This window comes from Chiloscyllium punctatum, chromosome 29 (genome assembly GCF_047496795.1).
Source record: "Chiloscyllium punctatum isolate Juve2018m chromosome 29, sChiPun1.3, whole genome shotgun sequence".
NCBI classification, from domain to species: Eukaryota; Metazoa; Chordata; class Chondrichthyes; order Orectolobiformes; family Hemiscylliidae; genus Chiloscyllium; species Chiloscyllium punctatum.
The window spans coordinates 52,689,528-52,761,616 of record NC_092767.1 but is presented as its reverse complement, the minus strand read 5'-3'; positions in this window follow the sequence as shown (position 1 = coordinate 52,761,616).

Sequence of the window (72,089 nt, the reverse complement as noted above, 5' to 3'; positions counted from 1 at the left end):
GAGAAAAAATAAAGCAAACATTGTTGTCCATATTATTTGAGCCAGCCAGATGATTATGAGCTGTCCAGGAAGTCATTTGCCTTTTATGGTGAGTCAAAGTTAAACACGGACCCTCCATGGCTGAAAAGTAATATCTTACTGAGTACTGGATATCTAAGTCCCTCGCCGCCTTTTTAACTCATCAAAGGCCTTCCTTTTGAGAATCACGATCCCAGAAAAGTCTTGGAAAAGCATGATTGGCATTCCATTGTATCTCAGAGCCTGTGGCTCCTTCCTCATTGTTCGAGAAGCTTCCAGACCATTTGCTTATCTCTGTAACTGCTGGAGTCATACTAGGACCGGGTGGGGGCGCTGGTCCATTTTGGGCCTGCACACTGCGACCGGTGGGCCCACTCACACGAACCCGGCCCGACCAGACTCCCAGCTTCAAAACTGTGGGAGCCATTGCTCCAAGAAGCTGACCCGCTGGAATCACTATTCCGGTTCCTGCACTCCCACCAGGCAGATATTCGTCCAACAGTCTTTATTTTCGAGGTCATGTACCAGCTCTTCCAAAGCCCGTACCTGCTGTTCTAGGGCCTGGCCTTAACACGCCAAGGATTTCATCACCGTTTCAGAGGCTGCAGCCCGTTGCTCCAACTCCATGATGCGCTGCCTGCCACGCTGGATCTCCTAGCCATGCTTCTGCAGCATGACTGAGATCAGTTCAGGCCCGGGTCTCCTCCATTGCTGAATCAATCGTCTCTCAGCGTTTTACAAACTACAACACCAGGCCGTGCTCCACAGCTGAGTCTCTGGGAGCACTCGCTGAGGTTGATGATGCAGCCACAGACGTGTCCCTTGCTGCAGGGGAGTGCTCTGCTTGTTGTAATCTTCGCTGTCCCTTCCCTTTTGTCATTTTTCTAACAATTTTAAACTCACACACAGCAATTTTTTGCGTCAAAACCTAATGATGTCGACCACAATGAGTAATATAGGAAAAGAGAGTGTCCTATTTTTCTGGGTTCTGGTGCAGAGCTCAGCAAGGCAAGCCTACAGAATGGCCACCATCTTGATTCGCCCCACGTATACCTTCTTAACAACCCTATCAACGAGGCTGACAGCTTACATGGATCTGTGCACATAGACATCGAGGTCTATCTGGTCATCCTCATAACCATGAATCTTCCCATTAGCCCAGTACTTTTTATTCCTGTTGCTCCTTCTGAAGTGCATCACCTCACACTTTTACACATTAAACTCCATTTGTAACCTCTAAGCCCAGCTGCACAGCTTATCTATGTCCCTGTGTAACCTCCAACATCTTTCGGCACGATACACCACTCCAAGGCCTTAGTGTAATCTGCAAATTTACTAAGACATTCTCCGACGCCTCATCTACGTCATCTATAAATATAAAAAACAGCAGTGGCCACAAATCAAATCTTTGCGGTTCACCATTAGTAACTGAACTCCAAGATGAACATTTCCCATCTACCTCCACCCTCTGTCTTCTTTGAACTAGCCAATTTCTGATCCAAACTGCTAAAACGCCCTCAATCCCACGCCCCTGCCTTTTGTGCAACAGTTTCCCGTGGGGACACTTATCAAACGCCTTACTGAAATACATATCCATCACATCAGCCATTTTACCCTAATCCACCTGTTCGGTCACCTTCTCAAATAATTCAATAAGTTTTGTGAGGCACAACGTACAGTTCACAAAACCGTGTTGACTATCTCTAATCAACTTATTCCTCTCGTGAATTTTATAAATCCTATCTCTTGTATCCTTGCCAATACTCTACCCACCACTGAAGTAATGCTCACTGGTTTATAATTGCCAGGGTTGTATCTTGTCCCCTTCTTGAACAAGAGGTCAACATTTGCTCTCCTCCAATATTTTCGCACGACAGCCGTTCCTTCAACATCGTTGGGTCAAAATCCTGAAAATCTCTCCCTACCGGCATTGTGAGTCGACCCACAGAGAATGGATTGCAGCAATTGAACAAGGCAGCTCATCACCACCTTGTCAAAGGCAAATCGGGATGGTCGCTCAATGCTGGACAGCCAGCGATGCCGAAGTCCCACAACTGTATTTTAAAAAGCTCTTGGATATGGATGGTATGGAGTCACATGAAGGAAACAGAGTTTGCCACTGTAATAGAAGGCAGTGACGCCCATGCTCCCAATATGTAAATAGCAAGGGCAGTGAGGCTATGGTTCACGGCTAAAATTCATCAGGTTAAAATAGAGACCCATGAATAACACTGCCAGGATCAAGAAGTAAGAGAGTAATTGAACAAGTTCCCTGATGCAGTTAATAGTAGGCTGCAGAGTGAATATCTCGATTCAGAGTCTCAACAGGAACAATAATGGTGGCAAGAAGTGAAGACAATATGAAAAAAAAACAGTAATGCAGTAATAACTGGTTCATAGAAAAAAAATCTCGAGAGTGAGACTTACCAGGGAGACCAACGAAAGACAGGAGCGGATAATAAAAGTATTGAATAATGCAAAGAGCAAAATAGATCCGCCAATATAATGACAACCGATCATGATATGTAGAAAGAACAGAAAAATCATAGGATAAACTCCGTTCCATTGTTGGAACATTCCAGTCTAACGTTCGCAGATCCTGATCCATAGTTGGTATATTCCTGTCTAATGTTCTCAGATACTGATGTCTCCTCCCCTTCTCTCTGGAGGTGCTGATCTCTGTTAGTGCTGTCGGTGATGCTCCCACTCATACAATGGAATAACACTTTGAACGGAGCTCATTTATTATTAAAAGATGTGAACTCTTCCCTGGGATAACTAGAATCCATGGAGATCGGCATTAATCACAGTCACTGAACAAACAGGGTCAGTTAACCCCTTCGTTACATCCCTTTTCATATCACTATGAACACGAGAATTTACTCAGTCTGAATGTAAAGGACGAGCGTTACTGATGGATGCATCATAAATCTTTCAATTTATTTAATCGTTATTCATTGCATGTGGGCGCATTTCTGGAACACTGCAGGGTTGCATATGCCTCACCCTGTTTATAAAAAGAGACAGGGATAAAATAACAAAGCAGCTACAAAAAATGGCTGGCGGGGAAATTTTAGAAAATTTGAACAGAGGTACGATATTTATTGCCAAATGACCCAGGCTACTCATGGGTAGAAGTGTCGAGTTATCAAATCCTTTCATAACTTTGAGACAAAGCATTGGAACAGCTATTTAAACGGGGGAAGCAATTCTCTCCCAATGTGCCTGTTACAGTTGGATAGTAGGAGGCCATTAAGCCCACACTAGCCTATTCCCACATGAAGAGGTGGAAAGATGGAATGTTGGTATGTTTTACAAAGGGAACTACTCAAAACAGAGAGAAGTGTAATGGGGCTGTATGAGGTGTTACTGAGAGGATACCTGGAGTAAATTGTGTTGTTTGTGTTTCTGTAACTGAGAAGGGAGGGGCTTTCATTCGGTGCAGTTTACAAGCCATTCATAATCCACAGGTTTCAGTGTCATTTAATGTCTCGGGAGTATTACAGATGGATAGGAGGAGGACATTCAGCATCTTGAGCCTATTGCAGAGGGGCAGGTGATGATCTGACACCTGAATACATGCTAAGGTGACCAGTTGTAGTCAGGGGCGACCAGTTAACAGCTGCTCTTCATACCCTATGTGGCAACAAGTTGGCTTCTCGATGCAAATAACATGAGAAAATGGCTTCTAGGTTGCAAACTGACCACTCTTTTAAAGCTGCAGAAAATAACTTCTATGTTACTGAGTGCTAATTCAATATAAGTGACGAACCACAGTCTGATTCAGTCATGATTAGCAGACAATGCGCCACTTCAAGCATAGAAATAACTCACCAAGAGAAGACAGTTTTAACCGGCCTTTGGGTGCAGGTGAAATGGCTCGGTTAGTGATACAAGAGTGGCCTGAGTGTTGGAAAATAAAGTTGATTCCCAGGAAATATCATTGAACCAAAGAACTGTCACATAAAACAATATCGAGTATTGATTGGCAACCATCTGAATGTGCTATTCGATCATGGCCTGTACCATTACTGAAGAAAGGTATTTTAAGAAGTCTTTGTTTTTAGCTTCGTGCACCGTTACACCAAGGAACACGGAAGTTTCTAAACTTTTGTGTTTCTGCACGCTCTGTACTCGGCCGTTTGAAAAATAAAGAGTGCATTCCTAACTGCCAGACCAATTACGAGTGTTTATTGACCGATTGTGGAAGACAGAGACGTTGCCGGGGATCCAGATCTATATCTGGTGTTGTGACTGGGATTCGGTATGGACAGGCAACAGTATAGCGCCTTCAGTCCTCCACTATTGAGTATAGAGAAATTGGCCGGCGAGACATGAGTATTTTCTCCATTTGATTTTCCTCACATTCAAACGTGGTTGATTCGACCCCTAGCTCTCCCTCGTCCAAGTGAATCCCGAAAAGGTCCTGATAAGAATACATTGCGAAATGAAAAAAATAGGAGTCGAGGACTCTCGGGAGTTTTCCAAAAATTTTGTCCGCCAGACCAGTGTTAACTGGTTCAAGATTAAAGAACTATATACCGAACACTATGGGCAATTTAGAATGGCCAATTCGCCTTTCCTGCACAATTTTGGACTGTGGGAGGAAACTGGAGCACCCCAACGAAACCCACGCAGACACGGGGAGAATTTGCAAACTTCACACAGCCAGTCAACCAGGGCTGGAATCGAACCTGGATCCCTGCTACTGTGAGGCAGCAGTGCTAACCACTGAGCCAACATGCCACCTTGTTTGCATTTATACTGACACCGGAGAAACGTTCAGATTTGTGAATGTTTTTGGTAAATTCTGGACAAATGCATTGTTTTTGAACTCTTCAGGTTCTCGCATACCACTGGCCAAGCCCCTGTCGACACTGGTAACCGTGGTGTTGATGAGGCCGCAACAGCAGCTTCTCACGGCCATCTTATGATGATGCCTAACATGATGATCCAGACTGAAAGCTCTGACAACGTTGAGTCGACCTCTGACAAACTAATCCCCAACTGTTAAAGATGTTTAAAGATTTCATTGATTTGCAAAGGTGTTAGCACTGTAAGTATCTGGTCATTGTTGATTTCTTTTCTTAGATGGGTTGAAGCCTCCCCACTTCCAATGCTACTGCTAAAACTGTTGTAAATATTTTACTCAAGGAGATTATTACTAGTTTTGGTTTTCGCGTTTGTCTTCCTTCTGACAATGCCCCCCATTTTATTGGAGATATTAATGAGGAATTATGCTCTCAGTTTGGTATCCACCACCAACTTCATTATGTTTATTGCCCACAGGCAGCAGGGCTCGTGGAGCATACTGACCAGAGTCTGAAAACTAAACTTGCCAAATGAAATCCTGAGGCATGTCTTTCCTGGGTTAGGTTGGCTCCGCTGGTATTTTAGCACTTACGAGGCACTTCTGCGGGGAAAACTCGCTTGTCCCCAGCCGAAATCATCCAAGGTCGAGCTGTCCTCTCGCCTTGGAATTATGCCTCCTCCTCTATAACTTCAAGCACATGACTTGAGGATATGTCCTCCTGTGTTCTTTTTTTGACTAAAATTTTGAGAGGTCTTCACTCCAAGGTCTGTGCAGCTCATGAGAAACTTCCCTCCCTCAATAATGTTCCAACTGTTGACCCAGGCTCTTTCATTCTCATCAAGAATTGGACAAGCCACAGCCTCTAACCTCAATGGCAAGGGCCTTTCCAGGTTCTCCACACCAGCCTGACTGCTGTTAAGGTCGCCAGGCAATCCGCCTGAGTTCACCTTCATCATTCCAAGGTCATTAGATGAGCCCCTACTGGGCAAGTGATGGTGATGATGAAGATGGAGACGATGGTAAACTGAAGGAGGAATCGGAATCAGTTGGTAACAAACCAGACTATTTTGATATAGCTGCATGTTTCGAATCATAATTCTTCTTCTGTTTTACGTTCCCTAATCCTTGATGCAGAACGATCATTATGATGAAGAGCGAACTTACCGTGTTGTGTGGACTTGTTGTCGCCGGCATTAGTGTTGAAGAGGGGCCTGTTACCCGTGTGATCCTGAGCAACCAGAAACTGTGTACTGTTTATGCCAAAAAGATGTCATTACGGACCCTGAGAGACTGATTCCTTCGATGAATGGAATGTTACGAAGAATGACTGCCGCAATGGTCAACTGCACCATGAAGATCGGACAGTTCATTTATAGACAAGTCTCATTGGTCTTAACCGTGTCAAAATGTTTTGTGCCAGTTTGATTTCAATTGTGCTTTAAATGGTCCTGGTAAGCGTTGCCTCTACTCAAAGTGGGCTAGATTGGCAAATCGCAAAAGAGAAAGGGGGAGATGTCGTCCTTCACGAACAGTTTGGTTTTGCACAGTCAGTATTAAATATTCGGCCACGATGAAGTGGTCTGTTGTGCCCTCACATCAGCAAAGGACTCTATGACCCCTTTCCAACACCTGAATCCCAACTACAGAGTATGGAATACCTGTTAGGCATTCATCAGATAAAAAGTTTCCTTTGATTATTACTTATCCCCACCTGCTAGTTGCCTGTGGAATTGCCCTAATAGGTCCGGGGAAGCCTGGCCAATTTCCTTAGAAATGTGTGGGATCGGGGTGCACCTACAATGTGACAATATTTATTCCATGTGCCTTGATCAAATGCACCATCCGCTCTGCTTCCATATGGCGCCTCTCATCTCATGCATATGCCTACGGGAGGTGTATGTCTCTGTTATTGTGGATGTTCAGGCTCTTTGTGGTATTGGGAATGGCACACACCTTACTATGAGACCCCTAATGGCACCTCCATCGTCTCAATTGTGGGATGGAAGGAACCAGTCTGGGACAATAATCACATCTCTTAGTGAAAGACGCACCACTTTTTATTGAACAGCTTTCACCCTAAGCTCCTAGTGCGACCATATTTTGCAGCTATGGACTACCCATACTTTCAGAGTAGTCACAAAGACAGGCCTGTTTCTTATTGGGAAGCCCCCTCCATTATCTAAACTCAACCTGGATATTATTTTTTCAGACATAACAAAGCGACTAACTTCAGTGTTCTTAACGAAATAGGTAATCCCTGTGCTGTAGATGTAGTGGCAGTTTTCATAACTACTGTTCCCTGCCCAACTACCTGGGAAGGGGGTCGGGATTTCCCTCCCAAACGTCAAGTTTCACCTGTATTCTGCACGCATTGGAGGGGTGATAAGGCTTTGGGAACAGTAAAGCCCAGTTTCTGGTTTGCACATTTCTCAGTACTTTTTCCTGAGGAGGTTCTGTAGGAATTATTAACCATCAAAATTGAAACTATCGTATTTGTGGACTAATCTGCTTGGGCAAGGAGACAGCTTGGACTTAGCAGAAGCTAAGGACATGTTCTCAGAATTACGTCTATCTTCCCAGAAAAACCTGTATGCCCTCGAGTACCTCCACGGCAAAGAGTGTGGGATTTGGTCCATAGTAAAGGGGAAGTGTATGATGCGGATTACTGACCTCATTGAGAACATTAAAAAGCAGGAAGATAACGGCTGCACCTGCCACAATCAAATGATAGAAGGCACTGCATGGGGAGATGATGTTGGCAGCTGTATCCACGAGTGCCCTCTTGAGAGCAATATGGTTTGGGATGGTATTGCCCAGAGTGTTCCCTTGACAGTAACGTGGTGTGGGCTGGTGTAGACTGGAGTGTCCCGCTGACAGTGACATGGTGTGGGCTGCTGTAACCCACAGTGTCATTGTATCACTGATTTAAATGGAGTGTCATTGAGTCATGGAGTGATCGAGCATGGGAACGGGCACTTCCGCCCATACTAGCCCGCTACCTCGTGCTGACCATGCTACCCACTCAACTAATTCCAATAGCCCACATTTGAACAATATCGCTCTCAACTCTTGCCACCGATGTATCAATTCATTTTTACACATTGCTGTTGTACCTGCTTCAACCACTTTTTCTGGCAGCCAATTCCATTTCAAAAACATTCTCTGCATGGTGATGTTGCCCCACAGGTCCTTCTTAAGTCTTTCCCCTTTCATCTTAAAACTATGCCCTGTAGTTTTCAGTCTGTAATCTCTGGCAAAATGACTCTATGCATTCATCCTATCTATGGCCCTTATGATATTATGCATCCCCAAAGAAACACACCCTCATTCTTCCACATTCCAAGGAATGATATCTGAATCTGGCTCACCCCTCCCTATAACGGTGGCCTATAGTCCTGACAACATCCTTATCAAACTTCTTTGCACTCTTTTCATGTTAACAGTGTGACCAAAACTGTATACAATACTCCAACTGTTGCCTCACCAAAGACTTACCGAATGGTAGCATAATGTCCATACTCCGACATTCAATGCTGTGGACGATGGAGGCCAGCATGCTAAATGCCTTATTTACCACTCTGTGTACCCGTGATACCTCTTCCAGTGAAATATGAACTTGTGGTCCGAGATCCCTCTGTTCCACAACGCTCCTTAGAACCTAACCATTTACTGTTTTACTTTGTTTTATTTTCCAAAGTGTAACACCTCCGAGTTGTCTGTATTTAATTGCAGTTACCAATCCTCAGCTCACTTCCTCATCAGATTAAAATCTCTCTATCATTTCTGATAACGTTCATCGCTATCAATGATACCTCCTCATTTTTTTCATCCATAAATGTAGCAACCTTCTTGAGATTACTTGGAGTATGTTTTGCAGTTTTGGACCCCTTATCTCAGAACAGATGCACTGGCCTTGGAACGTGTTCAGGGGAGTTTAACGAGAATGGTCCCAGGAATGAAAAGCTTAACATACGAGGAAACTTTGAGGAAACTGGATCTTTACTCAATGGATTTTAGAATGCTGAGGGGAGATCTAATTGGAATATAACAAACAATGAATAGTCTGGACAGAATAAATGTTGTGAAGATGTTTCTATTGGTAGGGTAGACAAGGACCCGACGGCACAACCTTAGAGTAAAAGGGACAGCTTTTAGAACGGAGATAAAGAGAAACTTCTTCAGCCAGAGAGTGGTGAGTCCACGGAATTCAATGGGAACTGGCCCTTCCGCCCAGACCAGTCCGTTACCTCGTGCTGACCATGCTACCCTCTCAACTAATTCCAATTGCCCATACTTGAATTCAATGCCACAGAAGGCTGTGAAGGCCAGGTTCCTGAGTATAGATAAGACTGAGATGGACAGGTCCTCGATTGTCCAGGGGATCAAGGGTTATGACGAGAAAACAGAAGAATGGTGTTAAGAAACGTTACAGTCATGACTGAATTGTGGAGCAGACTCGATTGTCTGAATATTTCAATTTCTGCTCCTTTGTCGTATAGCCCTCATCATGCCTTGTATATCCACATCCTTGTCATTTTTGTAAATAACAAATAACAAAGGTCTCAGCACTGACACCTGAGGCAAACCATTAGCTTTCGGCTTTCAGTCTGAGAAACAATCTTCAACCATCACTCTCTGTTTCCGACCCTCGAGCCAATTTTGAATCCAATTATCTCGCTCTCCCTGGATCCCATGTCACCTAAACACATCAACTAACCTGCCATATGGGACCTTGTCAATAGTCTTACTAAAGTCCCTTTCCGGATCATCCATTGTCCTACCCTTATCTTTTCCCGTGGTTTCCTCTTTGAAACAATTTAAAAGATTCGTTAGCCATCATTTCCTGCACAAATATCCATGCTGACTATTTCTTATCTGACCTTGTATTTCCAAATGTTGGTTCATCCTGTTTCTCACTATCCACTCCAACAACTTACCTACCATTGATATTATACTCACTGACAAAGAGCTCCCTGGTTTGTCTTTGCTACCTTTCGTAAGCAATTGAACAACTCCATTCGTAAATGAAGAAGCAAAAATCTCTGCAAGGGCCTCTGCAATTTCTTCCCTAGCCTACCATAGCATCAGAGGATGGAAATGTTCATGCCCATGGGATTTATTCACCTTATTGTGCTTTAAGATAGCTTATCCCTCCACTCTGGTAATATGCACGTGGTCCAAAACATTCCCACATGTTTCGTTTATTTCCTTAGTACGCATGATTTGTTCCTCAGTAAACATGGAGGAGAAATAATCATCAAACAATTCCCCCTCCTCCTGGTGATTCCACACAAGGAAGGCCATGCTGATCATTAAGGGGACCTATTCTCTCCATAGCCATGCTTCCACTCTTGATATAGTTAGAGAATCTCTTGGGATTATCTTTAACCTTTTCAGAGAGATCCATGTCATGCCATTTTTTGAGCTTCTGATTCCTCTCTTAAGGGTGCTTCTACACTTTGTATAGTCATCGAAGGATTGACTTGAACCAAAAGTCTTAAAGCCTATGTAGGCCTTCTTTATCTTCCTTACCAGAGCCTCAATAGCCCTCCCCATCCAGGGATCAGGTCCCCCTGAACGACTGTCTATCTAATGAAAATAATCCTAATTTATTCAAGCACTCTTCATGGCTGGCACCCTCATTACCAGGCAACATCTCGGTGAGCCTACTCTTCACCCTCTCCAAAGCATCCACGTCATTTTGCTAATGTGGCGTCGAGACTGTATGCAGCATTCCAAATGTGGCTGAACTAAAGTCTTATGCCACTGTTACATGACCTACCAACTCTTATATTCAATCCCCAGTCCAATGAAGGATAGCATGCCGTATGCCTTCTTGCCCACAGTACTGATCTGTCTTGCTACCTTCAGGGAACAATGGAAATGAACACTTAGGTATCTTTGCATATTCATTTTTCCCAAGACATTTCTATTTACTGTATAGTTTGTTCTTGAATGGAAACTTTCAAAATGTATCGCCTCACATTGTCCAGATTGAACTCCATCTGTCATTTCTCTGCCCATCTCGCAAATATATCTGTATTCTGCTGTATTCTCAGACACTCCCCTTCACTGTCTGCTACTCCATCAATCTTAGTGTTACCTGCAAATTTGATAACGAAACAACTCAAATCATTTATGTCTAACACAAAAAACAATGGCCTCAGCACGAGTCCCTGTGGGACAACACATTTCACAGATTTCCGTTTTTAGAAGCTCCCTTCCAATATTACTCTCCGTCTCCTGTTGCCTAATCAATTCTCTCTCCATCTAGCTAGAACACCCATGTAACTTCACCATCTTCATCAACCTACCATGGGGAAATTTATCAAACGGCTTACTAAAGTCCATCTATATGACATCTTTATCCCTTTCCTCATCAATAAACTTTGTCACCTCTTCAAACAATTCTATTAAGCTTGTAAGCCATTACCTTCCCTGCACAAAACCACGCTACCAAGCACTGAGAAGCCCTTTTCTTCCAAATGAGTATATACCCTATCCCTCAGTATCCTCTCTAGCAGCTTCCATACCATTGGAGTCAGGCTCACTGGCCTGTAATTACCTGGATATTCCTTAAACAAGAAGACATCATTAGCAATTCTCCATTCCTCAGCGACCTCCACCGTGTTCAAGGATGCTGCAACAATATCTCTTAAAGCCCAAGCAATTGTCTCTCGCTTCCCTCAGTAACCTGGTTTAGATTGCATCCAGACCCGGGGACTTGTCCTTCTTCAGGCCTTTTGGAAATCACAACTCTTCCTCCCTCCTTACGCAGACTTGACCTAGAGTAATCAAAGATCTATCCCTAACCTCAACGTCTACAATGCCCATCTCCTTGGTGAATACTAATGCAAAGCGCTCATTAAGAATCTCATCCATTTTCTCTGCCTCCAAGCATATCTTTCCTGATTTGTCCTTGAGTGGGTACACCCTTTCATTGCTTCCCCCTTGCTCATTATACATGAACAAAAAGCTTTGAGGTTTTCCTTAATCCTGCTCTCATGACCCATTTTCGTCCTCTTAATTCCTCATTTCAGATTGATCCTACATTCACAAAAGTCTTCCCAGGCTTCCTCTATCTTCATTTACCTAGAGATTATGTACGCATCCTTTTTCATCTTAACTAGTCTCAATATATCACTTGTCATCTGCGGTTTCCTAACCTAGTTATTTCTATAATTTTCACAGGAACATCTCTCTCCTGCACACTAATTAACCTCTCTTCAAAAGACTCCCGCATATCAAATGTGGATTTCCCTTGATCCAACTCTTCCCAGTCTATGTTCCGCAGCTCCTGCCCAATTGTGCTAGAGTTGGCCTTCCCCCAGTTTAGCACTTTTCCTTTTGGACCACTCTCATCTTTGTCCATGACTATTGCAAATCTCATGGAATTGTGAGCATTATGTGGTGTAGGTTTGCTCGCTGAGGTGTAGGTTTGATATCCAGACATTTCATTACCTGGCTCGGTAACATCATCAGTGGCGACCTCCAAGTGAAGCGAAGTTGTTGTCTCCTGCTTTCTATTTATATATTTCTCCTGGATGGCGTTCCTGGGGTTTGTGGTGATGTCATTTCATGTTCGTTTTCTGAGGGATTGATAGATTGCATCTCGATCCATGTGTTTGTTTAAGGCGTTGTGGTTGGAGTGCCAGGCCTTTCGGAATTCTATGGCATGCCTTTGCTTAGTCTGTCCCAGGATAGATGTGTTGTCCCTGTCGAAATGGTGTTTTTTTCTTCATCTGCGTGTAGGGCTACGAGGGAGAGTTGGTCGTGTCTTTTTGTGGTTAGCTGGTGTTTGTGTGTCCTGGTGGCTAACTTTCTTCCTCTTTGACCAACGTAATGTTTGTGGCACTTCTTGCATGGAATTTTGGAGATGACGTTGGTTTTGTCCATGGGTTGTACTGGGTCTTTTAAGTTTGTCAGTTTTTGTTTGAGAGTGTTGGTGGGTTTGTGTGCTACGAGGATTCCGAGGGGTCCTAGTAATCTGGCTTTCATTTCTGAAACTTATTTAATGTATGGTAATGTGGTTAGGGTTTCTGGCTATGTTTGGTCTGCTTGTCGTGGTTTGTTCTTGTAGAATCTATGCACTGTAGTTTTTGAGTATCTGTTCTTCTTGAACACATTGTACAGGTCGTTCAGCTACAGCTCAGCAAGCAACCCTATACCCTAAACCACAACCTGAGCTACAAACCTTCACAAACCTTTTGGTCATTACTCCCAATGTAATACCCGACCGAAACTTCAACTGCCTGGGCGGGCACATTTACCAACACCAGGTCAGTATGGCAGCTTCTCGAGCTGAACTATTTCTATGTTGCTCTGGAAAACACTACTGGATGGTCCGAACAAAGTCTGCTCCATCTAGACCTCGAACACAATGTGAATACCAGTCAATGTTGGGAAAATTAAAATCCCCTATCACCACAATCTTGTTGTTCTTACATCTTTCCGTGATCTATCTGCATACGCGCACCATTATCCCATGCTCGGTGTTGGGAGGCATGTAGCACAGCCACAGCATTGTTACCGCACCCTTTCTTTTTCTGAGCTCTGCCCATATTGCATCACTGCTCGAATCTTCCATGGTGCCCTCCTTCAGCACAGCTATGATATCTTCTTTGACCAGTGACGCTTCTCCTCCACCCCCATTACGTTCCACTCTACCCCGCATGAAGCATGAATATCCTGGGACATTTAATTGCCAATCATGACCTTCCCTCAACCAAGTCTAAGTAATAGCAACAACATTATGTTCCCAGTTATTATTCCAAATCCTCTGTTCATCTTCCTCACCTGCTATACTTCGTGCATTAACATTACCAGTCCCTCTGTGGTCATTCTCCGCTTCCTGCCTCCTCTTCCCCTCAGTCATGCTGACTTCACTATCTGGTTCCTTAGGCTTTAGTTACTACCTCCTTTCTGTTCACCATACTCCTAATTTGTTTCCCGATCCCCTGCCACATTAGTTTAAACCTTCCACAACCGCGTTAGCAAAAGCTCCAGTCCTACCCATATGCAGACCATCAAATTTGTAGCAAACACACCATCCACACAACCGGTGCCAATGTCCCAAACTTCTGAACCCCTCCCTCCTGCACTATCTCTCAAGCCAAGCATTCTTTCTGATCATTCGACGATTTCTACTCTGATTAGCACTTGACACTGGTAGCAATCCTGAGATTACTCCCTCTGAGGTCCCACCTTTTTAACTTGGTTCCTACTTCCCAAAATTCTTCTTGTAGGATCTCATCCCGACAAGACATTAATGTGATGAGAGTTCATTGAGGCATATAATGTATTCGGAATACTATATTAGACTGATAAATTGGCTATATAACTCCAATTAATGTTGATCTTGTTCATGTTGATCGTGTTTTTGAATGTCCTGCGCATTGCAACCTTTACGCCTTACTCTGCCCAAGTTTATTTTTCACCCTATGATCTGTGTGTCTTTGCTTACTGCCATCTGCCTGTACTGATCGCAAATAAAGCTTTCACTGGGTGTAGGCACATGTGACAACAAAATCTAATAAATTGATTATTTCCTATCCTAACAGTGTCTCTTTTACAAATATGTGATCGTCGGTGGCCTTCACGTTTCAACGTAATTATCCCTCCTTGTCTCATAACACTGCCGGTTAAATACTCAGTTCCATCACTGTCTTCTCGAGGTGTCATCATCTCATGAATTAGATTGATGTTACTTGTTTGATCTGTGCCTGTGCGAATGAGATCATGTCTTACAAAGGAAGTCATACCTGTTCACAGTGCCCCAAATACTCTCTCATAAAGGCCATACAAATACAGGAAGACAGCTTTAGGTATGCAGTTGAATTATATTGCAATGAAGGGCAACATACCATATAAGATGCTCAATACTACAAGAAGCTCAGTATTGTTTCCACTGACCAATTTTCAATCCATGTGGTATATCCAGATGCCCCCGTCTGCACCTTATCAATGTACTCTAACTTTCTTTGTTCACTTGTTAGCAACAATGTAAAAAAATTCTGAAAATTCAAATACACCACTCCCACTGATTCTCTTTTATGGATGCATCAACTAACAAAACCTCCATAGCTTTCTCAACGATGATTTCCGGTTTTTAAATCTAAGTTGACTCTGCCAAGTCACACTGAGATTTCCCAAGTTCCGAATTCTAACATTACTCACTGTAGATTCTAAAATTTTCCTCTGACATGATTTTTTTTGTTGTTTGTTTGCCTCTCCCACTCCGGTTTTAGATATTTTGGATTGCAATAACTACTTTCCAGTCTGCAAGAACGAGAATTTCCAGAGTCGAAAGAATTTTGAATGGTAATCAATACTTCCTCCTTGTCATTACAGCACTTAAAAGACATTTGGATACGTACATGAATAGGAAAGATTTGGATGGATAAAGGCCAAGCGCGGGCAGGTGGGACTAAGTTAGTTCGAAATTGGAATAGTCAGCCTGGACTGGTTGGACCGAAGGGCCTGTTTCGGTCCTGTATGACTCGACAACTCTTTCACGAGCTGAATGCCACTTCCCTGAACACTCTGGGATGGAGCTCATTTGGTGCAGTAACTTGCCAACCTTTAATTTTATTAGGTTTTTGAGTAAGTTCTCTTTATTAAATATAATGAAGTACAGTTTCTTAATTTCACCAGTCAGTCTGTCTCATAGTATTTCTGGAAGATTTTCGGTACCTTCCATTGTGGGGACAGGACAAAGGTATTACCATCAGCAGGAGGCAGAGATGGATTCCGTCACTGTGCCAATACATCGGAGCACTACAATTGGGAGATGATGGACGTGACACCCACTCCTGCTCAGAAAGTTCTAGAATCAAAACAGTTCAATGAACTGTCACTTCCTGGTCACTGACAGCATGGTCCTCTCCCTCGTGCGAGGGTACAGGTTATATTGAAGCAGGTGACATAAAGCTGTGAAAATCTCATTTTAGTGTCCAATTGTCCTCACACTTTGCACCTGGCGTAGGTCCAGGTCGAGGTAAGAAAAAGTTTGCGATCAAAATATGTGTAATGAGAAAAGTTGCCAGAAGAGAATTGTAATTGGAAAGGTGTGGATGATGGTCTATTCAGAAACAGCGTTGAGGCAGAACTGAAGACTGGGGATATTGTGAAGTTGGTAGTGGACAGGTTTTGGGGTATCTGGAATATTGAGATAGAAATCAGCTCAGGACAAAATGGTTAATCGTGGTTATGAACACTTTTGTTTCTCCTCAGATGTTTGTAAGTGAAGGATATGAAATTCATGGAATAGAAATGGAGTATGTGATTGAAAGCGAAGACAATGGTTTGTATCTTTGCCAAATATACATGTGGTAGACAAAACGATGACATTGACATATGATTAGAGTATTAGTAAATGGGCAGAGATAAACTCACCACGAACACGAACAAAAGCGAGGATAGGATAGTAACATGCCTGAATAATCATCAGTACACAGAGACAGTCGAGACGTTTTTACCACACTGAAGTCTCCTTCACCACAACAACTTCCAATATCAAAAGTGTCTCTGGGCACAACTGACCTGAACATACACAAGAAATACGGATTTCGCTGGATTTTTGGCTCATACCTCTGATCAGTTAATTATCGTTCACACAATGTAATTCAATAGTTTGGTTGTAAAGCTGCAAACATCTTATTGCACAGTTTGCATTTTTCCGTTTTTAGATTTGTTGTAGCTTTAGCCCAAAAGTGAATGTTTTATTTACTGAACAGCCATGGGCAACTGTCTGTGTGGCATTTGAACATTCTTCTCCTGTCTGCGTGGGTTTCCTCCCGGTGCTCCGGTTTCCTCCCAAATTCCAAAGGTGTGCAGGTTAGGTAATTGGCCATGCTAAATTGCCCAAAGTGTCAAGGGTGAATATAGGGTAGGGGAATGTGTCTGGGTGTGTTCCTCTTCGGAGAGACGGTGTGGACTTGTTGGGCGGAAGGGCCTGTTTCTGTACTGTGGGGAATCTAAACAAAATGACCTGTTTCTCGGGATTCAAGTGTCAGACACAGGATGTATTTTTCATGGGCTAAGAAACAGAAAGGAATAGAAGACATTGACTGTAGAGACTGATGAGGAGTAATGTGATATCCCCCCCAGTCCCCAATGTCTTCTTGACAGACAGAATAAAATAAAATGCAGAGAAAGGAATGGAATATATTCTGAAGAAGGAATGGCAAGTGACAATGTAAATAAAACTGGATAATTTGCAAAGGAATGGCCGATAAATGATTGATCAGTGTGTGTGCGTGTGCCTGAGTGTGCGTGTGTGTGTGCCTCTGTGTGTGTGTCTCTGTGAGTGTGTGTGTGTGAGTGTGTGTGTGTGTGTGTGTGTAGATACCTAAGACCGTTCATATGTGTGCAACATATTCAGAATAAACAAGAGAGGCATAGTTAACAAAAATGATGCATGCGATGTACAAAATTTATAAAACATTCAAATGTTACTTAATCTAGAGCTGAGATGTTATGCTCCCCTTTTCTCAAAGTACCTTCTGCCTCCTGCCCATTTCTTGCATTCCCAGACATCATCTCTGTTTCTTATCAGAATGGATGTCATAAATTACTGCTTCAGGTGTGCCAATTTATTTCAGTTCATCAACTTTCTACCGAGAAACGTATATGCTGGCCTGCTGGGTTCTGTCAACAGCTTTTGCCTGTCATAATGATGGAGATAAAAGTTCTGGCATCAGAACCAACATTTCAACATGTTAATCTGTTGCACATACACTGGACAAAGGATCACAGCTCACAGCAATTGTCAATGCATCTACTTCTATCAATCATGTACTCTTCTCTATTCTTACATCTCCACGTCTATATATACTCTCTCTATATATATCTCGATCTCTCTTTTCATCTAGTTAATAAATCCTCCAAACTTTTTGCGTGGCCCATGTGTCACAAGTCCCTCCTTCAGTTTTCATCTATTGCACACTTTTGGATGAAATGCCTTATAATTGAGTAATGTAACTAAAATACATGAGGGAGGAGTTGGCCAGAGTTAGTTGTAAGTGGAGATGAGCACGGGAAGATTGTGAAGCAGCAAAACAGGGTGTCGGGAGATACTTCAGCAGCACATCAGAAATTCATCTCAAGTAAGAAGACCGATATTCAGCTGAAGACGAACTCAGGGACAGCATGAAAACAAAAGAAAATGCACTCAATGTGGTGAAGATTATTGGGAATCCAAAGGATTACGATGTCTACAAATTCTAGCACAGATAACTAATAATAGAAAATGGGAACAGATGGTGAAATATGATATTATGATTGTTAATCATGTAAAAGAATATTGCAAGAGATTTTTAGGTATACAACAAGGGGAAGACAGGGAGTAATGAACAAATAAAAGAATGTTGGAAAATGAGGTTTGAATAGTTATGGGAAGCAAAGAGGAACTGAGAAAGTTCTTTGCATCAGGCTTCACGGTGGAAGACACCAGCAAAATGCCTGAACGTCAAGAGAGTCAAGGGATAGAAGTGAGTGTAGTGACAACCCAGTAAGGAGAAAGTGCTGGGGAAGGTGAAGTTGGATCAATCACCGAGACTACTTGGACTACACCACGTAGTTCTAAAGAGATATCGAAGGTGATTGTGGAGGATTGCTGGTGATCTTTCAAGAAACTTTGGAGTGAGGGAGGACTGGTAATTGCAACTACCGCGTTTGAGGAGAGAGACACACAGAAGACAGGAAGTTATATCTCGTCAGGCAAGTTGAAACTATAATATCATATATCATAGAAGGACGTGGTGGATCATTGCTTTTATGAATAGACTTGTGGAGTATAAGAACAAAGAAGTTGTGATATATATTGGACATGGTGTGACTAAGCTACAGCATAATAAGAGTTAAATTTTCAATGCCATTGTGAACAGCAGGCTTGAAAGTACAGTTGAAGCAATTGAAGTCAGTTCGAAGCAGACAGGAGCCTTAGTGACAATGATACTGTTTCCATGACCCTGTAGTGAGAGTGTTGAGTTCAGCCTGTCAATAAACAGACTAAAAAAAGTATAAAAAGTGCATTAAAATATGTTGTTGCGGAGCACTCAACGTGCAACTTTGTAGTCAATACATATGAAGCTGAAAAAACACAGCAGGTGAGACAGCATCCTAGGAACAGGAAAGTCAACGTTTCTGGCTGAAAGAATTCATCAGGATGGGGGCGGGGGAAGGGGAGCCGGGATATAAATAGAGGGAGGGGCGTCCGACTGGGAGAAAGGTAGGTGGGATGGTGATCAGGAATTAAAGTAGGGGGATATTGTGATTGGTCAGTGGGAAGGGTGCAGAGGACATAAGAATGAGAAGATGGACAGCTTAGGTCAGGTCAGGGAAGGTGGACATGGGATAAAGCTGTGGGTGGAGAGATTTTGAAGCCAGTGAAATCAATATTGAGACTACTGAATTGTAATCTTTCCAGCTGAAATATCAGATTTTGTTCCCGAGTTTCAGTATGGTCTCACTCTGTCAGTGGATGAGGCTAATGATGGACCTGTCACGGGATCAGCATTGCGGGGGGAGGGGGGGAGGCGAGGGAATAATTGAAATGGATGGCAACTGCAACGTTGGGTTGGTTAAAGCGTGCAGACAGCAGATGCTTCATGAATACTTTCCTGAGTCTTCCTTTTACTCTACCTGATAGAGAGGAGACCACATCGGGAGTTGGAGATGAGTTTGGGGGGTGGGGGGGTGGGGGGGGGCGGCGGAGTGGCAGGATCAGGCACTGATGAAACAGCACCAGTGCTTTGCACGCAACAACCAACCCGAATTTCCAATTACAATCTATTTTAATTCCCCCTCCAAATCCCCCCACAACCCGTCCGGCAACATGCCAGTTCTTAGCCTGTCCACTGTCAGTGGAACACCACCTAAGTGATTACCTTTGGAGCTGATAGCCCAATGGCCTCAATATTGACTGCAGCAGCTAAAAATCATTCCATCTGCTGACTTATCCCATGTACCTTTACTCTGATCAGACCCACCTGTCCATCTTCTCACTCACATATCCACTCCACCCTTCCCACTGAACAATCACAGGAACCTCATTCCTGCATGTACCTACCACCGTCATACCTACCCTTCTCCCTTCCATATCCCATCACTCCATTTCTGGGCTGCCTCCCCCTCGTCAGTCCTGATGAAAGGTCCAAGGTCTAAACACTGCTTTTGTTGCTCCTCTGGGTCTGTCTGGTCTGCTGTATTTATCCAGCTCCAAGTTTATTAACTCTGTCCTCTCGCACCTGTAGTACTTACTCTTTCCAAGTTGTGGAACTATGTAGTCTACATATAAGAAGAAATAAATTTGCAGATTTGAAAAGATAGCTGACTCATTCCTCATTTCTTAACAACCTAACACACGCCTCCAGGATGAAGCAGCATTTCACCTGTACTCTTTCAATCCAATCTCTTTTCAACAGCCTGATCCCATTATGGATGTTCTCCAATCTTCATGCATTCCTGCTCCTAGTCTCCCAATGGACTGCCCTGCTTGTGAATCGTTTATCTTGAACTCAATTCAGGAACCCATTTCCTCCCTTCACAGTCTAAATTTTATTCATTTTACATTTGATTCTCTTTTACCACAACCAAAAGTCCATTTGTCAGTGGCACTGCGCCTCCACACCATCTGTTTCCCGTAACCCCTCCTCTACCTCTGCCAAGGGATTAAAAAGCTCATTTTCCTCTCCTTTTCTGTTCTGAAGAAGTGTCACACGGGACTTCAAACGCGAACTCTCTTTCTCTGTATTTGCAGATGCTGCCGGATCTACTGTGTTTCTCCAGAAGTGAACAAAATGCATTTTCAATTAAACAAATAACTGTGGATACTGGAAATCTCAAACCAGAATAAAAAAAGAACTGAGCCTTGAAGAATGATGACTGGCCAAATGATTAACTTTACTTTCACTCCACTGATACTGCCAGACGTGCTTAACTTCTCCAGCAATTTCTGTTTTTTAACACGTTTCAAAGACGTATGTCAACGTTGCTAAAACCTCCAGTCAAACCTTGCCCGCCATATACCGGGAAGTGAAAGATAACAGAAGATGCACAAATTCATTGATTCTGAAATGACGTTAGGCTGGCATCACTGTCACTACACAGCTCTCACTCTTCGTCAGGTAGAGAAATAGAGGGAGGGATGCATTCACTCTAAACATAGAAGGTAGCACATACTGGAAGATAAAGGATTCAGATGAATATGTTAAAGTGTGTTGAGAAATGAGACAAATTGTAAGTGTGACACCATGGAGAGACCCTCAGTAGAATGAGAATATAAAAATGGAGGTGTGACCACATCAGACACCAGAGTAAGCCACTGAGTACAGGGCTGATGGGTGAATGGGTCTCGGTGTGAACTGGAGGACTGGCAGCAGAACTGTATTGGAGATATTGCAGCTCAAAATGTGTATTCCATGTTCTGCTGCAGAGCACAGCATTAGCAGAAGCAGAATTATATTTAAACATAAAATGCAACTTTTTGCCCAGGATCATCCCTCAGTTTACCATTACCATCAAGCTGATGTATGGTTTAGTGACGAGTGTTGGTAAAAATGCCAGGGTCAGAACCATGTGTACCCCTAAAACTGATGCCAAACCACAAAGCTATTGCACTTGGCTGGTTACATTTCAAACAGTGGAACTAACATCTGATGGCGAGGGGGAAATGATCGCAAGACTAACAGATCAGATGGAATCTCTGCAGTCCTGCCAGTCATAAGCGGTTTAAACAATTCACTGCAGGAGAGGGTCATACACATGACCCCAACCTAATTAGTGGAACAGGTCTGCGCGTCAGTACAAATTACAAGGATGTTGTGTCTACACCATATTCAGCCGGAAGTGTTGTGAGTATGATCCTCCTCACCTCGTCAGGATGCCCACAGAACCACAGATGGTAGTTTCCAAACAATCTGATTTGCCCTATGTGACACGAGGGAACATCTGAAAATAATAGATATGACACAGGCAATATACCACAAGCCTTGACCCTGGGGAAGCTGTTTCATTCCAGTTCCAATTCTGACGTCTGTCCAGAAATGTGGAAAATTACTATGACAAGTCCATTAAGAGGAGAATAATTACAGTATGACCAATATCACCTCCTCAATTCCATCGCAACAGTCAAATCGGTGTGAGTCCTTCTTGACAGAGCTGTCAAGCAGCATAGAAATATCCTCCTCAGTGTTGTTTCCGATGTGGAAATGGTGCTGTTGTGGAAATGTCACTGGATTACTAATCCAGACCAGGCTAATGCTCTGGCAGCTGGTGGAAGTTTAAAACAAGTTTAAAAATATCGGGATGCAAAATCTCGTGTCAGTAACAGTGATATTTTGTCCAATATTGATTATAAGTTTGAACTCCATCGTCAATGTACTTTCAGGAAGTGAATCTCCCGTGCTTTCCTTGTCTGGCCTAAAAGTGATTCCAGACACACAGACATGTGATGATTTTTTTCAATGATCTCGGAAACGGTCAAGCAAGACACTCAATTATATCAAACTGCTCCGTGGTCTTAAAGGATAAAACCGGACAGAACACCCGTCACCAGACTCGTTATCATAAAAGGAAATGGGAAATACAGACCTGTCAACACTGCAGAGACCTCCTTCCTAAATCAGAGAGCTTGTGACAACATTTACAGAGCTTTCCCACAAATTACACAGAAACATCAGGAAAGGAGTAGGTCATTAATCACATTGAGCCTCCCTCGTTCTCATCATGACCAAAAATCTCCTCGATGCATTTCTCCAACAGCAGACTGCGATATATTACAGTTGATTCCTTCAACCAAATGTTTGAGATATTTGGTAATAGTTGGGACCCAAGGACATATTCCTGAGTTCCCCCAAGACCCTTCGTCTCCAACAAAACGATCCTTTTATTCCAGTGTCTCCAGTCCCAGGGCTGCTTTCCTGGAGCTTGTACACTCTAACCTGATTCCTTTTTCTTATTTTCTCCCCCACTTTTCTCTGTTCAACATACTGACCTCAACCTGGATCCAGGGTATGCACCTCAAGCTAAGCCCAGTGCTGAGGAGAGTGAGTCCTTACCTACTTTTCCAGAGCAAGTACAGGACCTGGAATTGGCAGCTACTGCATCAACAGAGGCAACGTGGGTGAGATCGGGCCCAGCAGCAAACGGTGATTCCTGAGGATTGGAGATTTTTTTTGATTAGATTACTCACAGTGTGGAAATAGGCCATTCGGCCCAACAAGACCACACCGACCCGCCAAAGCGCAACCCACCCATACCCCTACCTTTATCCCTTCAACTAACACTACGTCCAAAATAGGATGGCCAATTCACCTGACCTGCACATCTTTGGACTGTGGGAGGAAACCCACGCAGACACGGGGAGAATGTGTAAACTCCACACAGTCAGTCGCCTAGTCGGGAATTGAACCTGGGTCTCTGGCGCTATGAGGCAGCAGTGCTAACCACTGTGCCACCATGCCACCCACTATGAATATACTTAACAGAGAAATGTTCATAACCTTTTACATTCATGGGTCCCCACAGTTGTTGAATCCACACCAACGCACTGGAGTGTTTCCCACCTTATACTATACCTGCAACTCTGCACTTCATGCAGCTAATCCATCTGGCTTGCACATCCCTGGACACTCTGGGCAATGTTCCAAGGCCAATCCACCTCACCTGCATTTCTTTGGACTGCGGGAGGAAGCTGGATCACCCGGAGGAGAGAATATGCAAATTCCACACAGACAAGTGCCTGAGGGTGGAATCGAACCCGGGTTCCTGACGTTGTGAGGCAGCAGTGCTTGCCATAGAACCATCATGCCATCCCACTTGTTGCTGATTGGGTCTTACACTGTGGTGATGAAGCGGATAGTGGAAGTGCATCATGGTAATATCAATGAGTTGGGCCCCAATAGTAATAGACATGTTTCTGATATTGGAACGGGATGGCACCTGGGGCAATGAGTCAGTGATTGAGGAGTATCTGCCCAGTGGCAAACATCGTGCCTGAGGATCAGCAACTTTGATGTTTGTGGGGTATGGTGTAGATGGGGATGAAGCTGTCATGGAGGAATTGGGTTGCAGGGGTGGTCGATGGTGAGGAGCTGGCTCACAACTCATCAACTCTCTTTTAGCTGTATCCTCTGTTTATTACATTGTCTTCAATTATTCAAAATGGCATCACTATTTGGCAAAAAGTGAAAGCTTTGCACTGTATTTTATTGTATTTATCCTGGGAAATACACCTGGCCATAAAATCAAAATCAAAAACTTTTACTCACTCTTTCCTGCCAGCTGCCCCATTCTGTAATTATGTCCAAATATTTGCCACAATCGCATAAGATTTAATTTTGCACACTAGGCTTGGGACTACAGCAAACATCTTTGTGAAACATTCCCTCATAATTGTATCCTGCTAAATCACCTCTCGCTCAGCCTTTCTGCTCCAAATTAAATAACCTCAGCTTATCCAGCCTCTCTCCATACCTGATATGCTCCATCGTAGGGAACATCCTGGTGATTCTCTTCTGCACACCCTCCTCTACAATCGCATCCTTCCTGTAATATGGCTCCTAGAACTACAAACAGTATTCCATCTTAGCCTAACCATATGCCTTCATAGATCTGGCAATCTATATGACTGTGAAAGAAGGCAGAGCCTATGGTTCACTCTGCCTTTTTAACGGACCTCAGTCAAAAAGTGTATTGCTGGAAAAGCACAGCAGATCAGCGAGCATCCAAGACGGAGGAAAGTCGACGTTTCGCGAATAAGGTCTTCATCAGGAATGTGGCCACCAATCGACTCTCCTCCTCCTTTAATGCTGCCTGACCGACTGTGTTTTACCAGAACTACACTTCTTGATTCTCATCTCAAACATCTGCAGTCCTCACTTTTTTCTCTAACCGCTTACCCTGTGCAGTCACATTCAGGGATCTGTGCAGGAAGACGCCTTCAGCTTCCGAGTGTGCTGCCATTCAGTGTATACCCCAATTTTTGGTTCCGTCTTACAAAGTATATCACCACATGTTTACCATCTGACCATTTAAACATTCCATCTGTATCTTCCTGTAACAATAAGTTACCTCCTCACTGCCAACCAAGCAGCCTATCTTTATGCCAAATACGAACTTAATTTGCACACTCGCTCATCACACTCCAACACATTCACATCCAGATCATTATACCACAAATAATAAGATACACTGCCTTGATCCGAGCGGTACACCAGGGGACACTGGTCTCCAGTCACACAAACATCCTTCTGACACCACCGTATGTCTCCTGCCAATAAGACAATGTTTGATGTAACTCACTGAGTTACCCTTGATATCATGACTTTTTAAAATCAGTTTCACAGAAAGGGCATTGTCAAAGCCTTTCTGAAAAACCATAACAACAACATGCTCGAAAACATACAATAACATTCACTTGGTATGACTTCCCTCTGATGATGGCATGCTGACAACCTCTGAACAAATCTTGCCTCAGGAAATATCAATAACATTTCTCCTTTCCTGTTTTCTGCGGTACTTGCCCTAACACTGATCTAATACTGACTGGTTTACAGTTTTCCGGTCTATTTCCACCATCCTTCCTGTAATGTGGGACCACATTAGTTGTTCTCCAGTCATCTGGCATCTCCAACTTCACTGTGGCCAGATTCGACCGAAACATTTGAGTCAGGGACTTTTGTCCTCTGTTTCTAACAGCAGCCTGTGATGCAACTCACCCAGACCTGGCAAACATTCCAGTAGTATACCACCCAAAGCGTCCAATCCCTGCTCGTATCTTATATCAGTCTGTTCAAGAGCTTCCCAATCCATCTTCTTGCATTCTGTCCCTGAATCCTCCTTCTCCCATGTAAAACAGGTATGGAGCTCTCATGTAACAACTGATCAATGTTCTCCAGCTTTACACACAGAGTTCTCCCTTGGTCTCTAACGGGCCCTTTTTGATTCCTGGTTATACTGTTCTGATTGATGTCCGTGGAGAATATCTTGGGATTCTCCCTCACCTTGCCTGGCAGCACATCTCCCTGCCCCGTTTCAGTCCGTCTCTCTGTGTGAACTTTCTAAGCTTCACTGCGTTCTCCTTTCATTTTGGCAATCACTGGAGAACACGGACTGAGATTCTCCATCTGTTAATCTAGCCTCTTATCAGATTGGCATGAAAGTAAATGTTTAGTTTCTCTGTAATTTCCAAGTTCTCTGCAAGGAATTATCTTGTGTGGATATTCCCAATTTCACACGTATCCTTGCCTTCACTTTCCCACCAAGAATCGAGAGAAACGTTTGCTCATCCTAATGTTTCTTGTTAGTTTGCATTTCTTTCTTAATTTCATGATCAGTTCATTGGTCCTCAAATGTCTCTGAATCTATGGCTTACAACAATATCTGGAATTTTCCTGAGCTGCTTCCTTTGATCTAATGCAATCTTTAAATTCTTGTGTTAACTATTGTTAATTCACCTTACCCCTTTGCTGTTTGAACTGTGGTGGACACGTGTATATTGTATATTTTAAGGTGTTTATTTAAACAACAAACATTGCCTGTCTTCCAGCAAATCTTTTTCAAGTACTTCTCCAATTTACTGAAGCTAATTTTCGCCTCATACTTTCGTGAATTGCATGACTAAAATTTACAACCACAATTTCAAAAACATATGTTTGGTATTCAGACGTCATATAAAATTCAATATATTGTTATTACTATTCCTGAAACCTCCTTTTTAGCAGGGTTTTCAATTAGCTCTTCTGATCACATAACATCAATTTCAAAACAGCCTCACTGAGCAATCTGAGTGCTCAACATACCGTTCAAGGAAAACAACTCAAAGACGCAAATGAAATCCATTTTCCCAGCATTATTATTCACGTGGGTTACCACAGTTTAGATGTAGCCTGAAACTGTTCATTACTACTGCGGTACCCACAAACCTGGATATCTAATTTCCGGTTTTATAACATACGCAACATTTGTATTGCAACTTTCACTTTGACATATGACGTCTATCAATCTTTGCTTCTCCTTGCTGTTTCCAAGCTTCACCTTACTAGATTCTGTGGAATCTGAGCGATGTGGCCTCTTGGGAGATTAACGGTAGATTCAGGTGAAGCCTATTTGAATGTTGAGATTATCTCGTCACGTTATTCATTCTTCTCAAGTGCTCTTATGACATTTTCAAATGATCTCCCGTTATGCTGGTGGAGTAGAGAAGGACATTGATCTTTTAAAAATGCTATGCATTCCCCCAGACAGCTTAGCGTGCTCTAACCTGGCTAGGAACCATACAGCAGACTGGTAAAGTGTTGCTGATGCTGTACAGGATCTTAATCAGATCACATTTGGAGTAGTGTGCAGAGCTTTCGTCTCCTAACTGAAGAAAGGGTATTGCTATATTGGAAGCAGATCAGAGATGCGTCATTCAACTGATTCCTGCAATGAAGCGGTTAACTTACAAGGAAAGGATGATAAGGTTGATCCAATACACATTAGAGTTGACAAGAATGAAAGATGACCTGATTTGTACATAGAACACTGGAAAGAGTCAGCAACAGAAGTCAGTTACACAGCCAGTTCCACTGATGCAGCCTGTAACACAGGAACAGCAGAAGGATATTCAGGCCTTCGACCCTGTTAAACCAGAACAGGACGAGGTTATTCAGCCACTGAATCCTCATATACAGTTACAGAAAGGGGCCAGTCAGCCCCCCCGAGTCAATAACACTGCATACAGAGTAGGCCATGAGGCACTGGTATCCTGTTATGCAGCCACAGGATCTATCCATTCAGCCTCCTCAAGTCTCTAACACAAAACGTGGAAGAGATTGGTACACTAAATTAAAATAAGGCCATTTAGCACGATAATTAAAGAAGGAGATAAAATTATTGGAGACTTGTTATGGAAAGGTGGAGGTAATTCACCCATATGTCTGTTGCATGGGAACAGAAGAAGACAAATCAGTCCTTCGATCCCATTTCAGAGATGCAGGAGGTGATTGTTCAGTATCTCGATGCTGTTGTGAAGGAATAAGAAGAGACCTTTCAGCTGCTCAGTCGTATTATCACGAGGAGTAGAAGCAGATTTTGAATCTGTAAATTGGGACATTCTGGACATCGAGACTATAATGTCGGAACTCCATGGGGACATTCAGCCCATTGAGCGTATAAACCAGGAACTGAGTGAATCCATTCTGACATTCATGTCTATTACACAGCGATTGGAGCAGATATTTTAAAGCTTTGTACCTGTTACAGAGGAACACGGCAAAGGGAACGGAGAGGGTACAGAAAAGTTAGGAATCAGGATAATCATCTTCACTTGTCAATAAAAAGTTGTGAGCAAACTGTTGGGAATTAAGGGAAATTTTGACGACTCCATTATTAATTAATTAACAACAGCGGATTTGCAAAGTAAAACCAGTATACATCAGAATCAGTATTTCTTTAAGCATTTGTTTTTTCGAATTCTTTAAAGATGTGACAAGCGAAGTTGACAATAGGGATGCTGGAGAAGTAAAGTACTTGGAGTTTGAAAAGGCATTGATTAAACGATGCACAAAATATTTAACTGTAGAATAAGACGACATGAGTTTGGGAGGAAACCTCATTGAGGACTGGAGGATGTTAAGGGTGATTGACAATGTCGGTGTGGAGTAGATATGTCCTCATCTGGGGCATACTAGAGCAAGAGATCATAGTTTTAGGCTTAGGAAGACCAGATTTAAAACAAGGGTGAAGAGAAATTACTTCTCTCAAAGGTTTGTGAATCTGTTTAATTCACTGCTCCAGTGCGCAGGGGATGCTGGGAGATTGAGTCAATGAAGGGATATGGAGAGCAGGCAAGGAAATGGAACTGAGGCGGCCGAATAGGCTTGAGGGGCTGGATTGTTCCTCGTTCTTATTCAGCCCTTCGACTGTGCTCCACAGGAACGGGGCGGATTGGTTATCTATCAGGAAACAGGCACTCTGGATAAATCAGTCTTCATCAGTCTGACAGAACATAACCAGTGGAGCCACACAGTTGACCAGTGCAGGGTACACAACTGTTTACAATCGATATCAGTGATCAGGACGATAGAACAGATGTGCTGCTACTAAGTTTGATGATGGCACTAAAGTAAGCAAGAAATTATAATATCAAGAGAATTTGGAGAATCTGAAAATTGATATGGACAGGTAAAGTCAATGAATAATACTTTGCCAAGTTGAATATAATGGAATGTATTACCTGCCAGCTTTTTCAGGAAGAATGGAAGGCAGTATGTTACTGAAATGGAGAGCGATTACACGACATAGAGATACAGTGTGTTCTGGAGGGTTCACGCTAACCCATTCAGACATGGGATCTGTTGTTCCATCTCCCTGATGGTCTGCTTCCTGACATTCCCAGTGGTCCTGTTGCTCTCGGTACACACGGGATATGTTGATGTGGTTGGTTGTTAGTGGGAAATGGTGAGGGAGTGGGTGTTTTGAGCCGTGTATCAAGGGGACAGCCTTTCGCTCAGAGGCTATCCTTTCTTTCAGAATGGAGACCCAAAGACGATGGGAATGGCTGACTACTTCTGAATGAAGAGGCGGTGTCTGCTGCTAGTACAGCGAGTATTCACTAACATGATGTCCGATGCATGGGCACACTGTACCATTAATGGAAGTGAGAGTTCCTTCAGTTCCTGTAGCTCTCTTCATTAACATGGGGACCCCACAGAGCCATGTACATCATCAGGAATCTTGCTATACTGAGAAAACATGGATACACGCGGCAGATCTAAGATGAGAGAGAAAACATTCACCTCATCCACAATATATATCGTCCGTCATCAAATGGTGACACTGATGTTGAGATATTGGGAAATGATGTATATGTCACCCACTCCAGTCTGGAAAGTTCAGGATCGTAGAAGCTGAATGAAACAGTGACCCTAACAGCTACTGGCAGCACAATCCTCCCCCTGGTGTGAACCTGCAGCTTGTGTTGAAGGAGGTGACACCGCTCTGTGACTAGCTCCTTGTTCAGTCAGGGTCCCCTCACAGTCAGCTTCTGGGTTAAGGGGAGCTTGGGAATCGGTTCCTGGAAAACTCGGGGTGTATCCAGCAGATCACTTTCCACAGGCAAACTCACTCCGTGGTTTCAGAGCTTTCCCCTCTGCAGCCTCTGATCCATTTGTTATTCATGTTACAGACCCAGACGCTGAAACTACAGTCCCCATGCTCCATCCCGAGTTGGGTTAGCAAATCCTCAGGTCTCCCTGAATGTCTGAGGCAGTTCACAGCACAACCTCCAGAAAACCACCTCCAGCACCTTCACTAACTTTTAAATAGCTGGAGACAATCAGAAGCCCATCAGCTACAAGTGTTATGGACCTGACCAGGCCCCATCAAAATATTTTATGAAGGCAGCCTAGACCCTAACTTTTCCTTATTTTAAATATAGATGATAACTCTGTGTTACAGATGCGTTGCAACTGGTCAACCCTCTCAACGTTAAGCAAAATGTAATCCATTCAAACACTCAAATTAAGACACAATCAAAGAGAAAAACAATTTGGGATAGCTTCTCTCCTGGAACGCCCATTCTACCATTAGATACAGTGCCTGCGACTAATTAACTGTGATAATACAGGAACATCACATAAACGCACCCCTTGGCAAAAACATAAATTCAAACGCAGAATCTTATGTGCAGTTCTCTAATCCAGGAGGAAGCAACTTTAAGAGAGTTTTCAGAGATAATAGGAGCTGGGGATCATGCATTGAAACTTCCAAACCTTCTCGGATCCCAAGCAGCTTCTGAATTCTGCAGCTAAAACTAAAACGAGAAAATCTGGTCTGGGAGAGCAGGCCATTGCCCTTCCATTGTTACCAACGTTTTACATAAAACCTAAAGGCCTTCTCAGTTATTTACGTAAGCTGTTTTCAGTTGGCAGGCCGGCATCTCTGCCTGAAAGACCTGTCTTTTTAAAAAAACACAAGAGAAATAACCTTTTTAAAGTGAAAAAAAGAAACATTAATATACAAAGATCGCCTCATTTAAAACCCTTTATTCTTATTGATTCAGTAGACTGAAATACATATACATTGCCTTGATGATAATTGTACTAATATTCACAACTCTATTCTATTTCAGTCAGTTTACTTCTGCCACAAAACGCCTCTGCTTTTCTTCATCTAATTCTCGACCACTTGTCTGCAAGTACGGCCTCTCATCCTGTCACCTGTATAACTTCCAAATTGAACGGCAACAATAATAACCGCTATCTGAACAGACTGGAAGTCTTCGCCCTAAATTTGTAGAAAAACGTTCAGGCGTTATGATCAGTATATATATTTGTCTTGAAAAGTTATTGGCAAATTAAATGCTGGAATGTTGTAACGTCAACACCGGGCTCAGGGCCTCTTTCCCAATTGTGAAATAATTTACAATTGATGGTGTCACCGGACACTCCAAACAAACGTTACATTATGGAGCACTTCTCATCTCTATCATAGTCCTTCTCAATGACATGTCTCCTCATGTTTCAGCTTAAAGGATTTACATGTTTCTGTACGTCTTAATGTTGTAACCTCTTTACCTGCTAATCCTGGCCTCTGCCACTAAACCTTAAACACACATGTACATATTTTAAAATCTTGCACATTCTTCTCAAGCCGTCCTAGAAGCCAAACTTTGATTCATGGACCAACTGATGATCATCAGCCATTTCAGATTCTAATCATGCAATTTCAACTCTCTGCTCTTCCCCACGAGTTCTCCCGACTGCAGGAAGTGAGCTTCTGAACTCATCCAAATGAAGAATCTTTCTAAGAGTGTCACAGCTTGCTCTGTTTTTTGTACCCTGACTCACCTTTCATAATTACTTTGTTTAGTCCTTTCAAACTCAATGTATGTTTAACCAGGGACGCAATTTCACATTCTAAAACACTGTCGTATACACTTCAGATATCTTTCTTCAGCTCCTCATAAACTCCAGATACCTCTCCCGATAGGAATGTATATATCCCACTCCTTCTACCTACCAGCTGTGTTTGGATTAACTAAACCCACAGGGTCAGTGGCCCTTGCATCCGTGTAGCCACTTTCTCAAATGAAATTGAAAAGACATCTGCGTCCTTTTCATCAAATTCAGACAATGTCTGTAAATATTTAAACAGATCCCAATCAGCCATTGGCTACCATTGAGTTCTTCATCCTCACTATCCTCCTCATCCAGCCTCCCGTCTACCTTCATCTCCATCCTGCTCAGTCGACTTTCCTCTCAAATAACTAACTTCTGAAGTTGAAACTCTCTCCCTATCTGCTTTTCTTCTTTCTTTTTCTGTCTTTCTTCTTCCTTTCCGTTTCTTTAAATTCTACTTATAATCGTATTTCAAGCTGTCTCAATTCCATTTTGTGTTCAAGCTGCCACATCTACAAGTGAATTCAATCCATTTCCAAAGATTCTGATGGTGTTTCCACCATAATTTGAATGCCAAGCTACAGCTGTAATGAACTCTCCTTTTCTCACAGATAAACACAAACCCAACTCCAGCTTGTCTGCCAATTCTAAAAGCTTTGCCTTGCTCACCGTTTGTAAAGTCTCCCACGTCACTTCTTCCACACCCAGAGAAGTCTTAGAGACAGAAATAGCCATTGCCGAACAAAGCACTGTATAAACCAACCGAATTAAACACCCAGACCAAAAGACATTAACAACGATAAGACGCTGCCATTGAGGCCAACAATTTCCCTGTGCGTATTCTCCACTTCCCTGCGTGTGTTTTCTCCAGGTGCTCCATTTTCCTCCCACAGCCCAACACATGCAGGTTCGGCGAAATGACTATGTTAAAATTCCCGTACTGTTCAGTGATGTGTAGGTTAGTTTTACTAGTCAGGAGTAGTAAAACTACTCCCGGAATAATAGGGGAGGAGAATGCGTCTGGGTAGTTTCCTCTTCGGAGTTTTGGTATGGACATGTTGGACTAAATGGCCTGCCTCCACACTGTAGGGATTCTAATCCTGATCACCATTTGGAATTATCGATTTCGAACTTGACAAGTGTCGCGAGTTTGATATGGACCAGAGCAGACTGCCTTAAGATGGTAGCCTGGACGCCAACCTTGTCTTAGGTTAGATTCTCAACAGTATGAAAACATACCCTATGACCCAGCAAGTCCACACCAAAGACCAAATCACCCAACCCCACTCCCCTCCCCTATATTTACCCCTGACGAATGCACCTAACACTATGAGCAATTTAGCATGGTCAATTCACCTGAACTGCACATCCTTGGATTGTGGGAGGAAACCAGATCCCCCAAAGGAAACCCATGCAGACACAAGGAGATTGTGTAAGCTCCACATAGTCATAAGCAAGAATTGAACTTGTCTCCCTCGTTCTGTGAGGCAGCAGTGCTAACCATTGAGCCACCGTGCCGCTCCACTTCCTCTTAGTAAAGGCAGATGTGAAATGGGTGTTCCAGATGTGATGTGGCTGGTCAAGACACTCAACCTTAAGCAAAACAGAATTTATTTAAACACTCTAATAAAAATACATAGAAAAAGAAGAGGAGTTTAGAATAGCTTAATTACTGGAAACCTGAACAGAATAATAGGTACCGTACCATTTACTACTGAACTGTTCCAATGTACTAACATCCCATAAACTCATCCCTTGGCAAAAATACACATCCAAGGCCAGTCAGTCATGTGCGCAGTTCTCCAATCTAGGAGGAAACAGCATGAACACAGATTTCATAGATAATAGCAGTGAGTGATCATTTAATGAAGTATCCAACCTATCTCCGACTGCAAGCATATGGTGACTGTTATAGCTCAGAAAAACTGGAAAGCCTGGTCTGTGAGAACTGGCCATTATTGTCAATATTTATTTTTAAAAACCCGAGAAGCCTCCTAAGATATTTACTTCAGCCGTTTGCAGTAGTCAGTTCGGCCTTTAAAATTTCTCTTGAAAGAAAATGAGACAATAAACATTTTTTTAAGTGATAGCATTGTCAGAGATGTTGGATACCAGCTCCTTTACAATACTACTCAAGGGGCTTCCGCGTGTTACTGACCAAACGATCAACTCAGAAGGACAAACACAGACGTCAGACGTTATTTGGACAGGCACAGATATCTTTCAATGACGTGGTTAAATCTGCTGAAACCCATATACAAAATGGAGAACCACATGGGACACACTGGGAACTGAAAATCAGCCCGACACACACACCCACACTCCCGACATGGAGCGCCACATGGGACACACTGGGAAGTGAACAACAGCCAAAGACACACTACTTCACTATTACTGAGCTTAACAATGCCAGCACTCGATACACGAGGGACCAAAAAACGAAGGCCAGGGAAAGATACAGATGGACAGAAAAGTTCACATTAAAGAAAGAAACAGACAGTTAATTAACTGAGAAGTTGTTGCGGAAATAACGAGAAAAAGACTGGATAGTGGGACTAAATGGAGGATTGACTCATTGGACAGCAAAATTACAAGAATGAGAACATTGAATAAAGGTATTTTCACATCAGCTGAAATGGTTTGTTTTATCAAATTCTAAATCTGCTTCACAGAACACGTCAAACAACACAAACTGGAAGGCCATGCTAGTGTATTACTCAGTAAACTGGATTATCTGCCCAGAGAATGAAGCGTATTGGAAATTTTTACTATCATTTGGGAACGATCCATACACCAAAAACACACAGCAGGGAAAGATTTCTATCTCCATTGGACCAGTATAAGGTGTGTGTGTTTGTTGAGGGGGGGGGGGGTGGAATGGTTTGTGGATTGGGGCAGGGGTGTGGGGTGTGTGATTGAATGTGAAAATCATTGCATGAGCGAAAATACACTTAAGCGAAACCGGAAACCAGGTTAAATATGAACAACTGACAGGGATTTGAATAATCGACCCAGAGAGACCGCGGGAAGTTCATGGGCAGATGAGTTAATCTGCTTGAGAATATTAAAATAAATACATTGGCAGACGCATTAGCGATATAGCTCAGGGGGTACACGAATATCAGAAAGATGGAATTTTGGTGAAAGTTCGAATCAGATTTGTTTCTGCAGGTTTCAAACCGAGAGTATCAGCAGCAGTTGTTGTCGTCATTATGTCTGTCTTTCACGGCTCAAGGTTCAAACAGCAGATGGGTTAAGCCAATGAAGTACATTCTGGAGCAGTGAGTAGTGCAAGTTAATAATGGCCAGGGCATGGTGTCAGAAATCAGCTCATGGAAAAAGGGATCATCAAAGTTGTGATTCGTCTGTTTCAATCACCACCTGCTAGTTCCCCTCCAAGCCACTCATTACCCTGGCTTGGAAATATACCGCTGTTTCTTCACAGTCGTTGGCTCAGAATCCTGGAACTCCCTCCCTAACGTAATTATTGATCATCCCAAAGCAATGGAGTACAGCGTTTCATGACGCCAGCTCATCATCACCTTCTCAAGGGCAAATAGGCATGGGCTATTAATCTGGCCAGCCAGCGATGCCCAAGTCCCACAAATGTATGAAAAAATATATTCGCCATGAATGGGATGGAGTTCAAGGAAGGAAACAGAGTTTGTATACACAATAGAGGACAATGATCTCCACACTCCCAATATTTAAATAACAAGGGACATGAGACAATGGTTCACATATGAAACTGAGTAGGTCAACATAGAGACCCATGAATAACACAGCCTGAATCAAGAAGGGAGACAGTAACTTAACAAGTTCACTGGTGCCCTTAGACGTGATCTGCAGAGTAAATATATGGATTAAGTCTCAACATGAACAATAATAGTGGCAAGGAGTGAAGAATATGTGAAAGAACAGGAATGCCGTCATAACAAGTTTATAGAAAAATATCTGGATGGTGAGACTTACCAAGGAGACCAACGGTAGACGGGAGAGGATAATAAAAACATTGAATCGTGAGAAGTGCATAATCGATCTGCAAATGCAATGACAACCATACATAATATCACCAGTACCTGGTGTTATGATGTTGTGTCCATAAGAGAGACGTGGGTTTCTCAGGGGAAGGAATGGTTGCTGGATGTCCAACGGTTTAGAACATTTCAAAAGGTTAGGGGGGGGGGGGGTGAAAGGAGGGGTTGTAGCGCTGCTAATCAGAGAGGGTATCACAGCTACAGAAATTACAATTTTCGAGGAGGGTCTATCTACTGAGGCAGTATGGGTGGAAATTCGGAACAGTAAGGGAACAGTCATCTCATTAGGGGTTTACTACAGGCTTTCCAAGAGCAGCAGGGCAATTGAAGAAAGCATAGGTCGGCAGATTTTGCTAAAGTGCGAATGTTGTTGCTTTGTTTTAATGGGTGACTTTAACTTTCCCAACATTGATTGTAACTTCCTTCGAGCAGATGGTTTGGAAGGAGCTATTTTTGTAAGTTTTGTTCAGCAGGGTTTCCTAAGTCAGTACGTTGACAGGCCGACGAGGAGAGAAGACATTTTGTATTTAGTGCTCAGCAATGAGCCGGGGCAGGTGTCAGATCTACCGTTGGGAGAGCATTTTGGTGATAGTAATCACAACTGCCTCACATTCTACATAGCTTTGTAGAAGGAGAGAAGCAGGCACAATGGGAAGATATTCAATTTGGGAAAAGGTAACTATGATGCTATCAGACGTGAGTTGGGAAGCATGGTATGGGAGCAATTGTTCCATGGAAAGGGCACTATAGACATGTGGAGTCTGTTTAAGGAATAGTTGTTGTGAGTGATGCATGAATGTGTTCCTCTGAGACAGGCAAGAAGGGGTAAGATAAAGGAACCTTTGATGACGAGAGCGGAGGAGCTTCTCGTCAAAAGAAAGAAGGTAGCTTACATAAGGTGAAGGAAGCAAGGGTCTTGCTCAGCTCTAGAAGGTTACAGGCAGGCGAGGAAGGAGGTCAAAAATGGTGTGAGGAGAGACAGGAGGGGGCACGAAAACGGCTTGGCAGGATGGATTAAGGAGAATCCATAGGCATTTTACACGTATGTGAGGAATAACAGTATGGCCGATCAGGGATAGCATAGGGAACTTGTGTATAAAGTTTGAGGAGGTAGGGTAAGCCCGAAATGAGTTTTTTGCTTATGTCTTTACTAAACAAAAGGGCCTTGTCGTGAATGAAACCATGCTGGAACGGATAGAGATTGAGGAAGCTGATGAGCTGAATATTTGACAAACATTAAGATTGTCAAGTCACCAGGGCCAGACCAGATTTATCCTCGGCTGCTTTGGGAACTGAGAAAAGTGATTGCTTTGCCGCTTGCGAAGATATTTGCATTCTTGATATTCATCAGAGTCGAACCTGAGGACTGGAGGGAAGCAAATGCAATTAATCTCTTCAAGAAAGGAAACAGGGAAATCCCCAATAATTACAGACAAGTCAGTCTCACGTCTGTCGTCTGCAAGGTGTAAGAAAAGATTCTGAGGGATAGGATTTATGACCATCTGGACGAGCATGGCTTGATTGAATGCAGTCAGCACGGCTTTTGAGGGGCAAGTCATGCCTCACAAACCTTATTGAGATTTTTGAGGATGTTTCTAGACAAGTTGATGAGGGTCGAGCGGTGGATGTGTTTGATATGAATTCAGCAAGGCATTTGATAAGGTTCCCCATGGTAAGCTCGTTCAGAAGGTCAGAAGGAATGGGATACAGGGAAAATTAACTGTCTGGATACAGAATTGGACAGAAGACAGCGAGTGGTAGTGGAAGGAAGGCGTTCTGCCTGGAGGTCAGTGGTGAGTGGTGTTCCACAGGGCTGCGTTCTTGGGCTTCTATTCTTTGGGATTTTTATTAATGACTTGGAGGAGGAGATTGAAGGATGCGTTAGCGAGTTTTCAGACGACACAAAGGGTTGGAGGTGTCATTGATAGTATAGAGGACTGTTGTCGGCTGCAGGGTGACATTGACGGGATGCAGAGATGGACTGAGAGCTGGCAGATGGAGTTCAACCTGGATAAATGCGAAGTGATGCATTTTTGAAGGTCGAACCTGAAAGTTGAGTACAGGATTAAAGACAGGATACTTGGAAGTGTGGAGGAACAGCGGGATCTTGGTGTGCAGGCACATAGATCCCTTAAAATTTCCACCCAAGTGGACAGGGTTGGGAAGAAATCTTATGGTGTTTTGGCTTTCATTAGCCGGGGGATTGAGTATAAGTGTCGTGAGATCTTGTTGCAGCTCTATAAAACTTTGGTTAGACCGCACTTGGAATACAGTGTGCAGTTCTGGTCGCCTTATTATAGGAAAGATGGGGATGCTTTGGGGAGGGTTCAGAGGTGGTTTACCAGGATGCAGACTGGAATGGAGGGCTTATCTTACGAAGTGCTCGGACGTATTTCATTGGAAAAAAGAAGGAAGAGAGGAGACCAAATTGAGGTGTACAAGATAATGAGATGCATAGATAGAGTTGATGGCCAGAGACTTTTCCCCAGGGCAGAAGTTGTTAACACGAGTGGTCGTAGTTTGGTGGAAGTATAGAGGGAATGTCAGAGTTTTTTTTAACACAGAGAATTGTGGAAGCATGGAATGTGTTGTCAGCAGCAGTTGTGGAAGCGAGGACATCGGGGATATTTAAGAGACTTCTGGATATGCATATGGTCACGGAAATTTGAGTGTCCGTACTTTAGGTTTAATTTACATGAGGATCAATGGTTGGCACAACATCGTAGGCTGAAGGGCCTCTTCTTTGCTCTACTGTCCTATGTTCTGGAATATCTGGTAAGAAACCGAGCATAATCGGATAAATCCCTGTCCATTGTTGTAACATTCCAGTCCAACGGTCTCAGATTCTGATCCATTGTTGGAATATTCCAGTCTATTGTTCTCAGATTCTGATTCATTGTTGGAAGATTCAAATCTCCTGTTCTCAGATTTTGATCAATTGTTGGAACATTCCAGTTTAATGTTCTCAGATTCTTATCCATTGTTGTAACATTCAAGTCTAACGTTCTCAGATAATGATCTCTCCTCCCGTTCTCCATATGAAGCTGCTGATCCCTGTTCGTGCTGTTGGTGATTCTCCCACTCATATTATGGGATAACATATTGAATGAAGCCCATATATCATTAAGAGTTTGGAACTTTCCACTGGGATAATTAGAATATATGGCGACTGACATTAATCACAGTCACTGAACAAACAAACTCAGCTAACCACTTCCTTACATAACATTCGATATCATAACAAAAGGGGGTATTTACTCGGTCTCGATTGGATGGGTGAGTGTTACTGACGGACGGACTATAAATCGTTCAAGTTTTTTTTACTTTTTCCTTGAATGTGGGAGTTTTGCCAGAGCACTGCAGGGCTCTGTATGTCCTATTCTGTGTATAAAGGAGACAGTGATAAAACAACAGACCATCTACAAGAAATGTCTGGTGGGGACATTTCTGGACAAATTAACTCAAGGGTGAAGGTGAGAAATGCAGATGCTGGAGATCAGAGTAGAGAAGATGGTGCTGGAAAAGTACTGCAGGTCAGGCAGCATCGGAGGAGAATTGGCATTTCTTGTGCAAGCCCTTCAACGGGAATGAGGCTTGTGGCCCAAGGGTGCTGACTGAGAAATGGAAAGTGGATGTGGTTGGGGGAAGATAGCTGAGAATGTAATTAGTATGTGAGGTTGGGTTTGAAGGTCATATGTCAGAGAGAAGGGTGGTGCGGATAGATGGAAAGGAGGATGGACAGGTAGGGCATGTCATTGGGCAGTGGTGAGTTGGAAGGTTGGAACTGGGATAACTTGGAGGGTGGGTAAATGATAAAACTTGTGAAATCCACATTGGCCCCATGTGGTTTCATGGTCCCAAGGCCGAAGATGAAACTTTCTTCCTCCAAGAATCAGGTGGTTAAGATTTGTCAGTGGAGGAGGCCAAGGAGCTGCATGCCCATGGTGGAGTGGAAGGGGAAGATAAAGTGTTCAGCAACTGGGTAGTGAGGTTGGTTGTTGCGGGTGTCCCAAAGATGTTTTCTGATGTGTTCCACACGTTGGCGTCCTGTCTCCCCAATGTCGAGGAGACATTAGGAGCAACGGATACTGTAGGTGACGTGTGTGGAAATGCAGATAAAACCCGAAGACTGTGGAAGGATTCCTTGTGGTCTTGGACCGAAGTGAGGGGGGAGGTGTGGGTGCAGGTTTTCCAATTCTTGCGGCGGCAGGGGAAGGGGCCAGGCGTGGAGGGTGGGTTGGTGTGTGGCATGGGCCTGAGAAGTGATTCGCGCCAGGAATGTTCCTTATGGAATGCAGATCCGCCTGAGGAGAAAGTATATTCCTGGCGGTGGGGTCTCTTTGTAGGTGGCGCAAATGGGGGAGAATAATGCATTGTATCGGGAGGTTTAGTGGGATAGAACGTGAGCAACAGGGTATCCTTTCCCTACTATGTTTGGAGTGGTAAAAGTTGAAGGCAGAGTTACGGGAAGTGGATGAGATGCTCTGGATGGCTTTGTTAACCACGTGGGAGGGTAAATTGCTGTCTTTGAAGAAGGAGGCATGTGGGATATACACTGTGTTCAGAGTGTGGTGCTGGAAAAGCACAGCGGGTCAGGCAGCATCCGAGAAGCAGGAAATTTCGATGTTTTGGGAAAAAATACCTTCATCAGGAATCGGGTTTTAGCCTGAAACATCGGTTTTCCTGTTCCACAGATGCTGACTGACATGCTGTGCTTTTCCAGCACAACACTCCCGACTCTAATCTCCCGAATCTGCAATCCTCAATTTCGCCGACACACCAGATTGAGCCACTTCTGCAAAACTGCCTTTACTTCTGTTCTCACTGCTGGAGTAAAGATGTTGTTAAACTTGAAAGCTTGCAGAAAAGATTTCCTGGTATATTGACAGTGTTGGGTCGGGTGGTGGCGGTGAGTGATGTTGAGCTACACGGATAGTATAAATCGTCAGGGGCTATGTTCCCTGGAACGTTGTTTCTGAGGAGTGACCTTGCGGAGGTTTATCGCGGTGAATCTCGATGCTCCAGGGCGAGTAAGGCCAAAGGCTAGAGAAATAGACAGAACAATTATTCACATTAATACTGGACAATTACTCATGGAAAACATGTTGGCAAATGATGAAGGTAGACTGAAGAATGGGACTTGCCGGACGAGTCAGAATTTGGAGGGTCTAATCACATGATTGCAAACAAAAATAAATGCATTGCCATATCACCTGAATGGATTAGTTATATCATATTCCCAATCCACCTCAGCGAACTAGACCAGACACCATAAACCCAGAGGAGATATCTGTTCAGCATGGAGCACTGCGCTGACCAGGCTAGTGTACTGCTGAATACAGCCATGCAAACAATCCAGAGTTGAACACTGTGCACACGATAGCAGTGTATTGATGTATAAACCCAGATGAGATATGTGTTCAGCAGGAGCACGATGCAAACTGGACTGGTGTACTATACAACACAACCCACAATCTACTCAGAGTGGAAAGGTAAATCGGACCACAGCAATGCATTAATCCATAAACCCAGGTGAAATATGCGACCAGGATGTGGAACTGTGTCCATAATCCCAGTGCATTGTTCAGTAACATTGTGTTAGATCACTGCCCAGCGTATGGAATATTGCAGACCATGCTGGAAGTGACAGGATGTGCAGCTCCCATCCACTTACAGTGGATGCTGTGGGTGTGAAAACCACTCCCGGTGGGGGGAGGGGGTGTGTGATGGCGGGGGAATCAGTTTAAGTATCAACAAATTGGATGGGTTTGGGGAATAGACAGTGAGAGCGAAATTAAGAGACAATGTCATGCTAGGATGTGTTCACAGAATCCAGAATGCTGAAATGAAAACATTTCCACAGTATCGTGCAACATGAGCCAGTGTTTCCAGGAACGATTGTTGAACGGGATATTGATGTGAGTTCAGAGGATGGAGAGGATTGCATAAGCGTTTGTTCTGCAGCTTTGTAACTTTGTGTACGGTCAGCAGAGTCTTCGACACATTGATCTGAATCTAAAAATAATTTATCATAATGACATTTTCACTGAGTATCACAGAAGGATTTCTGTACGAGATTAAGTTAGCTTCCCAGTGATATCACATCAAACTCAAATTATTAACTACCTACCCCACCCCATGGCGTCCCTTTCATTCAATACCAGCTCGATTTCCTTCATAGCTGAAGGGACTCACCAATGCCTACATGACCCTAAATATTCCAGCCGTTCTGTGGACATGGGCGAGACACCTTGATGGTTTGTTGCCTCCCGGGTACCAGGGTCCGAGACGTCTCATACTGTGTCTCCACAATCCTTAAGGGGGAGAGTGAAAAGTCAGAGTCGTGGTGCACGTTGGCACCAACGACATAGGTAAGGAGATGGGTGGAGAGGTCATTCAGGAGCTCAGGGAGTTAGGCTGGAAGCTAACAGCTAGGACGGACAGAGTCATCTTCTCTGGGTTGTTGCCAGTGCCACGTGACAGTGAGGCAAGGAATAGGGAGAGAGTGCAGTTGAACACGTGACTGCAAGGATGGTGTAGGAGGGAGGGCTTCAAGTATTTGGGCAATTGGACTGCATTCTGGAGAAGGTGGGACCTGTACAAACAGGAAGGATTGCACCTGAACCAGAAGGCACCAATATCCTCGGAGTTGGTCTGCTAGCACTCTTCGGGGGGGGGGGGGGGGGGGGGGGCGGGGTTTAAACTAATTTGGCAGGTGGATGGGATCCGGACTTGGAGTCCAGCAAGTAGGCTAGCTCTTTGTCAGGATGTCCAAGAATGTAGGGAGGCTGTGGAGAAGGTAGCACTGACAGGGAATACTTGCGGACACAGAGATGGGTTCAAGTGTATATACTTTAACGCAAGGAGTATCAGAAATAAGCTGTGTGAACTTAAGGCGAGGATTGGTACTTGGGACTACGATGTTGTGGCCATCACGGAAACGTGGATAGAAGTGGGACAGGACAGGTTGTTGGAGGTTCCTGGTTACAGATGTTTCAGTAAGATTAGGGAGGGATTAGAAAAGGAGGAGGGTGGCGTAGCTAATTACAAATGGCATAACGGCTGCAGAAAGGCAGTTCAAAGGGGATCTGCATTTTGTGGTAGTATGGGCTGAAGTCAGAAATAGGAAAGGAGCAGTCAACTTGTTGGGTGTTTACTATAGCCCCCCCCCCCCCCCCAGAGCAGCAGACATGTGGAGAAACAGATTGGGAAACTGAATTTGGAAAGGTGCAGAAGCCAAAGGGTAGTAGTCATGGGCGATTTCAACTTCCCAAATATTGATTGGAAGTTCTTTAGATCAAGTAGATTGGATGGGGCGGTGTTTGTGCAGTTTGTCCTGTAAGCTTTTCAAACTCAGTGTGTAGATTGTCCAACCTGAGGGGAGACCATATTGGATTTGGTACTGGGCAACGAACCGGGACGAGTAATGGGCTTGTTAGTGGGTGAACATTTTGGTATCGATGACCACAATTCTGTGAATTTCACCTTGGTTATTGAGAGAGATAGGTGCGTGCAACAGGGTAGGTTTTAAAATTGGGGGAAGGGTAAATACAGGATCTGAGGAGTATAAATTGGGAGCATAGGCTGTCAGGGAAGGATGTCGTGGAAATGTGCAACTTTTTCAAGGAATAGATACGACGCGTCCTTGATATGTATGTACCTGTCAGGCAGGAAAGAGATGGTCGTGTGAGGGAACCTTGGTTGACGAGGGAGGTTGAATGTCTAGTAAATAGGAAGAAGGAGGCTGACATAAGTTTGAGGAAACAATGTTCAGACAGAACGTTGGAGGGATACAGGATACCCAGGAGGGAGCTGAAGAAAGAGATTAGGAGAGCTAAGAGAAGGCATGAAAAATCTTTGGCGGGTAGGATCAAGGATAAGCCCAAGCCATTTTATGTGTATGTGAGAAACATGAGAATGACGAGAGCGAGGGTAGGTCTGATCAAGGACAGTAGTGGGAGACTGTGTATCGAGTCGGAAGAGATAGGAGAGGTCTCAAATGAGTACTTTTCTCCAGTATTTACAAATGAGAGGGACCGTATTGTTGAAGAGGAAAATGTGAAATGGACTGTTAAGCTAGAGGAGATATTTTATTCAGAAGGAATATATGTTGTGCATTTTGAAAAGTGGAGTTCTGCAGGGATCTGTTCTGGGTCTTCTGCTGTTTGTAATGTTTATTAATGACTTGGAAGAGGGAGTCGAAGGGTGGGTCAGTAAATTTGCAGATGGTATAAAGATTGGTGGATTTGTGGATAGTCAGGAGGGCTGTTGTCAGCTGCAAAGGGACTTAGATATGATGCAGAGCAGGACTGAGGAGTGGCAGATAGAGTTCAACCCTGTCAGGTGTGAGGTTGTGCATTTTGGAAGGACAAAGAAGAATACAGAATACAGGGTTCACGATATGGTTCTTAGTCAGTTGGAGGAGCAGAGGGATCTTGGGGCCTATGTTCATAGATCTTTGAAAGTTACCACTCAGGTGGATAGACCTTGTAAGAAGGCCTGTGGTGTATTAGCGTTCATTAGCAAAGGGATTGAATTCAAGAGTCGTGAAGTGATGTTGCAGCTGCACAGGACCTTGGTTAGGCCACATTTGGAGTACTGTGTGTAGTTCTGTTCGCCTCACTTTAGTAAAGATGTGGAAGGTTTGGAGAGGGTGCAGAGAAGATTTACCAGGATGTAGCCTGGAATGGAGAATAGGTCGTACGAGGATAGGTTGAGAGAGCTAGGCCTTTTCTCATTGGAACGGCGAAGGATGAGGGGTGACTTGATAGAGGCTTATAAGATGATCAGAGGAATAGATAGAGTACTCAGTCAGACAATTTTTCCCCGGGTACAACAGAGTGTTACAAGGGGACATAAATTTAAGGTGAAGGGTGGAAGGTATAGGGGAGATGTCAGGGGTAGGTTCTTTACCCAGAGAGTGGTGGGGGCATGGAATGCACTGCCTGGGGGAGTGGTAGTGTCAGAATCATTGCTGACCTTTAAGCGGCAATTTGATAGGTACATGGATGGGTGCTTAATCTAGGACAAATGTTCGGCACCATTTCGTGGGCCGAAGTGCCTGTTCTGTGCTGTATTGTTCTATGTTCTATGTTCTATTCCGTGATCCCTGGCACTGGTGCTATCTTCAAAAGGCCAATGGGCACACGGTTGAGCTTTCTCCCTTTGTATCTGCCCTGCACAGTTTACGCCAGCATGGAAGATAACCGCCAATTGAACCATGGTGTGTCAACAGAAACGCGGAAATCCTGGTGAATGGGCAAGTACAGAGGAGCACCATTCTCTTTCCAGAGTTGGCCACACTACCAGACCCACTGAGCATGGCCTGACCTCACCACCCAGCTCAGTGCAATATCTGCGGTCTGAAGAAATGTCCAGCAATATAGGACAAGCCTCAATAACTTTCCCGTTCTGTCAGAATAAGGGTCACTGTATTCTCTATACTCTCACACACTCACTGTATATCTGTTATAGTACCTATGCCCGAACAAGGCTCATGCAGTACAACTCTCACTACTGCATGCAGTCTCTTCCTTTCTCTCTCCCCCCACTCCACTTTACTCCCCACACCAATAACACGACATAGATACAACATTGTGCACTGATTCTTTCCGGATACAGCACCATGTCCCCCACCAACACCAGCACGAACAGCAGGGCGACCCACTCCCAACCGCCCGCCCTCCCTTTCTCCCATTCCAGGAGAAACAGCCTTGAATAGGACAGAAAGGGACAAGCCAGGTGGCGGAGTGCCCGATATCCAGTCCGCCACGCACACAAGCCATAGGGGGATGGCTCTGGTAGGTGCCAGAGAAGACCAGGATGCCACGTGTGGAGATTCTAAAACATCCACGTCCCACAAATCGAGTGAGGAGCAATATTCAGTGAAGGACAGTTCTCACTGTAAACCCCCTTACAGCTCCGTGTCCCCCTGGCATAACATAGAAGCCATGACCCTGATGACATCTCACTTTTGTGTTGAGATGGTACAAATGGAATCGCCACGGTCTAACTGGGCAGGAGGGTGGGCTCACAACACATCGTCTGCACCACCTCTCAGGAAGGGAGCACGGATGGTCCCTCCTACACCTCCTCCTGTAAACAGCTCAATTATTGAAACTAATCTGTGATATTTTCTGCTCTCTTCTCTTGTCCTGACATCTTCAATAATCTGTGCTCATGTTCACCCAGTGGTCTCTGCTCCTACACCCGATTTATAATGGTAAAGAATGTTTTATATTGACTTTCAGAGTTATTCCTATCAAGGTGAATCACCTCACACTGCTCTGCACTGATTCTGATCTGCCATAAACCTGAAACCTACACCAATGCGTCACTGTCCTTCTGGAGTTCCACGCTGATCTCCACGCACTTTATAATTCGCCAAGGTTTGGTATCTGCAAACATTGAAATTGTCATGCAGTCACTCTCCACACAGAAATACCGATTCACTCACTATTGTGAGCAAGTGCAGTACTAACACACTCCCTGAGGACAGGCTTAAATACTGACACACGCCAGCCAGAGTAAGGGAAATATTGACAATGTCACTGTGGATCAAGAGAAATACTGACAATTACTCCATGTCTGTACTTATTTCTGTGTATTAGTGAGAGTCTCTATGTCTCTGTATTAGTGTGCATATATCTGCGTGTATCAGTGTGAAGCGAGTCTGTAGTCTCTATGGTGCTTAAAGTGAGATCAGAGGAAGGGCCCTTTCATTTCTGTCCACAGATGCTGCCATACCTGCTGAGCTTTCTGTTGCTGTCAGTGTCTGCTGACCTCCTCACAACACCGTACAGGTGGGAGTGGAGGTAGAAAGTAATCAGGGATTCCGTTTTCGAGGGACAGAGGGAGGGCAGCAGCTCACAGCTCCATCTAAACAGAGACACACACACACACATATACACACTCACAGACAGACACACAGACACACACACACACACACACACACACACACACTCAGAGGAATAGATCCACACAGATGCAGACACATGCACCCACACACAGTCAAACACAGATGCACACACGCTCACAGAAACAGACACACACGCTGACACACATACAGCTGCACACAGACACTCACAGGAACCCCACACCCATACAGACACAACTACACACACACACCCAATTGCAGAGAGACACACATACACACAGATACACAGAAAAATACTCGTGCTCGTAGCCCCCAGCCGGATATTCTGATGTTCCATTCAGCCCTTTGGACTTACTACACAGAAGCAGATGGAGGCCACTCCCATGGTTTGATGTAGTTTCGGAAATGTACTTGGAATGCCCAGGTTGGATCAAGAAGTGACCACATCCACCCCCATCCCTAACCCCTCCTTCCAGGCTTTCCATCACTGTCACTTCTGCTCCAGATGTGGGTCATGTTGCAGACCCAGATTCGCTGGGAATACATCTCCCATACCCCATCCAGGTTTATCGCAAACAAATCCTCTGCTCTCCTTGAATGCAACATTGCACAACACGACTTCCAGGAAATTAACCAATTACTTTCCAAAAGCATAACTTAAGAACATAAGAAATGGGCACAGGAGTAGGCCATTCGGCCCCTCAAGCCTGCTCTGTCATTCAATAAGAGCATAGCTGATCTACTCCAGGGCTCAACTCCACCTTCCTGTTAACAACTTGCATCCCTCAACTCGCTGATACGTCAAAAGCCAATCCACCCCAACTGTAAATACATTTAGTGTCCCTTGGATCTTGCCTGAACGGTTGGTTTTTTCAGCGCGACACTCTTTCAACACAAACACACATACACACACACACAAACACACACACACACACATACTCACAGACACCCTGCAGACACACAGACACACACACGTACCTGAGAGAGACACACAGGCGCACAAACAGACACACAGAGATGTACACACGCTGACCGACAAACACACACACAGAGGCACACACAAATACAAACACACATACACAAAACATACACAACCACAGATTTCACCAGTTTTATCATTTCCCCTCCCCCGCACCTTACTCCAGATCCAACTCTTCAACTCGGCACGTCCTTCTTAAAATGACAATCTGTTCATCTTCCTTCCCACCTATCCACTCCACCTTCCGCTCTAACCTATCACTTTCACCCCACCTTCATTGAACAATCGCCTTCCCAGCTACCTTCCCCCCGCCAAGCACCACCCTCTCCCATTTATCCCTGAGCTCCCTTGTCCCACAAGACTCTTTCCAAATGAAGAGATTATGCTCGAAATTTCGAATCTACTGCTCCTTGGATGCTGTTTGAATTGTTGTGCTTTTTCAGCACCACACTCTTTCAATACAGCACACACTCAGACACAGAAACACATACACAGACAAACACACACACACATACCGACACAAACACAAACTCACAGACAGCCACGCTTCCCACCCACGCAGACATCCACACTACCCCTCCACACACACAGACACGAAACTCACCACACACGCACACATAGGCTCACACAGGCACACACAGACACACACACACACACAAATAGACATACTCAGTTACATACACACCCACACTGACCACACATCCACACATACGCTAACACAGACAAACACAAACAGATATATACACTCAAACAGGCACACACTCAGGCAGACGCAAAACACACACTTACACACATCCATACACACAGACACACATACACATGCACACACATGTACAGGCACACAGATATACACACAGACAAGTGTACACGCACAGGCACACAGACAGAGGCATACACGCATTGACATACATCACACAGAAAACACACCCATACAAGCCAACACACAGGCAAGCACACACACAGACCAATACCCACAACCGATACACACAGACACCCACATTCCACACACACATGCACACGCATGCACACACACACATGTTCACAGACAGACAGGCACGCACACAAACAGAACAAGGACACACACTAGCACACACAGATACACAGAGATATACAAGACATGCACACACTCACAGTCGCACATACACAAAAACAGCTGGACACACAGACAAACAAATACATAGACACACACAGATGCACACACACATTAGCACGCACACACACATTCTGAAAAATGAAACGTTTAGTGACTTACCATTACAAACAATCTTACATGTAAGAAAGGATTGAAAAGTCCTAAAACACACCAGCAGAGCATGGCATTGTATCACTTTCTGCAAAAGAGAGAGAGAGACAGAAAGAGAGGGAGAGGGAGGAAGGGAGGCTTTGAACCCCATTAAATGATCTACCCCAAAACAAAACATTTCCCATTGTACACAGATTCAGAGACAGAGATGCAAACTACATAGACGCACTAATGCAGGACACACAGAGAGATAGATACATATAGATACACATATAGACATTGACAAATCGACAAGCGCGGACAGAAATATGCAGATACAACATATAGAATTTATACAGGGGTTTTGACAGCAGACATATCGGCCCATACACTCCATTCTAACGATAATCTCAAACTAAACTTGTCCCACGTTCCTGTGATTGGACCATATTTTCCAAAACCTTCTCTTATTCTTGTACTTAATAAAATGTTTTTAAACGTTGTATCTTTACCCACATCTATCACTTCTGAGTACGTTCATGTAATGGACGAACCAAATGATGTGTAATCACAATGCACTTCGTAGATCCTGATCAGGTATACACAAGAACTCTGTAAAAATCTCGAAACGTGATTGCTGAAATCATGATGAGATGTTCTTATTATCAATAGCCACACTTGAGGTGCTGGAAGACATGAAGCTGGCTAACGTGGTGCCATTATTAAACAAAGTGGCAAGGAAAAGCCATGGAACAATAGAGCAGTGAGCCTGACATCGGTGAATGGGCAAGTTGTTGGAGAGAATCCTAACGACAGGATTTATATGTATTTGGAAAGGCAAGGACTGATAAAGGAAAGTCAACGTGGCTTTGTGCATGGGAGGTCATGTCTCACGAACTGGATTACTTTTTCATGAAGAAGTAACAAAAAGCATTGATGAGGGCAGAGCAGTGGACATATTCTATCTTGACTTCAGTAAGGCATTCGACAAGGTTCCCCGTGAAAGACTGGTTAGCAAGGTGAGATCTCATGGATTACAAGGACAACTAGCCATTTGGATGCAGAACTAGCGCAAACATAGAAGACAGAGGGTGGTGGTGGAGGGTTGCTTTTCAGACTAAAGGACCTTGACTAGGGGTGTGCCACAAAGTTTGGTGCTGGGTCCACTGTTTCATCATTTACACAAATGATTTGGATATGAACACAGGAGGTATGGTCAGCAAGTTCATATTTGACACCATAATTGAAGGTGCAGTGGAAAGAGAAAACAATTACCGAAGAGTATAACGGGAACTTGATCAGATGGACCAATGGTCTGAGGAGTGGCAGATGGAGTTTAATTGAGATAAACGTAAACTCTGCATTTTGGAAAGGAAAGTCAAGGCTTGGCTTATTCATTTAATGTTAAGTCCCTCGGGAGTGTTGCTAAACAACGAGACATTGGAGTGCAGGTTCATAGTACTTTGAAAGTGGAGTCGCAGCAATGTAGGATAGTGAAGAAGGTGTTTGATATGATTGTCGTTGCTTGACAGTGCATTGAATGTAAGAGTTAGAAGGTCATATTGCAGCTGTAGCAGAGATTGTTTAGGCCACGATTGAATACTTCGTGCAATTAAAGACTCGCACTTCAAGGAAGCATGTATGATACCTGAAATAATTCAGAAAAGATTTACAAAGATATTGCCAGGGTGGGATCATTTCAGATTTATTGAAAGGCTGTTATTTTTTCCGGGAGTATCAGCGGTTGAGGGGTGATCATAGAGGTTTATAAATCATAAGTGGGATGGATAATGTCAATAGCCAAGGTGTTTTCCCCAGAGTAGTACTCTCCAAACCTAGAGGACATAGGTTGAAGGTCAGAGGGGAATGAATTATAAGGGATGTAAGGGGCAACGTTTTCAAAGAGAGGGTGTTTTATATGTAACAAGCTGCCAGAGGACGATGTGGAGGCAGGGACATTTACAATATTTAAAAGGCATGTTGATGGGCTCATGAATAGGAAGTGTTTTGGGGTATATGGGCCAAATGCTGGCAAATGGAACTGCATTAATGTAGGACATCTGATCAGTAGGGACGAGTTGGATAGAAGGGTCTATTTCTATACTGGACAGCTCTATGCGGCTATGCCTTAAGTAAAACTTGCTCCTCTCATCGTAAAGTTACCCCCAGTCTTGATATTCCACACCGTAAGGAAAGGACAATTTATCTTTACCCCTCATTGTTTTATAAACCTTTTTAATGTTTATAAGGTCTCAACCTCCGACATTGCAGTGGAAAAGGACCCAATCCTTTTAATATAAATTATAAATGCCGGAGGAAACAGCACAGAAGCGCTTCACAGGAGGCTCCCAAGCACTGAGGATGTCACCTAGATAGGGGACGAAACGTTTGCAAGACAAATTCCCAGCTCCACGAATAGAACCACAACAATGAGCACCCGAGCTACAAATTTTCTCCCCAACTTTGAGGACCCACTCCATCGAGTCTGTCCTTATAACTTAAACACTCCATTCCCAGCAACAATCTAATAAAACTTTTCTGAACCATCTCCAGTTCACAAATATCCTCAATGTGACTGGGTGACCTGAACTGCTCACAGTACTTCAGGATAGACCTTGCAAATGTCCAGCACAACCTGGAGATAATGTTTCAGCTCCTTTACTCAAAGATCTGAGAAATGAAGGCCAGCAAGCCTAACACCTTCATAGCCACACTGCCGAAACATGATGCAAACATCAAAGAAATATACCAGAACTCCGAGATCTCTCTGTTCTGCAACACTATCAATGGCCTGACATTTAATTGTAGGTATCCTTTCCTTGTTTGTTTTAACAAACTGTGATACCTTGTATTTCTCGAAATTAAACTCCATATGCCACTCCTCAGCCCAGTGAGTGATAGTACTGGGGAACAAAGACCGGAAAGTGGTTCACTACCTTCATTCATTTCGTGGTTTTAAGAAGATGGCAGTCACATGTTCCAGGCAGGAAAGAATGATTGGTGTTTTTGATCCAGAATGTATGCTGTTTCTTCATCTCTGGTGTTCAGTGATAAGTGTCTATTCCGTATCCTTTACAGTGCAGAGTGTGTCTGCAGGATGTCTTTCCCTCATATTGCAGATGCCAGATAATAGCCACTAAAGGTGGAAATCATCGCCAAACAATTGAAGATTTTCATAGTTTATCTCGAAGGCAAAGCACAGAAACTCAACATCCTACATTTGAGGTGAGTAACTTTCATATGTTTCACAACGTAATTCTTTAAACTGTAATTCCTAAAAGTGAACAAAATGTTAATGAATCCACACCGTGCTGAAAGCTGACATTTAAAATGTGATGCAAAATCTGGGCATGGTTTAAGTCTTGTACTGTGGGTAACTCCCATGTCTCTGAGCCAGAGCTCTGGGTTAGATTCCAATATCTGAACTTGCATGATAGTGTCTCTCACTCTGGACCAGAAGTTTTGGATTAAAGTCCTGCCTGTCACGGAGTTATGACACAGTGTTTCAAAAGAGGCTGATGCATCAACACAGAGGTGAATAATGTTGCAGCTTTATGGACACTTGCCAAGTGGTGGTAGTGGCTCTACGTCTGAGCCCAAAAGTCCAGATTCAAATCCCACAGAGGTGTTTCATAATTTGGCTGAACAGGTTGATGAAAATAATTTAAGAATTGTGATGTGTTGGAGAGGGACTAGATGTCAGTATTAAATTTCAGAATGTAGGCCCAGGTTTAATGAAAGCACAGCCATTCATCTTGATTGGAGTCCAATTTTCACATTCTCGAGGTTTATAAAGTCATGAAGACGATGGATAGGATGAATAGTCAGCGTGGTAAAAACAATGACTGCAGATGCTGAAAATCAAATACTGGATTAGTGGTGCTGGAAGAGCACAGCAGTTCAGGCAGCATCCAACGAGCAGCGAAATCAACGTTTCGGGCAAAAGCCCTTCATCAGGAATAAAGGCAGTGAGCCTGAAGCATGGAGAGATAAGCTAGAGGAGGGTGGGGGCGGGGAGAGAGTAGCATAGAGTACAATGGGTGAGTGGGGGAGGAGATGAAGGTGATAGGTCAAGGAGGAGAGGGTGGAGTGGATAGGTGGAAAAGAAGATAGGCAGGTCGGACAAGTCAAGGAGACAGTAACTGAGCTGGAAGTTTGAAACTAGGATGAGGTGGGGGAAGGGGAAATGAGGAAGCTGTTAAAGTCCACATTGATGCCCTGGGGTTGAAGTGTTCCGAGGCGGAAGATGAGGTGTTCTTCCAATAGGCGTCTGGTGGTGAGGGAGCGGCGGTGAAGGAGGCCCAGGACCTCCATGTCCTCAGCAGAGTGGGAGGGGGAGTTGAAATGTTGGGCCACGGGGCGGTTTGGTTGATTGGTGCGGGTGTCTCGGAGATGTTCCCTAAAGCGCTCTGTTAGGAGGCGCCCAGTCTCCCCAGTGTAGAGGAGACCACATCGGGAGCAACGGATACAATAAATGATATTGGTGGATGTGCAGGTGAAACTTATAGTCAGCGTCTTCACCCCAGTGTAGGGAAATCCAAAGCTAGAGGACAGAGAATTATGGTGAGATGGACAAGATTTAAAAGGGAACTAAAGGGGCCATTTTCACACAGAGGGTGGTGCGTGTTTGCAGTGAGCTGCCAGACAAAGTGGTGGAGGCTGTTACAATTACGACATTTAAAAGGCATCTGGATGGGGACATGAATTGGAAAGATGGACAGGGATATGGAACAAATAGTGGAAAAAGAAACTAAGTAAATTTAGGAAACTTGGTTGGCACGAATGAGTTGTACCAAAGGGACTGTTTCTGTGCTGTACAACTCTATGATTAACCGATCCAATTTGTAAAAATCGCTTTGTAACCTTATGTAACTTTCTTCACCTTCCACTACATAACTAATCTTGGTGTCAGCCGTAAACTTGCTCACCACTCATTCTATAATTCTCATCTAAATCATTGATGTAAATGACAACCAAAAGTGGATCCAGCACCAATCCCTGTGGAACGCGGCTGGTCACAGGCCTCCAGTCCCAAAATCAACCCTCCTCCACCACCTTTTGCCTCCTGCCAATAACCCGAATAACACACACACACACACACATACATACAGAGACATAGATACAGTTCTGTCTTTAAGACAGAGATAGATACATTTTGATTGATAAGGGGATCAAGGGTGACAGTGAGAAGGTGGGAGAATTTTGTTGAGAAATATGTCACCCATGACTGAACAGCAGATCAGACTCAATGGACCAAACACTCTAGGTCTGCACCAATTTCATATGCTCTCTGGTTTACGCTATCTGAAATGTCGATCCAAGAGAGGAGTGGAGGCTGAATTTGATAAATACTTTACTGAACAGCGTCAAGAAGGATGTGGGATAGGTTTGAGGGAGTGAATGGTCTCTGTCTTTCCTATTGGTTGGGCCTTTATTTTTAATTAAAAAAAGAAGCTGACTCACTCTGAGGTTCAATCACGTTTTAATTCTGAGTTTCCACAATTTAAGATTGAGATAAGGATGTTCCTATCTCCTTAGGGCTGTGCTGTCTGTTGTATTCTCCACCCCAGGAAACAGTGAAGACTGGGCCATAGAGTCATAGAGTCAAAAAGATGTACAGCACGGAAACAGACCGTTCGGTCCAACCCATCCATGCTGACCAGATATCCCAAAACAATCTAGTCCCTCCTACCAGCACCTGGCCTATGTCCCTCCCAACCCTTCCTATTCATATACTCATCCCAGATGCCTTTTAAATGTTGCAATTGTACCAACCTCTACCACTTCCTCTGGCAGCTCATTCCATACACGGACCATCCTCTGCGTGGAAAAAGTTGCCGCTTAGGTCTCTTTTATGTCTTTCTCCTCTCACCCCATACAGCCAGTCAGTAACACTGCAATGAGGCAGGAGGTGCCGAGACTGCACCTTCTAAGGAGATACACGGGAATCGAATGAAGGATTCAGTCATAGTGCAATACAGATATAAATCAGGGAAACAGACATTTTGGTCCAACTCATCCGTGCCAAACAGATGTCCAGCATTTCGCCAATATCCTTCTGAATCATTCGTTTCCACATTCCCATCTGGATGAATTTTAAATGTTGTAAATATACCAGCCTCCACCACCTCCTCTGGCAGGTCATTGCACACACACACCATACTCTGTTTGAACAGTTTTCCATTAGCTCCCTTGGATATCTTGCCCCTCTCACCTTACAAGTATGTACCCTAGTTCTGGACTCCCTTACCCAAGGGAAAAGACCTTGCCTATTGTCCCTATCCATGCCACTCATGATTTTATAAACATCTATAATGTCACTTATCAATGAGAATATTTTAATGTGTAGTGACTGTGGAAATTATTCAACACAGCACCAACAGACAAAATTGAAATTAATGATGAAGATTATTTGTTGTCTTGTTAAGGGGACACATGTTAATCAGGCTAATCGGAAATCCACCCCCACACCCCCTCCCCACCCCACCACCTCAGTCTCTGGAGATCAAAACTAAGCACATGAGTGATAGTGCAGAATGGCTGTATTACTGCATCTGAATTACCGCATTTCTGACAGGATAGCGATCCCCCCAAATGTTCGTCTACATTCTGTGCTCATCTTTGATCACTCAGGGATAAGGATCATTGATGGTACGAACTATACCTGATCATCTGAAAACAAGTGGCCGGAAGGAGGATCACTGAGATCAGAAGCAAATCGACACTCAGCTACACAGCACAGCAGGAGGCCATGCAAACTTTCTGGGCAGGTGCACAGGAACAGGGGAGCTCTGGTCAGCTACCAGGAAATACATAATAGAGATAATAACTTGTTTTCAGGTTGGAAAGCTGTCACTAATGAAATTCCTCAGGGATCAGTGTGAGTTTATCAACAGTTTACAATATAGGTTAATGTTTTGGATGACCGGGCTGAATGAATTGGATCTTAATTTGCCTGTCCACCATGTTAGTCATCCAATGAGATGTCAAGTGGAGACACAGTGTCTGCAATGGGATACAGACAGAGGAGGGTCGTGAGCAAACCTTCAGCAAAATAAAATGTACAATGTGGGTGATGGGAAGTTTGTTTTGGACGAAGCAGAAAACAACAGCAAATTTTATAACTGGAGGCAGAATGCAGAACTCAGTGGTACAAAGGGATTTGCATGTCCTGGTACGTAAACCGCATCAAGTTAGTCTATAGATGCTGCACTGATTTGAAAAATAAATGGAATGATACTTTTTCATGATAAGGAGTATTGGGTCTGACTTTACGATGTTTTACTCCATCTGCACAGGCAGATGTTGAGACATCATCTGATGTACTATGTGTGGTTATAATACCACTGAACTGAAAAACCAATTGCTTTTGAAATGTTTCAAAGGTGTTTCTCTTTACTCGTACTTGCGATGAAGGCATGATGTTATGAACGATTCGAGGTTTAGGCCTGAGAATGGAAAATGTTCTTATTGACGATATTAGATTTTGAACTCGTAATTATTGTATCTACTATGGGAGAATAAGACTGGGGAGCTAATTTAAGAATAAGATGCATTCGTTGAAATGCAGATGTTGTGAAAATATCACAAGTTGTGTCATAAAAGAATTCGGGAACATATAACCACATCTTCAAATCTAGTGGTGCAATTTGTTCCGAAAGAAATGGTTGTGTCCAACAGAAACCGTGATCTTCCTACATGGAGCAGGGAATGTGATGGAGTGGTACAGTTCAGTCACTGTTCAAATTGACCTCATTTGGTTCAGTTTGGGGCCAGATAACGTTATTGTGTGATTCAACACAAAGAGGGAAAAAATGCATCCTTCTTGAGAAGGAACAGTCTGTTGCATCCTCTCTCTCTGTGCTCCTCTTCCCAGCAATGTGTGTGAGCTGAAAACTCCTCAGACGTATTTACCACTTATGGAGGATTCCTGTTCAGGATTGACTGGAATCTGTCCACTGTCTGAAGTGTCCTCCTGGTTTCCCTCAAGTATACTCCTCCTGCCCCAATACACCTCCAGATATTCACACACGCTTCCGATATCTGCTATGAAAATCCTCTCCCTTGCGTTTATCGTACATCCCTGCTTGTTAACCTTTCCATTAGAAATTTATTCCGATCACACATACCGATCCCTTTCATGTGCAGCTTAATCACTTTCTCACTCAGCCTTCTTCGCTCTCAGATAAAGAGCTGTTCTTATCTTTGCCACTTGTGCTCATATACATCGATGGCCCTCTGCTCCGGTTGCCCCCTTATAATGGTTCAGCCTGTGTTATATTGTCTTCCAATGTTCTTCCTAACAAAGTGCGTCATCTCACTATATCTGAGCTGTTTCCAGGTGGAGGTGGAGGTGGAGATGGAGGAGGGAGCCTCCGTGCGAGGCCGTGAGAAGACAAAAGCTTCCATGCGAGACCGTTTGAGGACAAAAGATTAACCAGGTAGACAATAAGGAACCTCAAAGATCAGAAAGGGTGTCTGTGGAAACACAGGAGGTGTGAGAGATACTATCCGAGGATTTCATGTCAACATTTACTGAAAGACGATATGGAAGCCAGCGAGTTTGGAGAAGTAAGTTGTGATAATTTGACCGGTGTCCATATTACAGAGGAGGAGGTGCTAGATATCTTATAATACATAAAGCTGAATATTTCTGATACTTGACCAGGTGTATCCCAGAACTTTGTGGGAAGCTAGAAAAGTGATTGCAGGGCCCCTCGTTGAGATAGTTGTATCATCGATTTCCGCAGGTGGGGTGCTGCAAGACAGGAGTCATTATTTGGGAAATGTGGTAAGGAAAAGAGAATAAAGTATAGAGCGGTACGGCTGAAGTCAGTGGCAGGCAATTTGTTGGAAGGCATTCTAAAGGACAGGATTTGGATGTAATTGGAAAGTTAAGAAATGATTAGGGACAGTCAGCATGGCTTTATACATCAATCACTAACTTGGACTTTAAAAAGATGTTCAACAAGGTTCCTCATAATAGACTGGGCAGCAAGTTCGACACCATTCGGTACAGGGAGAACTAGCTATTTGGATACCAACTTGCTTGGAAGCTTGGAGACAGAGGGGAATGGTGGACGGTTGCTTTTCAGACTGGAGACTTGTGATGAGCAATATGCTGTAACGATCAGTGTTGAGTCCACTGCCTTTCATCATTTATATAATTGATTGCTGTATGAATATAGGTGGTATGGTTAGTCGGTTTACAGTAGACGCTAAAATTGGAGGTGCAGTGGACGGCCAAGAAGGTTACCTCAGAGGACAACGGGAATTCAATCAAATGGGCAGAGAAGTGGCAGATGTATTTTAACTCAGATAAATCTGAGGGGTGTTGCTGAGCAAAGAGAACTTGGAGTGCAGGTTCATAGTTCCTTGAAAGTGGAATCATAGATAGGCAGCGTAGTGAATAAGGTGTTTGGTGTACTTGCCTGTACTGGTCATTACATTGAACATAGGAGTTGTGACGTCACTTTGTGTTTGTTACAGGACAATGATTCAGCCACTTCTGGAATTCAGCTTTCACTCCTGGTCTTCCTGCTGTAGGAATGATATTGTGAAACTTGAGAGGGATCAGAAAAAATATGTAAACATATTGCCAGTGTTGAGGTTTTGAGCGGTATAGACAGAGGCGGAATAGGCTTGGGCTGATGTCACTGGAGCATCCGATGCTGAGAGATGACCGAAGTGGTTGATACAATCGTGAGGGGCATGAATAGGGTAAACAGCAAAGGTCTTATTCCCAGGTTAGTTGAGTCCAAAACTAGGGGCACAAGCTTAATGTTTGAGGGAAAAGAAATAGAAGTGATCTAAGAGGCAATTTCTTCAAGCTGCATGTGATATGTGTATGGAATGAGCTGCGATAGAAAATGTAGAGGCTGGTACAATTACTCAATTATGACTTTGAAATGTTGCATGTGACTGGGCAAGGTTTAGAAGGATATGGGGCAAGTGTTGGCATATGGGACAACATTAATTTAGGATATCTGGTCGGCATGGATAAGTTGGAGCGAAGGGTCTGTTTCTGTGCTGTGCATCTCTATGATACTAAGAAATTAAAATTATGATTGGTGTCTCTTTTATGGAGAGTTAGCAGAAGATCAGATAATTCTCCTTGGAGCTGAGAAGGTTCGGCAGTGATTTCAACCAGGAGCAGATTTGATTCCAGGATGTTAATTTTGAGAGAGACAGAGTGAGAAAGTAATAACGTCATAATTTTTAGCAACTCCTTTCAGGTAACTGGCAAATAATGCAGTATACAAATGTAAAGATTATCTTATTCACTCAGTTCTGAGCATTTGGAACAGTTTGAGTTGAGGTTGGATGCAGATTCCGGAGTTATTGTTAAAACAAATTTGGAATTGATCATTTTTAAGGAAGAATTTGGAGGTCCACAGGCAAATGGGAGGTGAGTTGGGACTGACTGGAGCCATCTCCAGAGAGAGAGAGTACAGCCCCAATGGCCGGAATAACCCCCAGACCCGCGCTCTGTGATACTCCCCCATTTACTGTGAATATTGAAGCTCATGCCAGGGGTGAGCCACACAGATGTACAGCACGAAAACAAACCGTTTGGTTAAACTGGTCCATGCTGCCCAATCATCCTACACTAATCTAGTCCCATTTGCCAAACACTTGGCACATATCCTTCTCCACCCTTCCTATTAATATACCCATCCTGATGCCAAATGGTATAATTGTGCTAGACTCCACCAGTTCCCATGACCGAAGATTCCATACACGCACCAATCTCAGTGTGAAATAAGTTGACCCTTTGGCCCCTTTTAAATCTTTACGCTCTCATCTTAAACGTATGCTCTCTCATTCTGGACTCTTCCACAACCCCACCCCCACCCCATGTCAGGGAGAAGACCTTGTCTATTTATCCCATTCATGCCCCTCATGATTTTATAAAACCCTCTGAGGCCACCCTCATCCTCCAATTCCCCTGGGAGGATTCCAACACCATGTCATAATGGGGCCCAGCTAATTGACCGCAACTTCAGACCAATAGGTGAGTTGGCGTGATCCTCTAGCCAATGGGCCTGAATGAGAGGGTGGGTCCAGCAGGCCAATACATGTCAAGCTGTGCAAGTGCAATGTCACTGTGGTGGGGGTGGGGGACTCAGTGAGTGTGAAGGGAGTGGGATAGACAGTAGAGACTGGGAGAGAGATGGTGTTCGTGTGGACTGGGAGGGTTGATAAACACACAGTGTAGGCTGCTTGACCTGAAATGGAAATTCTGGGAAAATTAGAATCAAAAGAACTGCAGATGCTGCAAATCCTACAGCAACCAAAAGGCACTGGTAAAGCAATGCAGGTCTGGCAGCATCTGTGAAGTGAAATCAGAGTTAACATTTTGGATCCGATTACCCTTCCTGATGTAACTGAGAAACAATTGTCAGTTTATATGCAGAAGGTAGGGGTTAAGGAGTAAATGATAGGTTGTGATAGAGTCCAATGAAAGAGATGGGAGCAATTGGACAAAGGAATGGATATCAATCTGGCTGGGGAAGGGTGAGTAGCTGTGAATGAAGACTGTTAATGGCTAACCATAGCTAGTGGGTAACGGCAGGCTATGGTATAACAAAACTTGGTCTGTCGGGTGGGCGGCTTGGATGCTAGGACGTGGGAGAGTTCAGGAACTAAAATTATTGAATTTGATATTGACACCAGTGGGCTGCAGGGTTCCCAAGTGGGTGATGAGGTGTTGTTCTTCCAACTTGCATTATAATGTGGCGCTGAAAAAACACTGCAGGTCAGGCAGCATCCAAGGAGCAGTTGAATTGACGTTTTAGGCATACGCATTTCATCAGGAATGTGGGGGTGGAGAAGAGTGCTGATAGATAAGTAGAAGGAATTTGTGGAGCTGGGCGTGAAGGTAGTTTCCAAGTCAATAGGTAGATGCAGGTGGGGGGTAATGGTGAGAGGGTGGACTGGATAATTGGAAGGAAGATGGAGCGGTGGGACAGTTCAGGAGGCCAGTGCCCAGTTGGGGGGTTGGATCTGGGATAAGGTGGGGGAGGGGAGATGAGGAAAATTTGATGTGGTGTGGTTGAAGTGTCCCATGGTGGAGGATGAGGTGCTTTATACTCCAGGCCTCGGGTGGCTCAGGTTTGGCGATGGAGGGTGCCCAGGACTTGCATGTTCTTGGTGGAATGCGTGGGAAAGTTGAAGTGGTCGGCCACAGGCCACTCGGGTTGGTTGATGCATGTGTCCCAGAAAAGATCCTTGAAATATTCTGCAAGTTTGCGTTCTGTCTCCCCAGTGCAGTGGAGAGAGAACAAAGGACACAACAGGTGAGGTGTTTGGATGTGCAGGAATGTCTCTGCTGGTTGTGGACAAATCCTTTGGTGCCTTGGATGGAGGTGTGGGGAGAGGTGTGGGCACAGGCATTACACACCTTGCAGTGGCAAGCGAAGGTTCAAGGAGCGGAGGGTGGGCTGGTCGCGAGCGTGGATCTAAGGAGGAAGTCGCAGAGGGAATGGTCTCTGCGGAATGCTGAAAGGTGTGGGGAGGGAAATATATCTCTGTTGGTAGGGTCTGCTTGTAGCTGTTGGAAATGCCAAAGGATAATGAGTTGTATTTTGGTAGAAGGTGAGGACTGAGCGTTCTATCCTTGTTGGGGTTCGAGGGGTATAGTTCAACGGCAGAGGTGTGGGAAGTGGAGGAGATACACTGGAGTGTTTGTTGACCACATGGGAGGGGAAATTGCAGTCTTCAAATTAGGAGGCTAGTGGTTTGGCCTCGGGTGTCCTGCCAGATTGCATCAAGCTTCACTAGAACACTGCAGTAAGCATGAGACAGAGATGTTGTCCAGTTAACATGCTTGTGAGTTAAAGTGGGCAGGCAACTGGAAGCTCAGGGTCTTTTTTGCACCAGAGCGTAGAACATCAGCCACCATTTCCACCACCTCCACTGAGATGCTGACAGACACATTAATGTCCCCTCCATTAACAGCTGTGCACTCTCCGATCCAGATCGTTATCCACTCTTTTGTCTTTCTCAATGTTCCTTTGGGTTCTGTCCCAACTGTTATTCACTCTTTAAACGCTATCTCCGGAAGTCCAAAGATATGCAGGATAGGTGAATTGGCCAATCTAAATTTTCCGTAGTATTCTGGGGTGTGTAGGTAGGTGCATTAGTCAGGGGAAATGTAGAGTAATTGGGTCGGGGAATGGTTTTCGTTGGGATGCTCTTCTCAGGGTGTGTGTGGGCTTGTTGGACCGAATGTCCTGGTTCCACACTTTAGGGATTCTAACTTTCCCAGCTGACATCGGTTCTGAGGAAGGGTCACTGGACCCGGAATGACCCTTGGTCTGTGCAGGAGGTGGAAACGGGAAAAGGGAGAGTAGCATCAAAAACCGGATGAAATGATTCAGTTTAGACCGGGAGGGTTTAATTACACTCTGTGCGGGTATTTAGTCCTGAATCAGAAACTCTTGTTCCCACGTTTACAGCAAATTGGAAAATGTCTGCGGCCCTCGGGCAGTAATAGATCCTGGGTTATGGTCACCGTCATGACTGGGGACAAGGTACAGCGAGGCACATGTCCTCTTTCAAGGTGGGGGGGGGCGATATGAAGAGGAGCATCGACACATCAAACACATACCAGAGAAATGTTTGTCTTTGCCATTCACCCTGCACTGACTGTGAGTTTTATTTTTTGAATTCTTTTTATAGGATATTAATTGAGAATAATTGAGAGCGGGTTCTCAAAAGGAAGTTTCTACAGTCAGCGGAGTCATCAGGATCTGAATTTTATTGGCATTTAACTGTGAAGGGAGAAAGGTTTGTCTGTTCTGTCTGTGGGAAAGTATCTCATATTCTTTGTCAATCAAATAGCAAGACGTTGTTCATGATCATGGTTGGATCACCTTGGGGTATGTGCTCCGTTCTGGGCCCTGCTGTTGAGGAAGGAGATATTGCCCTGCGAGGGACACAGAGTTATCTAAATTACAGCTCATCTCTTTGTAGGAAATGTCGGGTGGCTCGGATTTGGCGATGGAGGAACTGTCAGATTTAGACTCAGTCATCACTTCACGATGTAAACCCCTTATATTCAAATCCCTGCTAACAACCCATTAAAATTCCTTATGGACTCAAATTCCAGAACCTTTTCAGGTGCAACTTTCCAGATTCTGACAACTCCCCATTTATCCATAAACTGCTCCATTTTGACTCTGGGGATGCAAAGGGCTGAATTGAAAGATGCGACGTTGTTCCTGAGCTCCGATTGAGATGCATTGGAACAGTCCAGGAGGCTGAGCGCAGTGTCGGTGTGAGCAGACGATGGAAATGACAGGGCTGCACTGTGAGTGCTGCTTGGCTCAATAAGAGTGTTTTGGAGTTGGGTGTAAACAGAGTGAGGGGAGACAGGGAGAAGGTGAAGCTGATACTCAATTTTAGTTCAGGCCATTCAGAAATTCACATGGTCCGAATGGGAAGAGCCAGTCTGTAAGCGATACTACGGAGCATTTTCTAATAGTTTTTAAAATGTAACATATCAGCTTAAGTAAATATCGGGGCTATTGATTATAATGGAAATGTTTGAAGTGACGGAAGATTGCGAGCTCATTTGAATTCTCTGAAAGGGAGGAACTAGCTGAATCTAGAAAGATGGTGTGACTGTAGCCCTCAGACCCGTAGCGAACTCCTCTTGCACCATGTGGGAAATAAGGGACGCTTCCAGCGTCTCTGACGGCTATGTGTGCTGGAAGTGTGCCTATCTGCAGCTATTGGGAAACTGCTTGTCAGAGATGGAGCTGTGGGTGGCCTCACTATGGAGCATCTGCGATACTGAGAATGTTATGGACAGCACGTTTGGTGAGTTAGTCATACTGCATGTGAGGTTCAAACAGGCAGAAAGGGAATGGGTGACCACCAGATCAAGTAAAAGGCTCTGGAAGGAGGTGAAGGAGTCTCCCGTGGTTATGCCCCTCTCAAACCAATACTGTATACCGCTTGTGATTCTGTAGGAGGGGAATGGGTAGGGTGGCCTCCCAGGAAATCAGCACCTGCCAGGGTCATGACACCACCGAGAACTCTGATGCACAGAACAGTAGGAATGAGACTGGCAGGGCAATTGTGACAGGAGATTCAATAGTCAGGGCACGGGCAGGCACTTCTGTGGCCATTGACATGAATTCAGGATGGTATGTTACCACCCTCGTGCCAGGATCCGTCATATCATGGAGCTGCTGTTGGACATTCTGGAGCTGGAGGGCAAACAGCTCGTGGTCGTGGAGCACACAGATACCAACGACATCACTAAGCAAATGGATGAGGGCCCGAAAGTTGGATATAGGTAGATCAGGAATACATAAAATGTAGCTCCTGTATTTTAATAGTGTCAGACGTACCACCAGTGTCACGTGCTAGTGAGAGCAGGGACAAGAGTGTGGATCAGCTGGATGTGCGGCTGGAGAAATGGTATACCAGAGAAGGGTTCAAAATCTTCAGGCATTGGGACAGTTTCTGGGTTAGAGGGCACCTGCACAAGTCTGACCAGTTACCCCTTGGCAGGGCTGGGTGAAATCTCCTGGTGGGGGCTTTTGCTAGTCGTTTGGTGCGGTTTTAACTAGTCTGGCAGGGGGATGGGAACTAAAGTGTAGGCTTAGGTGGGTCAGATTCAGGACAGGGAATGGGAGGTAGAATATCAGTGATGTAGGCACCAGCTTAGAAAGCCAAAGGGAAGGAGGATTAAACAAAAATTGAGTCCCTCTTCATCCATCAATCCTGACATCCCAGGAATCAGAGCCAAAAAAATATGGAGCTCGACAGCTCTCTGACTCTAGGTGCTTCAGAAAAATGGTGGAAATCTGCAATAAATACAAAATTTGCTGGAGATCATCAGCAGGTCTGGCAGCATCTGAAATGGTGACAGATGCAGGAAACATTGCAGCCTTGAAGAAGTGTTGAGATGATCACACCAGGCACTGCAATATCGGTTACACGCTGAGTGCCAGAACGTGGGACTCGAATAAATAGGTGCTTGATGACCAGCATGAATACGAGGGGGCTGGAAAGTCGACGTTTCGGGTCAGGAATATTCATCAGGACTGACAAAGGGTCCTGAGCCAAAATGTCAACTTTCCGGCTCCTCCTCCACTACTTTTCCAGATCCACACTCTATAAACTCTGACTTCCAGTATCTTCGGTCCTTAACTATCTCCACATCCCAGGACTCAGTCTGGTGACACGTCTTTATTCTCTCTCTCAGTAACCAGGATAACCTTCCTTGGGAAAGGTGAACAAAATTACACACAATACTCCAGGTTTGGCCTCACAAAGGCCCTTCCAGAGAGGGATCCCTGCTACTGTACTGTAATTTTCTCACTAGGAAGACCACGCATAATTTATATTCTCCATTGCTTCCCAATTCTTCCTGCTTACGAAAAGAGGGAGTCATAGAGAAATACAGAATAAAATGGGGTGTCAGTCTCTCTGGTATAAAACTGTTGAACCCAAATGCCCCTATCTTCTCCATACTGGTCATCAAGCACACAAGCCTGGTGTGATCATCTAAACACTTCTTCAAGGCTGCAATGTTTCCTGCGTCTGTCACCATTTCAGATGCTGCCAGACCTGCTGAGGATCTCCAGCACTTTTTGTTTTTATTTCATATTTCTATCAATTTGCTGAAGCAATTCGAGTCAGAGAGTTATACAGCATGGAAGCAGACCCTTCAGTCCAACTCGTCCGTAACGAGCAGATATCCTAAACTGATCTAGTTCCATTTGGAAGAGTTGGTCTTTCTCACTCTGAACACTTTCTATTCATGTACACCTCCAGACGCCTTTTAAATATTGTAATTATACCTGCGACCATCATTCCTATGGCAGCTCATTCCATATACCCACCAACGTCTGAGTGAAACATTTGCCCCTCAGATCCCTTTGAAATCTTACCTCTCTCACCTCAAACCCCATCTCCTCGAGTTTTGAACTCCCTGACACTGGGTGGAAACAAACACCTTGGCTATTCACTATATCTGAGTTCCTCTTTATGGTCAGCCGTTCGTCTGTGATGCTCCAGGGGGTGGCACGGTGGCACAGTGGCTAGCACTGCTGCCTCGTCGGGCCAGAGACCCGGGTTCCATTCCCGCCGCAGGCGTTTTACTGTGTGGAGGTTGCAAATTCTCCATGTGGCTGCATGGGTTCCCTCCGTCTGCTCCGGTTTCCTCCCATAGTCCAAACATGCGCAGGTTAGATGATTTGGCCATGCTAAATTACCCGTACTGTTAGGCAAAGGGGGAAATGTAGGGGAATGGGTCTTGGTGGGTTTCGCATTGGTGGGTTGGTGTAGACGTCTTGGGCGGTAGGGCCTGTTACCACACTGTAAGTAATCTAACCTTATAAAAGCCGTCGTCAACCTCTCCCTTTCACTCCACAAGACTAACAACAACATTGTAGATATTTTCTGAAACCCTTCAAGTTCAACAAAACAAACTCAGTAATGTATAGAATGGAAACAGACACTTCAGTCGTAACCGTCCATGCCAAACAGCCCATTCTACACATGCACCATCCTCTGTCTGTGTGAAGCAAGTTGCCCCTACGGTCCCCTTGAAGTCTTTCCCCTCTCACGTTAAACCTATGCGCTCTGCTTTTGGACTCCCCTACCCAGGGAATAATGAAACTGTGACGAATCACCCTGTCGTTGCTCCTCACAATTTTATAAAGTTCTGTAATGCTATCCCACAGTGTCCACTGCTCCAGGGAAAATATCCTCAGCCTCTCCCTATGGTTCAAATTTTCCAATAATGGCAACACCCTTGTAAATCTTTTCTGAACTCTTTCAAGTTTCCCAACATCCATCCTATTGCAGGGAGACTGGAATTGAAAGCAGTCTGGGCATTCCAAAAGTGACCGAGCCAATAAACTGTACAACTGAAACTTGATCTCCGAAGTTTTATACTCATTACACTGCCCAGGAACAGCTAGCATACCAAACACCACCTCACTGATCAGTCTACAGCCTCACCTTTCTTCCCGCTCCATCCACACATCAATGAATTTAACACAAGTCGAGACATTGAACACTTCCTCCTCTCCTCCGAGCTTACTTTTACAATCAGGACTCCCCCCACCCAACCTTCTGATGACACCTTCACCTGCCTCCAGCACACTCCATCTACCTGGACACGCAGTGTTGGCCTACTACCCACCCTCAATCTCTTCATTTCCAACTGCCGCCGAGACATTAACCATCTCAACCTGTTTACTTCCCTCCTCCACTCCAACCTATTACCCTGCTAAACGCAGCCCCCACTCCCTCTGCTCCAATCCCAACCTCACCATCAAACCAGCAGATAAAGGGGGTGCAATATTAGTCTGGCGCACTGACCTCGACACCGTTGAAGCCAGGTGTCAACTGGAAGACACCTCCTTTTAACGACCCCTCGACCATGATCCCACCCTATCATCACCCAACAATCACCAAACCAAGCCCATACAGAACCTCACCACCTTAGGAGATCTCCCACCCACAGCTTCCAACCTCATAGTTCGGGAACACTGAACTGTCCGGTTCTACTTGCTTGCCAAGATCCACAAGCCTGACCACTCTGGCTGACCCATTGTCTCAGCGTGGTCCTGCTCCACCGAACTCATCTCTACCTACCTTGACACTGTCCTACCCCCCAATCCTGGAACTCCCCACATATGTTCGAGATACCACCCACGCCCTCGTCCACCTCCAAGACTTCCATTTTCCTATCCCCCAACGCCTCATCTTCACTATGGAAATGCAATCCCTCTACACCTCCATCCGCCATGACCAGGGCCTCCAAGCCCTCCATTTCTACCTCTCCCGACGTCCTCAAAAGTACGCTTCCACCAACACTCTTTCATTTGGCTGAATTGGTCCTCACCCTGAACAATTTCTCCTTCGAAACCTCCCACATCCTCCAGACCGAAGGAGTAACCATGTGTACCCGTATGGGCCCCAGCTATGACTGCCCTTGTTGGCTACGTAGAACAGTTCATCTTCCGTAATTACATCGGCTTCACTCCCCACCTCTTCCTCCGCGACATTGACGACTGCCTTGGTGCCACCTCGTGCTCCCGCAAGGAGGTTGAGCAGTGAATCCCATGCGACCTTAAATTCACCTGGACCATCTCTGACACAACCTTCCCTTCTTGGATATGTCCATTTCCATTAATGACGACCAACTGGACACTGACACATTTTATAAACCCACCGATAACCACAGCCACCTGGGTTGTACTTCTTCCCACACTTCCTACTGCAAAACGGCCATCCCGCATTTTCAATTCTTCCGCCTTAGCCAAATCTGCTCCCATGAGGACTACTTCCACCACAGAACTCACCAGATGGCCGCCTCCTTTAGAGACCGCAATTTCCCTTCCCACGAGGTTAAAGATGCCCTCCAAAGCATGTTGTCCACATCCTGTACCTCCGCCCTCAAACCCCAACCCTCCAACCGTAACAAGGACAGAAACCCCCGGAGCTCACCTTCCACCCTACCAACCTTTGCATAAACCACATCATCCGATGACATTTCCGCCACATCCAAACGAACCACACCACCAGGGATATATTTCCCTCCGCACTTATTTCTGCCTTCCGCAAAAACTGTTCCATCCTTGACTACCTGGTCAGGTTCACGGCCCCCCAGTAACCCACCGTCCCTTCCTGGCACATTCCCCTGCCACCGCAAGAATTGCAAAACCTGCGCAACACTTTCACCCTCACCTCCATCCAAGGCCACAAAGGAGTCTTCCATTCCCATCAAAGTTTCACCTGGACATCCACCTATATAATTTATTGTATGCGTTGTTCCTGATGCGGTCTCCTCTACGTCGGGGAGACTGGACGCCTCCGAGCAGAGCACTTTAGGGAACATCTCCGGGACACCTGCACTAATCAACTCCACCGCCCTTTGGCCCAACATTTCAACTTCCCCTCCGACTCTGCCGCGGGCATGCAGGTCATGTGGCTCCATCCAACGCCGCTCGCTCACCACCCGACGCCGGCAGAAGAAAGCCTTATCTTCCACCTTGGACCACTTAAACCCCATGGTATCAATGTGGATTTCACCAGTTTCCTCATTTCCCCTTCAGCCACCTCACCCCAGCTCCAGCCTTCCAGCTCAGCACTGCCTTTATGACCTGTCCTACCTGCCTATCTTCCTTTTCACCTTTCTGCTCCACCCTGCTCTCTGACCTCACCTCCATCCCCACCCACATTCACTTGTTGTACTCTTTGTTATCTCCCCCCACCCTCCTCTCCGACCTATCACCTCAATCCCCACCCCCGTTCACCTATTGTATTCTATACTATTTTCTCCCTAACCCAACCACCTCTCATTTATCTCTCCACTTGGATGCAACCTGACCTGCTGTACTTTTCCTGCACCACACTAATCTAGACCCTGTCTACATTCAACCCCACTTTCAAGGATCTATCAACACCGGCTCTCCATGGTCTATTTGTTCGTCAGCACTTCCCTGGAACCAGCCATTATGAGGTTGTGTCCTATCCTGGAAACATCTTTCCGAAATCAGGGAGACTACAATTGAATGCAGCATTCTAAAACTGACCTCACCATTATACTTTCCAACCACAACATGACCTCCTAGCTCCGGTTCTCAGTGACAGAATCCCTACAGTGTGGAAACAGGCCATTCGGCCCATGATGACATGCCAACCCTCGGAACAGCATCCCACCTGAACCATGAAACCAAGCATTTTCTTCACAGCTAATCCCCCTAACCTGTATGCCTTTTGATGTAGGAGGAGACCAGAGCACGCAGAGAAACACCACAGAGACACAAAGAGGGAGAAATGCAAACACCACACTGAGTGGAATCGAACCCAGGTCCCTTTATTGGTCAGTGCACAGACCAATAAAGGTCAGCGTCCCAATGCCACTATCAAACTCCAGGAACTATGCAGTTGCTCTGAGCACTTCAGAGGGATTGAATGTGAGGAGGAGAAAACAGGAACAGGATGGAGTTGGAGGTCTATAAAATAATAGTGTCCCCCTCTCTGTATTCGCCTTTCTGTGTCCCCATCTCTGTGTCTCCCTCTCTGTGTCCCCCCCCCTCTCTGTGTCCCCCCTCTCTCGGTGTTCCCCTCTCTGTTCCTCACTCTCTGTTCCCTCTCTCTGTTCCCCCTCTGTTCCCACTCACTGTTCCCCCCTCTCTCTGTTCCCCCTCTCTGTTCCCCCCTCTCTGTTACCCCTCACTCTGTCCCCCTCTCCCTCCCTGTTCCTCCCTCTCCCCAATGTTTCCCCCTCTCTTCCCCCGCTCCCCCCTCTGTTTCCTGCCAGTTTCACCTCTATTTCCACCCTCTGTCTCCCCCATTTGTTTTCTCCTCTCGCTGTTTTCCCCCTCTGTTCCAACTCTGTCCCCCTCGTCCCCCCTCTGCTTGTCCCCCCGTCTATTCCCCTCTTTAGTCTCCCCTGCCCATTTCTGTGCCACCCCCTCGAAATCCACACCCTCTGTGCCCCTCCCCCCACCCTCTTCCCAGCCCCTCTCCCTGTCCCCTCGTTCTGTACTCCCCCACCACAGGAAAAAGACCTTGACTATTTATCCTACTCATGTCCGGCCTGCTTATTAAACTCTCTATAAGGTCACCCCTCAGCCTCCAATGGTCCAGGGAAAACAGCTTATCCAACCCTGGCAAAATCCTTGTAATTATTTTCTGACCCCTTTCAAGTTTGAGAACATCCTTCGGATAGGAAGGAGACCAGATTTGCGTGTAATGTTCCAATCGTCCCTAATCAATGTTCTCTACAGACACAATATGACCTCCCAACCCCGAACCTCAGTTCTCTGACCAGTAAAGGAAAGCAGATCAAATGTCGTCTTCACTATCCTATCTACCTGCGACTATAATTTCGAGAAACTTTGAACCTGAACTTCAAGGTGTCTTTGTTTTGCCACATTTCCCAGAAACTTACTATTAACTGTATAAGTCCTGCTAATGTTTGCTTTTCCAAAATGCAGCACCTCACATTTTTCTGAACTGAACTCCTCAGCCCATTCACCTATCTTGTCAGCTTGTACGAGAGGGCATAACTACAAATTGAGGGGTGATAGATGAAAGATAGATGTCAGAGGCAAGTTCTTTACACAGAGTGGTAAGGGCGTGGAATGCACTATCTGCTAAGGTAGTCATCCCAGCTACATTAGGGAGATTTCAACAATCCTTAGATAAGCTCATGGATGATTTTGGGATAGTGTAGGGGACGAGCTGAGAAACGTCCACAGGTCAGCGCAACATCGAGGGCCGAAAAGCCTGTTCTGTGCTGTATTGTTCGATATTCTATATTCTATCTGATCCAGATACCCTTGTACTCTGAAGTAATCTTTTTCACTGTCCACCATACCTCCAATCTTGGTGTCATCCGCAAACTTACGAACAATATCTCTTATGGTCACATCCAAATAATTGATATAAATGACAAGAAGTAGAGGAAACAGCACCGATCCTTGTGACATTCCACTGGTCACAGGTCGCCAGCCTGAAAAGCATTCCTCCGACACCACCGTCTGTCTTCTACCTTTTATCCAGTTCTGCATTCAACTGATTAGTTTTCCCTGTATTCTATGAGATCTAACATTGCTAACCAGTCTTCCATGAGGAACCTAGTGAACGCCTCACTGAAGTCCATGTAGATCATGTCCAGCGCTCTATCCTCATCGATCGTCTTTATTAATTCTTCAGTAATTTCAGTCCACTTCATGAGACCTGATTTTCGACGCGCAAAGCTGTTATTAATATACAGGCCTTTACTCTGTGCATTGGGGTCTGCACAGGTGTTAATAGGTTATCGGTGTTAATATTCTGGATAAAGTTCATGTACACCAGCTTTGTTTTAGTGACTGTGTATTGAGTCTTGTTAATATCACCAACACAGGTGAGTTCCATTTGAAAGGCAGTCCCTATATCCCAAACGTAGTCCCATCTGCACTGTCTCCTCCATTCCCACCGTAGACAGTAAGTGATAGGAACTCATGGAGTTTCCATGTGAGAAAGACGGAGAAAATCTTCCCTTCTTTCCACGAGCCCACCGGAAATGGTGGTAGTGTCTACCCCTCTGGATCAGGAGAATCGGGTTCAGAGTTGGGTAACAGCATCGTTGAAGAGGCTGATTGGAATACATGCCCAAGCCACCAGGCCATGTTGTCTCTGAGCTATCTATCCCTGAGCTTCCAAACAGAACCTTCCTGGAGTTTCTCTTCTGTCAGACTTTCCCATTGGTCAGTTTGTCCAGGAACCCCTCCT